This window comes from Haliotis rufescens, unplaced genomic scaffold, assembly GCF_023055435.1.
Source record: "Haliotis rufescens isolate VD_foot unplaced genomic scaffold, xgHalRufe1.0.p SCAF_11, whole genome shotgun sequence".
In the NCBI taxonomy this organism is placed as follows: domain Eukaryota; kingdom Metazoa; phylum Mollusca; class Gastropoda; order Lepetellida; family Haliotidae; genus Haliotis; species Haliotis rufescens.
Window position 1 is genome coordinate 35,112,749 of NW_025963791.1, and position 72,089 is coordinate 35,184,837.

Consider the following 72,089-nt stretch of genomic DNA (forward strand, 5'->3'; position numbering starts at 1 on the left):
AGGCAAGAGCTGTCCTGGCACAAACGTGTCGAGCAAGTCACGGGTTTGTATGCGCACAACAGGTGAGATGATCCTGGACTGGCACATTCTACACATTACATCGCACGACAATTGGTTTGTACGCGTCGCGGAACACTTTTGGGCTGGGAGTTGTGATTTTGGTGTTTTGGGGGTCTTTGAGGCGTACCCTCTAAGCTCTATTGTATAATGGTGGTTGTAGAGCCTACAGCAGACCCCCTATGTGCTTTTCCCTGGGGGGTCCCATCATTTGGCTCTGTATAGATTACCCTCGGAGCCGCGTTTGCTGTTCTGTCCGGGCACCTTCGGGTTGACAGTCAGCCATGTTTAGCGTTTCCCAGCCCAGGAGTGTTCTCCAGTTCTCCTTGTACTTTTCTGTATATAAACCTGTGGCCTTACATCCAACTCAAGTCTTTGTGTTTTTTCTTGCAATGGTGCAGCATCTACTTCTGCAAAAGCATTATCCTAAAATAATCGAACATACCGTCAATAGCACCAACGACACCTGTGAAACCTGCAATGTTCATGAACGCACCCGTTTCTTTGTATTTCACGTACATGAATTTGGAATTTTTTGAATTGCGTCTAAATACGAGTCAAGACATTCATCATGTCATTGATGAGACTGCTGACCTTTGACTGTGATGGTACCAAGTCATCTCCATTGCACAATTGCATTTTACCTGTTGCGTAATAGCGCAAGGTAAAAGCAACTTGCAGCTCAGGGGCTATAGCCAAAATTCGTTCAGTGGGTGATCGCAATGAGTCTCCAACCAGATCAGTCACAAAAATGATTCCCGCTAACGAAATCTTTTGATTAATTCATGGCAAATGTAAATAGTTAAATCGTCTTTCCGTCCTAAAAATGTCTGAGGTGACGGCTGCGTTGTCGAGCGCAGCCATTTAAAATTCTTTTGACTTGGTGTCCTCTGGGGGGGACTCCTAACTTTGCCCACTCTTAGAGTAATCTTAAGTCTAAAGAGGCTTTATAAACTCTTAGACTTAAGTGTAACTCTTAGAGAATTCTAAATATTTTCTACACTAAGGAATAACTTTAATTCTGAGAATGGTTGTAACTACGGTAAGTAGAGATATAGAGGATGTGGGTGAAGGGTCTTGACATATAACTGTACGAACACCATTTATAGTGTACGCCATTTATAGTGAGTGCGTAAGTGTGGTTAACGTTGCTTTCAACGCTATGTCAGTTACTGACCCCTATATTGTTATGTATAGCATATAACGGCATGTCAGTTTGATGTTGGAGGAAAGCCAAGCCTGAGGCAGGCTATAGACGGGTAACAGTATTGTTCTCGAGCCACTCTACCACACGTAACCAAATCGTCTGACTCAAAGCAATATATAGACAACACTTGCCTGTAATCCACACCATAATCGTGTCAGCGGCAATGTAAAGGTTCAATTGCGATGCTGCTAACCGTTGTTTGGAACAACCTTTGAACCTTGAACTGAGATCCATAATCTGTTGTCGCGTGATTCAAAACAACACTGCCAGCAGTTACCCAAAGCGTTTCGCAATACAACAGCTGTTACAGCAGTGAATACCACTATGTCATGTTGTTCCCGGATGTTAGACTAGTCGATAGAGACAGTGAGACGAGAACCAGACAACGACACCTGCTTTGAAAGTTGATGAAGACGTTGAGGAGTCGTTGGTGGTGACGTGAGCCACTAGTACTGTTGTTGCCGTAGATAACGACATCGCCGAACGCTCCAGCAAGTAACCCACGGGATTAACGAGGCATACTCTGCAGACAGTAGATGTGAGTTTGTGAGTATATAGATACAGATAAATTAAATGTATTTATTTAAAAGTGAAAGTGATGAGTGAGTTCGAATTAACGCCGCTTTTAACAGTATTCCCGTTATATCATGACGTGCCAGCTTAATGTAGGAGGAAAACCCGAAATGAAGCAGGTCTCAGTCGTTTACCAATTTGGTGAAACCCACGAGCACGGGTGTGGTGCTGACAAACCTAGCAACATAATCAGTGCGAACCGGAATTCGAACCACGACCACAAGCTTCTGATGTGACTAAGGGACGCAACTCGGCACAGGGAGTCCTGGGGGTAAAAGAGGCAGAAGGAGAAATACGGATGGTTAAAGACTCCTATAGAAAAAGTGGAGTCGTTTAAAAATGACGGATTATGAAATATGGATGATTAATTTTGGAATTTTAAGTGTGTTTTATCATTTCATTTTAGATCTTTTATCATATATTGTCATTAATTCCACGTAAGGCATAACTACAGCTATAACCAGAGGAATGCAATGATCCTTGAGAATATTCCGGGTTGTGTCACAATTGCATTAATCGGTGCTCATGCTGTCAGTCACTGGGTTCACAAACAAAACAACAAATTCATACAGAAAATACACACACACACACCACACACACACACACACAACACAACACAACACAACACAACACAACACAACACAACACAACACAACACAACACAACACACACACACACACACACACACACACACACACACACACACACACACACACACACACACACACACACAATATTGACCAGTAACTAGGTCGTGTAATATAATTATATATTGCGTAATGGGGACTCCGACCATGCTATAGTTGATTTAAATTGTTTCCATAATTTTGCATAACAATCTATAATTGTGTCACTTTTACCTGTCCATGTATAAATATTGTTCAGAATGGCGAGTGAATTCTTGGAAGAAGGATTTTTTGGCTGGGTAAAGTGTCCTCTGATTACAGAATGGTAGATTTAATGTGCCGTAACAGTACTTATCACTCACTCGTGAAGAGATCACCCGATCAATAACAATACACCGTTATATAAAAAGTGTTTTTAATAACATCACGTGCAGAAGGGACTATTTTGGGCAATATGTAACAGATATGAGAAACGTGTTGGATGTGTACATAGCGACGTTTAAGCATGACGTGGGAGAAAAATCTCGATGTTTGGTAAATCAGCCCTACTAAACATCCACGGTTTGTCAGCACAATGCCCTAGCTGATGGGTTTCACCAAAGTGGTAAACGCCTGAGACCTGCATCACATGCGTTCCGCCCACATTTAGCTAAAGCGGTGTGATTTTGCTGAAATTCTGTAGTTCAAAGCTGCTTGAAACCCAAAGCACTGTCAAATAAACATAAGTCAATGGATGTGAAGTCAGTTTGAACAGTGCAGGTGAGGGAGCCCGTGAAATGGTCGACTCGTCGATTCATACGCCATGTGACATGACTGGAATTTCTTTTGAGTCAGCAGATAGTTTATCTGTTATGAGGTGGTGAAATTGGGTTTAACGTCGCGTCCAAGATTATTGCACTTATATAGCGACGTGCATGCACGTGTATGTGTGTGTGTGGCTGCTTGTACTAGTCCGGACTGATGCCGATTTATAGTGCTAGCTCACTGAGATACCATGCCGCAGTTTAACATGAATACCCCACTCAGACACAGTATACTGACTCCAAGCCGACCAGTCCTTGTTTTAGCCCCTTAATGCCGAGCGCCAGACAGGGTAACAACAAGTACAATCTTTTAACGTCTTTTTGTATGACGCGGCCCGGGATCGAACACTGGACCTTCCGCTCTCCGGGCGGACGCTTTACCACAAGACCACGGAGTTATCTGTTATGAGATTAAGTGTAATAACCGTGAAGGTACACCATTTGTTCAATTTCGGAGCAAGAAAGATTCACGACACGGAATTGAATCGGTTAACTGATATGAAGACGAAATTTCTACAATCTCATCAAAATCAGATCTCAGTGCCCGCCGCCGCTTCACGAAGATCCGGAGACATCCCATTAGAGGTCACGTCTGAACGACCTTTCCCAAACTTGAAACGACCAACAAGAAGTCAACATTGGCAGATCAGAAAGCAGCTTTCACAAGCTTTACGGCACTAGTTTCCAACTGACAATCTTCTTGAAACAAACTTTGAAAGCGGTAGCAAGAACTAGGATCTAATTTTAATCAGACTGACCACTTGGTCCAATCTGAGGACAATTTACAACACGAAGGTCAAGGTCGTAAGTATACGCGGCGATGACTGTTGTGATGATATTTTCATCGTAATGTTTTGTTTATTAATAATGCTCTGAACCTTTATGTGAGGCCAAGATGCTAGCAATACAACAAATCAAAAGTCTCTATTCTCTCTCTATTGTGAGTGAGTGAGATAGGTTTAACGCCGCTTTTTAACAGCATTCCAGTTATATCACGGCATGTCGGCTTAATGTGGGAGGAAAGCCCGAAGTGATGCAGGTCTCAGACGTTTACCTCTTCAGTGAAACCCACAAGCATGGGTATGGTGCTGACAAACATAGAAACATTATCGGGGCGAACCGGGATTCCAATCTTTATTTCACATACTGAAGAGGCCACAGGCCTATAGTACAATTTGAAGAATATACAATTTTATACAATTTATGTACATATCTCACCAAATCACCTCACGTCATTCCACCTCACATCTCAACGCAGTCACATAATTTCACACATACAGTACAATACCATACCCTGTAATTTCATAATTTCTATTTTACCATATCACAACTTGTTATATCATACAACATATTCTATAACATCATATCATATTGTATCATTATTATAAGATCATACTATATAGTATTATTTCATATACCATTATCATATCATAACATACCATACATACCATCGTACCATATATCACCCCTATATCATATCACATTTCAACATGTCATATCACACAACACATTAGCAATTTCATAGCTTGTCCCATCATATCTTATCATATCATACCATATAATGCCATGTCATTCCATGCCAATTTATTTCATATAAATCAATCAATATTTATTCAACACTGGAAGACCGCAAGCCATAAAATATGTACACTAAAAAAAACAGTATTTACACAATTTCTATAATACACATAATATGTTGCATCATATTCCCTCATGTATCATATCACACCACAACACTTATCATATCATATCACATCATGTCATGTCACATCATATCATTTCATATACATATAACTATACTAAACCATTTGTAATATCACATCCCACAATATCATATGACAGCCTAGTAGTTTAATACCATTTCTAACTCTTTTGTTTGTAGTTTATTCATAAGGCAAATATCTATAAATATGTACTTAATGTATATACACAATAGTTTCCTAATACCAAGCAGATAAGATTATTCTTTCATAAGGTTCTGTCGGTATAAAGAGGCAAAATATATGTACATGGAAACATTTTGTAAGATACTTCTTTTTGTGTTTGACAGCAGTGTAACAAATTTAATAATATTAGGGTACCTGTAATAATAAGCTTGCAGATATTTTTTTCTAAGGTGTAAATACACTGGACATACTAGTAAGAAATGAAATTCATCTTCTACTGAGTTTAAACTACATAGATTACAGATTCTTTCTTCACGAGGAATGTTTACAAAGCGCCCTGTTTCTATTAAAAGGTCGTGAGAAGAACATCTAAAACGTGAAAGAGCCGTTCGAAATTTTTTAACATTAACTTTTGATAAATAATATTCCATAATTATTTCTGATTTAAACATTTTGTAATAAAAGCACTTGTTTGTTAGAGTCAATGATGCTGTCCAAGATTGTAAATAAATATCTTTTAATCTCTGGGTTAATGAAAGTATAAACATTGATTTGGAATACACATTTTGGTTTTGCCAAATATCACCAAAGCCACAACTGAAAAGTAATTCTCTAACACATGTAACCCAGTTTCTTTTCCCATTATTATCATAAACTATCATCATATTATAACACTTTTTTGGCAATCTATATGAGGGCATGTCGAAGTGATGCAGGTCTCAGACGTTTACCACTTCGGTGAAGCACGGATGAGGTGCTGACAACCTAGAAACATAATCGGGGCGAACCGGGATTCAAACTCACAATCATAGGTTTCTGGCGTACCCAAGGGACGCAACTCTGCACAGCGAATCGTGTCGCCTTAGACGACTGGGCCACCCCTGCCCCCCTCTCTTTTGAACGTATTTGTTCGCAAATCCTGCGATGGATCAGGCAACTGCAAACCTCACGGACTTGACCTATATAATACATGTACTATAATTATCATTATAGCTATCACGCCCACGACAGGATTATTCAATATATAGTGACGTCATCTGTTTTGTTCTTTGACGTTTCCATATTTGCTAAAGTGGGTCATTGACATTCGTTATGTGTTGATTGAAGTAAATGTTTCAAAGCCGATATTGTTGTTAACTTATATTTGATAAATTCTATCCTTTTCAGATATAATAACGGTAAAGCTATTTTTCAGGACATTATCACTGGCAGAAGATCTCGGTCTTTTCAACTGCCCTCCTTCGTCGGACAGTTAATGGAAGACCTATCCTTTCTGTACATGATAATGCCCTGAAAAATAGCGTTACCCTAATATTAATAATGCAGTATTACGATGCATATGTGGTGTGTCTATGCATCTATGGTGTTTTGTGAAATATCTGAAGTAGATTCTCTGTCTAGGAATAGAGAAGATGTTGTCGAGTCCGTTGCACAGTGCTTCCGACGCCACCTGAATGGCTACCTGATTCCAAAAATAGTGCCCCCCACATGTGATGTCATCGAATACTTTTTATAATGGTGTGTTGTTATTAAATGGGTTAGCTCGATTTGCCTTATAATACAGTACCACAAACCGTTTAAACATATGACAATATCCTATAATTTCTTATATGTTAACAAATACACCGGCGCAACAGCGCCCTGTAACGTCAGGGGTCATCGAGTGTGCATTAGAAGCTCCTCTGTGATCTCTTCACGGGTGAGTAAGAAATATAGTTGCTAATTAATATAAACACTTACCGCTAGATACCGTTTATATTACGCATGTACAGTAGAGTGCGGTTATAACGAACTCAAGGGGACCACTGATTTTAGTTCGATATAACCGTAGTTCGTTATAAGCATATATACAGCATATATACGGCACAAAATGTGTTCGTTAAATCCGTCAGTCCGTTTAAAGCGCGTTCGTTATAAAAATGGTTTACTATATTTCAAAACGTATTCAGCGAAGGGTAGCGAGTTGTGATTAAAACGGTATCTAACTGAGACGAGTTTGTTGTTGTTGTTGTTGTTGTTTTATTAAGAGGCCGCCTACTGCCTCAGCAATTTCAGCTGACCTGTCCCTCTTTGGGACTCATGTGTGTGAGTAGGGTACACATGTCTATTGTGAGTTTGGTATTCACAGAATTTCTGTTGATATGACTTCTATTTTCGTATATTGATATAATTTCATTTTTTATCTTTGGCTGTTCTGTTTATATTCGTTCGAGTAGCTGTCCATCTCTCAGTTTAGTTTGGTTGGCCTTCGCTATAGCATCTCTTGGTTTTAGAAGATCTACGACAGACAGCAAATCTAACAGCAATTCTTGTTGTAAGGACGAGTGTTGTGATGTATTTGTTCTCACTTAAAGTATTTCCTGGTGTGGTTGAAGTATCAAGGTTTGCAAAATATTATCTAATTTACTTTTTCCAAACGCCATGATACACATCGCCTGAACTCATAACGAAATCAATACAATGCCACAAACTATCAATATAATGCCACATACTATCAATATAATGCCAAAAACTATCAATATAATGCCACATACTATCAATGTAATGCCACATACTATCAATATAATGCCAAAAACTATCAATATAATGCCACATACTATCAATATAATGCCACAAACTATCAATATAATGCCACAAACTATCAATGTAATGCCACAAACTATCAATATAATGCCACAAACTATCAATGTAATGCCACATACTATCAATATAATGCCACAAACTATCAATATAATGCCACAAACTATCAATATAATGCCACATACTATCAATGTAATGCCACATACTATCAACGTAATGCCACATACTATCAATATAATGCCACATACTATCAATATAATGCCACATACTATCAATATAATGCCACAAACTATCAATATAATGCCACAAACTATCAATATAATGCCACAAACTATCAATATAATGCCACATACTATCAATATAATGCCACAAACTATCAATATAATGCCACAAACTATCAATATAATGCCACAAACTATCAATATAATGCCACAAACTATCAATATAATGCCACATACTATCAATATAATGCCAAAAACTATCAATATAATGCCACATACTATCAATATAATGCCACAAACTATCAATATAATGCCACAAACTATCAATATAATGCCACATACTATCAATGTAATGCCACATACTATCAACGTAATGCCACATACTATCAATATAATGCCACATACTATCAATATAATGCCACATACTATCAATATAATGCCACAAACTATCAATATAATGCCACATACTATCAATATAATGCCACAAACTATCAATATAATGCCACATACTATCAATATAATGCCAAAAACTATCAATATAATGCCACATACTATCAATATAATGCCACAAACTATCAATATAATGCCACATACTATCAACGTAATGCCACATACTATCAATGTAATGCCACATACTATCAATATAATGCCACATACTATCAATATAATGCCACATACTATCAATATAATGCCACATACTATCAATATAATGCCACAAACTATCAATATAATGCCACATACTATCAATATAATGCCACAAACTATCAATATAATGCCACATACTATCAATATAATGCCACAAACTATCAATATAATGCCACATACTATCAATATAATGCCACAAACTATCAATGTAATGCCACATACTATCAATATAATGCCACATACTATCAATATAATGCCACATACTATCAATGTAATGCCACATACTATCAACGTAATGCCACATACTATCAATATAATGCCACATAATATCAATGTAATGCCACATACTATCAATATAATGCCACATACTATCAATATAATGCCACATACTATCAATATAATGCCACATACTATCAATATAATGCCACATACTATCAATATAATGCCACATACTATCAATATAATGCCACATACTATCAATGTAATGCCACATACTATCAATATAATGCCACATACTATCAATATAATGCCACATACTATCAATATAATGCCACAAACTATCAATATAATGCCACATACTATCAATATAATGCCACAAACTATCAATATAATGCCACATACTATCAATATAATGCCAAAAACTATCAATATAATGCCACATACTATCAATATAATGCCACAAACTATCAATATAATGCCACATACTATCAATATAATGCCACAAACTATCAATGTAATGCCACATACTATCAATATAATGCCACATACTATCAATATAATGCCACATACTATCAATGTAATGCCACATACTATCAACGTAATGCCACATACTATCAATATAATGCCACATAATATCAATGTAATGCCACATACTATCAATGTAATGCCACATACTATCAATATAATGCCACATACTATCAATATAATGCCACATACTATCAATGTAATGCCGTCAATGTGCCTGTGAATGCGTGTGTCATTACGCTAATTTGTCCGTCAATGTGCCTGTTAATGCGTGTGTCATTACGTTAATGTGTTCGTCAATGTGTGTGTTAATGCGTGTGTCATTACGTTAATGTGTGCGTCAATGTGTGTGTCATTACGTTAATGTGTGTGTTAATGCGAATGTCATTACGCTAATGTGTCCGTCAATGTGTGTGTTAATGCGAATGTCATTACGTTAATGTGTTCGTCAATGTGTGTGTTAATGCGAATGTCATTACGTTAATGTGTTCGTCAATGTGTGTATTAATGCGTGTGTCATTACGTTAATGTGTCCGTCAATGTGCATGTTAATGCGTGTGTCATTACGTTAATGTGTCCGTCAATGTGCCTGTTAATGCGTGTGTCATTACGTTAATTTGTCCGTCAATGTGTATGTTAATGCGTGTATCATTACGTTAATGTGTGCGTCAATGTGTGTGTTAATGCGTGTGTCATTACGTTAATGTGTGCGTCAATGTGTGTGTCATTACGTTAATGTGTGTGTTAATGCGTGTGTCATTACGTTAATGTGTGCGTCAATGTGTGTGTTAATGCGTTTGTCATTACGTTAATGTGTGCGTCAATGTGTGTGTCATTACGTTAATGTGTGTGTTAATGCGTGTGTCATTACGTTAATGTGTTCGTCAATGTGTGTGTTAATGCGTGTGTCATTACGTTAATGTGTCCGTCAATGTGTGTGTTAATGCGTGTGTCATTACGTTAATGTGTGCGTCAATGTGTGTGTTAATGCGTGTGTCATTACGTTAATGTGTCCGTCAATGTGCCTGTTAATGCGTGTATCATTACGTTAATGTGTCCGTCAATGTGCGTGTTAATGCGTGAGTCATTACGTTAATGTGTGCGTCAATGTGCCTGTTAATGCGTGTGTCATTACGTTAATGCGTGCGTCAATGTGCGTGTCAGTACGTTAATGTGTCCGTCAATGTGCGTGTCATTACGTTAATGTGTCCGTCAATGTGCGTGTTGATGCGTGTGTCATTACGTTAAGTGTTTAATTGCATATTAGCGCTGACTGCATATTCCCTTGCCTATCATTGGAATGGTACAACCCAATAACAATACGAATGTATAAAATAGGCATGAAAAACATACACAAAGCCTTTTGTTACATGTATTTCAAGTTGCATCTTCCTTTACTTGACACACTTCCAGTGAATGCAAGTTTGTGTAGCAATGTTCTTGTTGTACATGACAAACTGACCCGAGGTAGAATAGGTCTTAAGCAACCTATGCTTGCCGTAAAAGGCGACTATGCTTGTCGTAAAAGGCGACTATGCTTGCCGTAAAAGGCGACTATGCTTGCCGTAAAAGGCGACTATGCTTGTCGTAAGAGGCGACTATGCTTGCCGTAAAAGGCGACTATGCTTGCCGTAAAAGGCGACTATGCTTGCCGTAAAAGGCGACTATGCTTGTCGTAAAAGGCGACTATGCTTGCCGTAAAAGGCGACTATGCCTGCCGTAAAAGGCGACTATGCTTGTCGTAAAAGGCGACTATGCTTGTCGTAAAAGGCGACTATGCTTGCCGTAAAAGGCGACTATGCTTGTCGTAAGAGGCGACTATGCTTGTCGTAAAAGGCGACTATGCTTGTCGTAAAAGGCGACTATGCTTGTCGTAAAAGGCGACTATGCTTGCCGTAAGAGGCGACTATGCTTGCCGTAAGAGGCGACTATGCTTGCCGTAAGAGGCGACTATGCTTGCCGTAAGAGGCGACTATGCTTGCCGTAAGAGGCGACTATGCTTGCCGTAAAAGGTGACTATGCTTGTCGTAAAAGGCGACTATGCTTGTCGTAAAAGGCGACTATGCTTGCCGTAAGAGGCGACTATGCTTGCCGTAAGAGGCGACTATGCCTGCCGTAAAAGGCGACTATGCTTGTCGTAAAAGGCGACTATGCTTGTCGTAAAAGGCGACTATGCTTGCCGTAAGAGGCGACTATGCTTGCCGTAAGAGGCGACTATGCTTGTCGTAAGAGGCGACTATGCTTGCCGTAAAAGGTGACTATGCTTGTCGTAAAAGGTGACTATGCTTGCCGTAAGAGGCGACTATGCTTGTCGTAAAAGGCGACTATGCTTGTCGTAAGAGGCGACTATGCTTGTCGTAAAAGGCGACTATGCTTGCCGTAAGAGGCGACTATGCTTGTCGTAAAAGGCGACTATGCTTGTCGTAAGAGGCGACTATGCTTGCCGTAAAAGGCGACTATGCTTGCCGTAAAAGGCGACTATGCTTGTCGTAAGAGGCGACTATGCTTGTCGTAAGAGGCGACTATGCTTGCCGTAAGAGGCGACTATGCTTGCCGTAAAAGGCGACTATGCTTGTCGTAAGAGGCGACTATGCTTGTCGTAAGAGGCGACTATGCTTGCCGTAAAAGGCGACTATGCTTGTCGTAAAAGGCGACTATGCTTGTCGTAAGAGGCGACTATGCTTGCCGTAAAAGGCGACTATGCTTGTCGTAAGAGGCGACTATGCTTGTCGTAAAAGGCGACTATGCTTGCCGTAAAAGGCGACTATGCCTGCCGTAAAAGGCGACTATGCTTGTCGTAAAAGGCGACTATGCTTGTCGTAAAAGGCGACTATGCTTGTCGTAAGAGGCGACTATGCTTGTCGTAAAAGGCGACTATGCTTGCCGTAAAAGGCGACTATGCTTGTCGTAAGAGGCGACTATGCTTGTCGTAAAAGGCGACTATGCTTGTCGTAAAAGGCGACTATGCTTGTCGTAAAAGGCGACTATGCTTGCCGTAACAGGCGACTATGCTTGTCGTAAAAGGTGACTATGCTTGTCGTAAAAGGCGACTATGCTTGTCGTAAGAGGCGACTATGCTTGCCGTAAAAGGTGACTATGCTTGTCGTAAGAGGCGACTATGCTTGCCGTAACAGGCGACTATGCTTGCCGTAAAAGGCAACTATGCTTGCCGTAAAAGGCGACTATGCTTGTCGTAAGAGGCGACTATGCTTGTCGTAAAAGGCGACTATGCTTGACGTAAGAGGCGACTATGCTTGCCGTAAAAGGCGACTATGCTTGTCGTAAAAGGCGACTATGCTTGCCGTAAAAGGCGACTATGCTTGTCGTAAAAGGCGACTATGCTTGCCGTAAAAGGCGACTATGCTTGTCGTAAGAGGCGACTAACGGGATCGGGTTGCAGGCTCACTGAAGTGGCTGATGCATGTCATCGATCTCAATTGAGTGGATCGATGCGTATGATGTCAATTACTGAATTGTATGGTCCAGACTCGATTATTTACAGACTGTCTGGAATATTGGAATATCTGGAATACTGCTGAGAGCCTCGTTAAACAAACACACAAGCAAATATGACAAACTCGACCTTCCTTAAACCAGCCATTGTGATGATTTTGAAAATTATATTCTTTCTACCCTTCTCGACCTTAGTTTATATCTATATTCGTCTTCAATTTATTTTCTCTCTACATACTTCTTTAACTTACAATCATATATAATCCCTTGGTTGTTGCAGTTTAAATAACTAACCACTGTTTGATCTTAGGTCAAGTTAATCCATGTCATTTATCCTGGCTGGTCATAAGACGAATTAATCCTCTTCGGCTCTTAACCTCTTAAACCTGTACAATAAACATGCTAAGTACACAACGCCCTAATCCTTGAACGTGTACAATAAACATGCACAGTACACAACGCCCTCATCCTTGAACCTGTACAATAAACATGCACAGTACACAACACCCTCATTCTTCAACCTGTACAATAAACATGCATAGTACACAACACCCTCATCCTTGAACCTGTACAATAAACATGCACAGTACACAACGCCCTCATCCTTGAACCTGTACAATAAACATTCACAGTACACCACACCCTCATCATTGAACCTGTAAATAAACATGCACACTACACAACACCCTCATCCTTGAACCTGTACAATAAACATGCACAGTACACAACGCCCTCATCCTTGAACCTGTAAATACACATGCACAGTTCACAACACCCTCATCCTTGAACCTGTACAATAAACATGCACAGTACACAACACCCTCATCCTTGAACCTGTACAATAAACATGCACAGTACACAACACCCTCATCCTTGAACCTGTACAATAAACATGCACAGTACACAACGCTCCCATCCTTGAACCTGTACAATAAACATGCACAGTACACCACACCCTCATCATTGCACCTGTAAATAAGCATGCACAGTACACAACACCCTCATCCTTGAACCTGTACAATAAACATGCACAGTACACAACACCCTCATCCTTGAACCTGTACAATAAACATGCACAGTACACAACGCCCTCATCCTTGTACCTGTACAATAAACATGCACAGTACACAACGCCCTCATCCTTGAACCTGTAAATAAACATGCACAGTACACAACACCCTCATCCTTGAACCTGTTCAATAAACATGCACAGTACACAACGCCCTCATCCTTGAACCTATAAATAAACATGCACGGTTCACAACACCATCATCCTTGAACCTGTACAATAAACATGCACAGTACACAACGCCCTCATCCTTGAACCTGTACAATAAACATGCACAGTACGCAACGCCCTCATCCTTGAACCTGTACAATAAACATGCACAGTACACAACGCCCTCATCCTTGAACCTGTACAATAAACATGCACAGTACGCAACGCCCTCATCCTTGAACCTGTACAATAAACATGCACAGTACACAACACCCTCAACCTTGAACCTGTACAATAAACATGCACAGTACACAACGCCCTCATCCTTGAACCTATAAATAAACATGCACGGTTCACAACACCCTCATCCTTGAACCTGTACAATAAACATGCACAGTACACAACGCCCTCATCCTTGAACCTGTACAATAAACATGCACAGTACGCAACGCCCTCATCCTTGAACCTGTACAATAAACATGCACAGTACACAACGCCCTCATCCTTGAACCTGTACAATAAACATGCACAGTACGCAACGCCCTCATCCTTGAACCTGTACAATAAACATGCACAGTACACAACACCCTCATCCTTGAACCTGTACAATAAACATGCACAGTACACAACACCCTCATCCTTGAACCTGTACAATAAACATGCACAGTACACAACACCCTCATCCTTGAACCTGTACAATAAACATGCACAGTACACAACACCCTCATCCTTGAACCTTTACAATAAACATGCACAGTACACAACGCCCCCATCCTTGAACCTGTACAATAAACATGCACAGTACACCACACCTTCATCATTGAACCTGTAAATAAACATGCACAGTTAACCAAAGCCATACCCATAACTCCGCGGTGTAGCTAGGTTATGGCCGAGAGCGGGGTAAAGAAATAACCGGAAGACACCTTTCAATAATGTACTTTTTGTGAGGCGGAACAGCCTAAACACATATACACTATGCACTGGTGCGTTTCAAAATGTAGTTCTGTCTCGCTACGGCAGGTGCAACCTTGGAAACTTGACATAACATACTTGGATTGTACCGGGGCTGTTGTACACCCACTCATGTGTACAGATGTGTACAGATCAGACTGACAGACATTGACAGATACTGAGCTGACCCGGATGGCCAGAAGCGTGATCGTGGTTTCCGTTATGCGTGGTTAGAGTTGACGGTATACAACAGACGACGCCGGACATATTACGTAAACAGGCGACAGCTTGAGGCGGACGGGAGTTGTGAGCGCACCGGAGAGGTGAGAGTATGTGTGAAGCATGATGGTGTTCCTGGTCGTGTTGTCAGTAACGGTGTAGTAGTCGTGTACAGGGACGTTGTTGTAGTAGCCACATAAAGTATATTTGTATGTATAAATCCTGTATATCCAGTAAAACCAACCGGATTAACTACTTTTCAGATTAACTAGCTGTGTATACGTGGTCGTCGTTATGATAAATGTGCTCACAACGTACAACGTAATCACAATGAGGATATTATGTAGTGTATGTAACGAGAGAACATTGATTTGTGTGCGCCTGTGTGTGTGTGTGTGTGTGTGTGTGTGTGTGTTGGTACATGTGAGTGTTTGTGTGCGTATATGTGTGTGTGTTGTTTTGTATGTGTAGGTAGGTAAATCACAATGTATGCCATTATGTAGTGTATGTAACGAGAGAGCAATGATTTGTGTGCGCCTGTGTGTGTGTGTGTGTGTGTGTGTGTGCGCGCGTGTGTGCGTGTGTGTGTGTGTGTGTGTGTGCGTGTGTGTTGGTACATGTGAGTGTGCGTGTGCGTATATGTGTGTGTGTGCGTATGTGTGCGTGTGTGTGTGTGTGTAGGTATGTAGGTAGGTAGGTATGTAGGTAGGTAGGTAGGTAGGTAGGTAGGTAGGTAGGTAGGTAGGTAGGTGTATAATTGCAATGAGAGACATGACAAAGCGGTAATAAGTTAAGGATTGATATTGTGAGTGTGAGGGAGGGGGGGGGAGGGGGGGGGGGGGGGTGTCATTGATTGCTTGTTTATAGCTAAGACAACAAGTAACAACAAAACACGTAAAGTTCTGCATTATCCATGTTCTAAAATTAAGTGATATCTTCCAATATTAATCATAGCAATGTATATTCTAATACAACTTATATGAATCATGTGTGGTGAATCACTTCCAATAACAGTGGTACATTGTTAGCCAATGAAAGTCCGTGTATGTCCATGTATGTCACTGCAAGTCAATCTTGGCCAGCTCCGCTCTGTTACTATTCGGTGTGGAGTAATGTTTCTAAGTGGCAAATCAGCGCCGAGGCTTCTATATTCGAAGTTAAGAGCGTGAGCGAAGCATATCTAATATCTGTGTCTCGAAAATGAAGAAATCGGGCAGTTAGTATAGTCAGAATGGAAATGAAAGAGTACGCGCAATTATATTGTTGCGGATAAATAATATAACCTGTCATTTAGTGTCATCTACACTAAAAGAAGGAGTACATCGGAAGGGACAGCAGTGTTCTGTGTGAGTTTTCCTTTCTAAAGATCAGATTTCCGAATCGAGTTGGCAAACAAATGAAGCCGCATCTTTTTAGAAACCTGCTTGGCCTAACAACCACCAAATTCTTTTTTAAAAGGTCGCTTATGTCTTCCTTTCATCGATGATTTTTAACGCGGAGAGGTATCCTATCAAAGCAAAAGATCTGATTGTAATGGGAATGTCAGATAATAATGCTTTGGTCTGAAACAAAATGTACTCGAACCCTCGAAATCTATACCCCAGAACATGATTGAATCGCCATATTAAATGCAAACACGTATATGATTATCTTTTGGATGGACGATGCATATATTTACAGTTACCTGTATTAATAAAAAAATGTCATTGTCTATGCTCAGTCTCTGAATATATATAATTTGGATAGAAACAAAGAAACTCCATTTCAATTGAAAGGAGCCCCAGTGAATTTGTGGAAAATCTAGACTTGCTTCATTTAGGGCTTTTGCATTACAGAAAGGGCTGGCGGAAGGGAAAATAATATGGTCCAGGGACTGTGAGAAAGACTATCTATATCATCATGATTCCTTCTATGTCCATTATTTCTATTGGCTCCCTGCAAATTTATTTTCACGCAGGTCAAACTTTCATCAGATGCAACAATAATTTAACAGTGAATTAGGAAACTTCATCCAATGTAGTTTTATTCTAGAAGTCAGAATACGACCATTCTCCATGACAAGTTAGTTCTGTATATGGCCTTTGTAATGACAGATTATACAGAAAAACACTCAAACGATTATATTATCATAAATCTCAACGAAATGTCAGTGATGCAACGACAATTGGAAAAGAGTGAGTGAGTGGGGTTTAACGCCTGTTTTGACAGGATTACAGTTATATCACACCGCGTCAGCTTAATGTGGGAGGAAAGCCCAAAATGATGCAGGTTTCAGACGTTTACCACTTTGTTGAAACCCACGAGCACGGGTATGGTGTTGACAAACCTAGAAACAATCGGGGCGAACCGGGATTCAAACCCACAATCAAAAGTCCTGGGGTTCCCAATGCAATCGGAGAAGAGGGTGAACCTACACGTACTGTGTGGAGGAGTGTTCGGTTCTCCTATTATCCACATGTTCAGCAAGTAGAATCCAGTGAGGCACGACTGTATGAAAATGGCAATATTAAATATTAAACTGCCTAATACATTGTTCTCCTTCAGACTTTTCATACTTACTTAACGTCTGTAGTACACATGACAATGTATTCTGGCACGTTGTTGATTAAAATTGGAGGTGTTTACTATGCATGTTAAGTTTAACGTCAAACCAGTTGCCATGGGTCATGCAAAGCTTGGCACGCTATATTTACACGACCAAGGCAACGCAACCTATGCATAATGTATATATGTCAGCTTGAGCACGGTGGTTTTATGTTTATACATCCATATATGCAAACAACACTGAATTAAATATGTTTCTAACACACTCTCAATGGGGTGCTTCTGATATGATATACACGTTCACTTTTATTAGATAGTCCGTTTGAAAATATACCCACCGTGACAATCCAGTAAACATTGCAACAGTTATCAAACACTATTATCCATTTTGACTTTGGATAAAATCAATTAAGCAGGCATACATGACCTCAACAGGAAATGAATTAAAAACAATGTGTTTAATCATTACCAGAACCGCCTCCGTGGTCTAGTGGTATGGCGTTCGCACGGAGAGAGGAAGGTCCGGGGTTCGATCCCCGACCGCGTCACACCAAAAGACGTTTAAAGATGGTACTTGTTGTTACCCTGTCTGGTGCTCGGCATTAAGGGTCTTAAACAAATACTGGTCGGCTCGGAGTCAGTATACTGTGTCTGAGTGGGCATCAGTCCGACTAGTACAAGCAGCCACACACACACACATATGTTCAAGCAGGTCGCTATTTAAGTGCAATAATCTTGGACGTGACGTTAAACCCCATTTCACCTCACCTATGATTACCAGATAACCCTGGAAGGTAGTCGTCATACAGCTTTGTGAAGAAGAATGTTTGCTTCTCTTATTTATCCTCACTAGAATGAACAATGAAATAAATACCACATTCAAATGCTAATAAGACGTATAAGTCTAGAATCTAAAAACGTGTACTGAATTTGTATACCTTCAAAGACTTCGATGAATTAAATAGGCAATGCGATATGGCACAATATCATGTATCACCTGTGAATGAATAATTTACAGACTGAAGAACATTAAAAGATAAATATTATGTTCTCATGCGTAAAAAACCGTGTTTAATGTTCGTAAAACAGTAACATAATTCAGTGAAGTTGAGCTACCATTTATTCTCTGGTTTCCACAAGACAACATCGCAATAGATCATGTTCTCAGGGTCTATAGGCTTCGATATAACCGTTTTAACAACCTCATTACGACATACAGTAAACTACGGTTATAACGAACACGCTTATAACGAACTGACGGATATGTCGAACTAACTTTTTAGTCCCGACTATTTGCCGTAGTTATGCTGTATATATACTTATAACGAACTACGGTTATAACGAACTAAAAATAGTAGCTTTTGAGTTCGATATAAACGTAGTTTTCTGTATTTTGAAGGGCCGGTTTTCAATGTTGTTACCGGGACGGATACACGATGACAAGTATACAATACATTGAATGCACATTAATTGCATTCGTATAAAAAATATATGAAACAGCTATTCATACTCCGAACATTGTACTCCCATTATCCTCGATAAAAGGAAAAGACAGTGACAAATACCCAAACAACCAGTCCTCACGAATCGTTGCACATTTTTAATGATGTCAGCGGGGTGTTTGGAAAGTCGGTGAGCATATGACAGCAATAATAGACGCTGTACTTTATATAAAGACACTATAAAACTGGAAGCAAAAGGACAAAAGCCTTTCGAAAATCAGAGACCCCTCAGTGTCGACACCATACATGACATGCGTATGTAATGAAACCTTACAATTGTAGTCTGTGGTCTACTGGACGGAGTGTCTGCCCGGGGAGAGGAAGGTCTGTGGTTCGACTCCCTGTCGCGTCAAACAAAAAGACGTTCAAAGATGGTACTTGTTGTTACCCTGTCTGGCGCTCGGCATTAAGGGTCTAAAACAAAGACTGGTCGGCTCGGAGTCAGTATACTGTGTCTGAGTGGGGTATTCATGTTAAACTGCGGCATGGTATCTCAGTGGGCTAGCACTATAAATCGGCATAAGTCCGACTAGTACAAGCAGCCACAAACACATACACAGGCATGCACCTCGCTATAGAAATACAATAATCTTGAACGCGACGTTAAACCCCATTTCACCTTCGCCTCACCTGATCCGTTTAAGACTTCCAGTGTTTCTGTTTCAGCATCTCCGACCATGACGCCAGGGAGAATGCTGATGTTTCCACTTGTTGTTATTGTGTTTCCTGTGGCCAAAGGTAATGCGACATTTGTTTAAACCTTTAATCGACCTATCTTTTGTCATGACAGTAAACTACGTTTATAACGAACACGCTTATAACGAACTGGCGGATATAACGAACTAGTTTTTAGGTCCCTGCCATTTGCTGTATATATGCTGTATATATGCCTATAACGAACTACGGTTATAACGAACTAAAATTTGTAGTCCCTTTGAGTTCGCTATATAGACTAATAGCCGTAGTTTACTGTATTGTCTTAAGACATGACAAATCTCTAATACTCAAAACGCCCTTAAGACCAAAACTAATATTTAGAAGAATAAACCCAAAGAGCAATCAGGGTTTATTGAAGCTGACGGTTTTACTTTAGAACTTTGTCAGGCGTATCTTCTCTGGGGTATTTCTAAAACCGGTTTGTTTGTTCATGTTTGTGTAGCCATGCATTAATACACTGTGGATTCTATCCTTTGTATCATGGAGTGTAGAGATATGTCGGTTCTAGTCTTTATAAGAAACTTAAATCCATTGACTTCTGGGGGCGGTCGGGTAGCCTAGTGGTTAAAGCGTTCGCTCGTCACGCCGAAGACCAGGGTTCGATTCCCGACATGGGTACAATGTGTGAAGCCCATTTCCGGTGTCCCCCGCCGTGATATTGCTGGAATATTGCTAAAAGCGGCGTAAATCCATACTCACTCACCATTGACTTCTTGTGCGTCAGGTCAATCATGCAGCTTCATTGAGGTTCCGGGACAGAAGGGGTCGGACAGCCTTTGGAGTGACACGGCGACCGACACAAGCCTGAGTGCCTGCAAGACTCTCTGTAACACGACTGAGTTGTGTATAGCGGGAGAATTCCTCTCCACCACGAACACGTGTCACATCTACCTGGTGGAGACAAACCTCACTGGTCAAACTGAGTCGGTGTTCTTTCAGTGGACCTATACTAACGAAAGAGGTAAGTATTTATTGTACAATATGTGTTAATATTTAATATACACAACACACACACACACTACATCTACCAAGTGTACGGGGAGTACGGGTGGCCCAGTCGTCTAAGTGTGCAGAGTTGCGCCCCTTGGGCACGCCAGAAACCTATGATTGTGGGTTCGAATCCCGGTTCGCCCCGATAATGTTTCTAGGTTTGTCAGCAGCATACCCGTGCTCGTGGCTTTCACCGAAGTGGTAAACGTCTGAGACCTGCATCACTTTGGGCTTTTCTCCCGCATTAAGCTGACACGCCATAATATAGCCTGCAACCTCGGGGTACTTGTCATGTACGCTAAACGGAACAAAATGCACACACTAATGATTATTCGTGTTCTCTATATCAGATGTCATTTATTTTATCTAACAATGCATATTTTACTGATAAAAGTTCATTATTTACATTAGTAGCTCCGAGTAAAAGCTGGGCCTCGCGCTCTGTTGGACAAGGGAGAGAACTCCATCGTATCGCGGTACAGAGAAAAGTTGTGTATGGAGGTCCGAATTGGACAAAAAGAGGACATAATTCTACCAACCACTTGGTATGATCATGCCAGATATCAGTGATTTGTCCAGACAAGTACAAAGACAGCACAAGTAAAATTCTAAATGTGTTATCAGTTATAGGTATTTAATGCATATTTACCGAAAAGTAAGAGAAAAATATTTTAAAAATCAACAGCAAAATATCAGAAATGATATTCTAAGATTGTTATTTAAAAAGAATTGGATGACAATAATTTATCACAAAATGGAAAAATGTTAAAAGTCAACAATAAATATATAAAAAACACTCCTAGTATGCCCCAAGTATGTATTTATCTTTTGGCTACTAGTGAAGAAAGTATTTCTAAGTTTGGCATGATGGCCCTTATGATCTCCAAATAGATTCTGGCACAGAGCGGGGAAAAATGTGCGGACTACGTAACTTCCGTTACCTCATTAGTCGCCATGAATATGCAGATGATCTAGTTCAAGTCGATAGAGAAAGTTTACTTGGGGAACTGCGGGTTATGATTATCGTTGGCCATTGACAGATGGGGGTAAGGCAGTATTTAAAAAGATGCCAGAAGCAAGTATCAACGCATTAATACCTGCTTACTTACAGCAGACGGAACATTCCGAGGAAACTGAAATTGTTTACGGAGTGAGCACTTCCTGGTTACTAGAGGCGTGTCCCGCGTGAACTACCGGAAATCACAAATACGATGAATACCGCGGTACCACGGGGCCCGAGTATAACTTGAATAGTGTTAAAAGCGGCGTTAAACCCAACTCACTCACTCACTACCAAGTTTACAATATTTAATTTTTTAGGAAAATACCAATAAACAAAATCAGAAGTCAATTGAATAATGAAGGTATAAAATAAAGGGTAAAGGCCATCCTCCCTTTCTCGACCTTTTGATAGGAACTCAAAATGCAAAAAAGTAGGAGAATGCGAGACTTGAAGTTCTCGCGATCTCATATTCTCGTGGTTTTAGCACATCCAAACTTTCCAAAATCGAGAATGCGAGAAGGTAACATTTGGACATGTTGTATATGTTAGAGGGGTACACAACGTACGTGATCTAGACTATCAATTGTCGGATTTCATTTTGTAGAAGCCTCGGTGGCTGAGTGGGCTAGATTGCTGACTTTGTGTGCTGGCTATTAGGTGCCTCACACTGGCAGTGTGGTTCGAACCCTGGACTGGACTCAACCCCCCCAAAGTATGAGAATCTGTATTTTACTAAGAAAGTGTTTTAGACACTGCCCGCGCGCATGCCTAATATTTATAATGCAAGGTTATTTAAAGAACATAAGGAAAATACAAAGAATTCTCTCGACTGAATTCGAGGCATACCGAAACTCGCCACGAATACGTCGGGGTACTGACTGGGCACCTGATCTATCCGGAATAACCGTGGTAGTCCATGTCTCCTCATCGCTTGAGGGGCGGTCGGGTAGCCTAGTGGTTAAAGCGTTCGCTCGTCACGCCGAAGACCCGGGTTCGAATCCCGACATGGGTATAATGTGTGAAGCCCATTTCTGGTGTCCCCCGCCGTGATATTGCTGGAATATTGCTAAAAGCGGGGTAAAACCAAACTCACTCACTCACTCATCGCTTGACGGCGATCTAACATTGAATATATCAAAAGTGGTGTCATTGCTCGTTATTGGTGAAACGAAAAATGATTCAATTTGGTAAAAGTTAAAATTTGCAAAGCTTTTGAAACATCTTATTTCAGATTTATAATAACAATATAACTCATAACACCGATTAAGAACGTCTAGACCCAGGACTGAATAATCACCAGTTCATGGAACATATTCTGTGTTTAGGCAAACATGCCCTAGCACCTCAAGGAGGTGATATCATGGGATACTATTGTCCTATCAAGTGTTTCTCTTTACTTGTGAACAACAGGACATACACCAAGCAACCGGAATACTAAATATAGTTTTTAGTTTCAGTAAACGCATTGTCAGTAAACAAAATCAGTAAACGACATCGTGTTTCTGGGTTGTCTGTTTACAGCGCTGTTGCAAGGCAGGGGTTCTTCAGCGCGGCGTTTAAAACAAGCACTTACTTTTTTTAGCGCAAATTAGGGGAGTGACGGGTTCTATCTGTAGTGTAGGACATTTCGCAAACACCAGGCGTCATCGCTGATTTTCAGTGATTCAGTCATATAGTTTTCAGCAATACAGTAAACTACGGTTATAACGAACTCAAAGGGACTACTATTTTTAGTTCGTTATAACCGTAGTTCGTTATAAGCATATATACAGCATAACTACAGCAAATAGTCGGGACTAAAAAGTGAGTTCGTTATATCCGTCAGTTCGTTATAAGCGTGTTCGTTATAACCGTACTTTACTGTATTTTGTCTTTTACGCCAAGTGGAATCTGTTTCGGCAGATAATCAACTCTGATTTTACACTGGTGTTGACGTTTAACATTTTTGTGATCCATACATGTTCGCACCGTCACAGCTTCGTGATTGACACAAAACCTCGGATTTGTTATGAAATGAGATAAAAACGTGACATTTTTTATGGATAACAACCACCGCATTCGTGTATTTACGTTTCAAGATCCCTTAATTACGTGGCCCGCATTGAGTTAATATATCTACATGCTGATATGTTTGCATAGGGTTGGATTAAAGTACAAAATTAACAATATTATGACCACCCTGACAATGATATTTCGTGCCAAGTCTCCATACCAATCACTTAAAAAAGAGGAAACTTCATGAAACCATTGAAAAACAAAGAAAGAAACCTGCCAATCACAAGAACAGATGCCGACTATGATCCTTGGTCAGTCAGAACCATAGATCTAGCAAGGCAGTTTTTGCTGCATAGTCCCCAGGGAGCTGAGAATGAATATTGAGTGCGCACAGATCCATTGAACGGGTAATAATTTTAGCGCTTTGAGTATACGCCGAGGCTAGCGCAATACAAGTACACACGTAATTATCATCATTGTTAATATTATTATTATTATTACTTGTGCTCGTAGCTTTCCCAAATATTTTCACACTGACGACACATGCCACTTTGTTCTTTCCTGCAAAAAACAACACTGATACGCCATGATATAACTAAAATGCTGTTCAAAGCGATTCAAAGCAAACTCACTCACTCACTCGATAAGTTTTTAATTATATTGAAAGGTTGTCGTTTTTGTTGAAGTACAGTCACGGTTTACATGAGACTCATGATATAAATGTGGATCTACAATACTGCTACTTGATCAGTCTGGCTGGCCATGCTTCGCTATCTCGATTGTCCAGATATCTCGAAGTTAGAACTCGACCCCGGAACTTGGTTCGGGATACAGGAATCCGACTGTATGTCTAATACGAACACGCTTATAACGAACTGACCGATATAACAGGCTTATTTTTAGTCCCGGCCATTTGCTGTATATATGCTTATAACGAAATACGGTTATTACGAACTAAAATTAGCGGTCCACTTGAGGTTGCCATGACCGTAGTTTACTGTATATGGAGCGTCTCGACTGCCTCTGTGATCATAGCGCTGTAATCTGTCTACGACATGTCCTTTTTTATATTCGTATGTCGACTGTTTCAGATGTTTCAGACGGATTCCCTGTAGCTTTGACAGTGGGGTTAGTCGTCGGTGGTGTGGCGCTCGCTGGCATGGCAGCAGCAGGTGGCGTATACTTGAAAAAAAGGAATAATGGGTCAGTAAATGGACACTGTCAGGAACCCGGGTGCAAACCAACAACTGTCCATCCGTCCGTCCGTCTTACTGTCATTTCACGGCTTGCCTCTCTGTCTGTTTTAAACCAACTGCCTCTTGTTAATGTGTCTTAGATAATCACAATGTACATTGTATTTGAACCAGTGCTTCGACCTCAGGGGTGAAAACACTGTATTCTGGAGTACTTAAACGAAATAATATCAGTGCATTATATTTATTGAGTTGATGCGATGTCATCTCCGAACACAGATACACTACAAGCTTTATATACATAAACAGGTACTCGGGTCGGGTGGATACTGAGTAGGACCCAGGTAGGACTACCTGGTTAGTCACGTGATTATATTGTTTAATCGCAAAAAATATCTAGAACTCTATGGTTTCACTATAAGTGACAAATGATCACATTTCTTTCCGACTATGCACTCATTCCTTCTGACTTTATATGTTTGCATAAAGATAAAACTTCAGTCAACTTCAGTATGCATGACCAAATCATTTTATACCTGTATCTAAATACATTTTGACAGGAGTACGGTCAAACGTTTCCCAATCGGACATTTTGTATCTCTTGAGACCTACAGCGGGTACCCGGGTAGGGTCGGGTAATAGGGGGTGGGTACCCGGTAGTAAATTTGGACTCGTCCCAGCCCTAGTAACAAGTACCACCTTGTAGCGTATTTGGTATGACGCGGCCGGGGAACACGGGTTGAAACACCATGTCGTCGTGCGTCACCCTGAGAATCACAACAGCATCTGTATCCCTTTTTATTTTCCAGAAAGAACAGACCCGAGGACGAAGGCCAAGAAAAAGAAGAACTTCAGGAAAGCCCGCCACAGCCTCAGCCGATGAAGAAGAAAAATTGAAACCGGAGAACAATTGAAATCGAACAGAGAAAGTATGAAGAAACTGACCGGCGTTTTTTAAAAAGAAAATGAATAGGTCCAAAAGAAAAAATATTGAAAGGCTCATATAGCCATTAATTAATTAATTAATGTTGATGTTAAATCAGGGAATATGTATAGTACCATAAAAATTTAGGGATTATGTAGTGAATCAGACATTAAATACTAAAATAAAAAATATTAAAATTAAAATTTCAGGGATTATACATATTCCTTGATTATACATATTCCATGTGACATATGTTTATCCTTTATATCATATATATCTTTTATTGTTTAAAAGTAAAACAAGAATATATAATAATATGTTATAAAAAGGTTATTAAAAATATTGAGGCTTGGTGGAAGTATTTTAAGGTTTGTGGTTTTAAGCTTATGTTATTTATATTGGCATTTGGTTATATTTGTCGAGGATTACATATGAATTTAAGTTACCTTAAGGGTTTTCTTGTCATAGCTATGGTTTAGGATGCTGCTGGATAAAGAATCTTGTCTCATTCTGAAACCAGGATGAAATTTGTTTATCACCCGACCCTAATTCTTAGGTTATCATTGACTAATTTCAAAACTAGGACAACCCCCCCCCCCCACACACACACACACACACACCGCCCACCCACCATTCTAACCACCTAAGTCACAGCACAGCACAGCACAGCACAGCACAGCACAGCACAACAGGCGTGGACCAAGGCGGCAGGGTTCAACAGTTAAATACTTCAACACTAAAGTTTGTTTAGGAATGTTAGTTCTTTCATATGTTCTTTAAATAGATTGTTTATTAATGTTTATTATAGCAATGTTATTTAGTGGTGCTGCAAAAGTATCTAATGTTGGTCAATTATTATTGATTGATATTTATTAACGTCAGCTATTGCCAGTTGGCTATGTGCATATATTAGCAAGAGTTTGGTTTGAATTGTGTGCTTGAAGACCATAAGTGATGGTGAGAACACACTCTCCTACCCAGAGTTCCATGCGGCCGGCAGCCAGCTAGCATAGTACCTCTGCCACAGGCCAGCGCCATGTGACGATTCGTCACATCCTTCACAGTCCATTCAAGATATTGCATATGCTTTTCATCCGTTTCATGTTTGACAAGTCTACACATTTTCATAAACAAATGTCAAAGAATGGTTAACTTTCATTGAGAAAGTATGCAAATACGTAAAATTCTACTTGTTTTTGCGTAGTTATCCTATGTTTACATTGGTTGTACGGCTCCACGTGCTGTCATCGAAGCCCAACGGAGAGCTAGCGACACGGACACTTTGATGCATAAATATATATTGTCATGCAACTCACTGTCGCAGTTGTAGTAGCATATCTATATAGTTATGCAAAACAATATGTAAAGCGCCCCCAAATACTTGCATTAGTCCGTTCTATACTGATTTCTGAAAAAGCGCGTTTGTTTACAAACAAGAGAAAAGTCCGGTCACGTGATATGCAAATTAGCCTGTGGCAGTGGTGTTATGCTGAGTCACCACTGCGACGGAGTGTGGGTAAGAACATTGTCACAATGTTGTGTATTGGTGTTTGTGACTTGCGGGCCATATATGGTCTTCTCTGTGTGTGTGTGTCACCGTGTGTTCTCTTCTGTATCTATTCCACAAAGGGTAGGGTTTGTTATCTTGTATAGATATATTTGATATTATGTTCACTTTTCGGTATCCTATGTACACTTTTCGGTTACAACATATGTATCTGGTTGTACGTTATGTTACTTGTTAAAAGATGTCTATGTCAGGTAAATGTGTAAATATTGTTTTAATTGTGATTATTGGGGCAAAACGTGTCATTTGCCTATGGATTATCTCCCTTGGTCTGATTTCAAAGTTGCTGATAAAACCCAACTTTATACATTTGTCTGATAACTTACATGTATAGTTGTTTTAGGAAGCCATAAATCCCATACATGTTTTTGTCATAAGTTACTGTAATATTTATGTATAATTAATATACATAATTTTGTGGTCGTGTCTTCAATGTTATTCGTTTTTCAGGGCCATCACGATATGTAAAATAAATTGTTCACAACCCCACACCGATTCATGGTTAACCTTGGCGCCTGTTATAACATTCAAAGAGCTTATTATCGAAATATCTCACAATCAATCATCAAATGTTTGTGTATATCTATCGGTACTTAAGTAAGCGAAATGTAGCTGCTTGAAAGTTTCGTAGAATATAATTTCATCATCATTGCCATAAATTTGAAAAATAGCTCGCTTTCCACAATTACTTTGAACATCTCTTATTAAATGAAAATATATAATGATCGATTGATGATAATTATGCCTCTCTTGGAATGACCCTTAATAAGGGCTTTTCGTCTGAAACATTTCACCGTATGGGTACACAGCCATAATGAAGATCTTAACAATAGTGTTATAAAAACGAGAACTGCATCAAATTTATTATATTTAAGAATGTTGCATCATGCATGTTAAATCGGTTTTGATGAACTGTCATTTTGTTTTGTCTTTGTTGTTTAACGCCAAAATGAAAACACACATTCTATCTACATGACATCGGCCTGTAAATACTCGAGTCTGGACCAGGCAATCTGGTGATTGATATTATGAGTAGCCCCATCAGGGTATGATGGCATGTAACAAAATGGCGCCGAGCCTGACTATCCGATCCAAAAGTTCTCTTCTTACGACCGCCATATGACTTGGAACCTAACTTTGAATACTCACAGTACCAATGTTTGATCTGGTTTCGGGTTTCAGTAGAGACTGTTGAATATTTATTTGTAGTGATTGTCACTGGCAGACAATCATTGAAGTGCAAGTAAAATATCGAGGTCTGTCAGCGGCAGCGTATGATTACAATTGTCCACCCCTTGTTGTTTACAAACATGACAGACTTGATCGTTCGCGACGTTTCTGTACCTGTATAAGAGCGACAAGTTTAAGTGTTTTGTCTACTTAAACACCGAATTCGTGCATGCTTTCAGTACTTTTCTGAATTCAAGGACGGAGACGGGTCTGTTTCAAGATATTCGAGAGTGACAAAATAAGTGCGCAAAGAGAACTCACCTTAATAAGCTCTGTTAATGTTGCGGTTATTACTGTCTTCACCCATTGACTGTAAACCTAAATCTGTGTTTTGTAATATAATTGATTGATAATTCATTGATCTTGTGTGGTCATTTAATGATTTCAAAATTTAGTTTTGTGCCAACAGATTTCTGGGTTAACATCGGCGTTCTAAGTTGCAAATCACCTCGTAACATTATGTAAAATGCTTGCCGTAAAAGGCGACTATGCTTGTCGTGAGAGATGACTAAAGGGATCGGGTGGTCAGGCTCGCTGACATGGTTGATGCCTGTCATCGTATCCAAATTGCGTGGATCAATGCTCATGATGTCAATCACTGGATTTTCTGGTCCAGACCTGATTATTTACTGACCGCAGTCATATAGCTGGAATAGAACTGAGTGCGGCGTCAAACAACAGACCGAAACCCCCAAAACACCATTTTTATACACAATACTCTATATTTTGATTTACTACAAAAACCTTCCAGTACAATTCTGATATAATTTCAATAGTACAATAACATGTGACATTATTAGATAGCACTATGCAATCATGGGTCGAAACCCGTAAGTGTAATTCACAAATTTGAAACATTTGTTAACGATAATGCTGAATGTTCATGTGATTTTTTCATTGAAAGTGCTTTACACTACCTATTTACTTGCCCAAATTATACGGAGATTATTATGTTGATGGATACATTCGAACCGTCCTGTTTGGCAACGTCAACCTAGACAAAGAAATGCTGACTGAATATCGTTGACTCTGTACATCATTTCTTCTCTATAAGTAAAAGATTTGTCTAAACATGCACGCTTATATATATCTCACCAACAACTGTTTACCTTTGACGTACCACATGTAACTTAATATCAAGTCAATACGTCTGTATAACATATATACTACTGCTGCTTGTTCGAACTTTGATGGGAAGAGATATTTATATAGACTCTGCCTGTTTTTCAATCCCCTTTCACTGTACCTAGAGGAAATAAAAATTGTTTAAAAAAAGAAGAAAAAAAGAAGTGAAATTCTGATGTAACTTATATGGATATTCGTCCATAAGGAACTTACTGGTGTGTGGTTTACAGCCATGGTATACCGTACTACGTAAAACACATACCCATTTCATATGTGTTTTAGTACGTGATTATCATACCCAATTTATTAAAAATCATTCATGTATTAAACTTGGCAGTGCTGAATACATAGACGATGTTTAAGATTCAGTGTTATGCATTTATCTATAGCATTCAGTATGCCCAGCACTTGAACTCTGTCACGTGACCCATGACACCTCGTTTACCCGGACACGTATTTGGGCGTGGGGATGGGTGGATGGGGATCTCTATATGGTAGGAGAACAGTCTACATACACAGGGTTTGACGGAACCCCAGGGGGCCTACAGTGCCTACCACGTCTTTGGGCGCGGCCTGGTGGTTAAGCGTTGGCTTGGCTTAACACATGAGACCCGGGCATACATGAAGCTCAATGGTGTCACCGTCGTCTTATTGCTGTGTACTGCTTGACGCTGCGTAAACACAAGCATACCACTTTTTACAAAACCTTGATAAGGATCAGGTTGAAAATACAAGTTTCTTATGCAATGTCATGATCCGCGTCAAGATTCTGTTACAAAGGCAAATAACTCCACACACCATCTGGAGGAGTTGGAACTGGGGAATTCAAGCGACCCGATCTTTAAGCATAGGGTGCGTTTAGGCGAACTGTTCTACAAGTTAATCCAAAAACAGGTCTTGAGAACAACAGATCTTCAAGATCATGGCCAGTGTTCAATGTTAATTTAACTTTCGTCAATATCAGTCTCACTATGTCAATAATCAAACCAAGTTCCCTAGCTTCTTGTTTGTCAAGTCAAAGTCAAAGACATCGTACTGTATGATAGGCCTCTGGTTTATGTGAAACATATACAGTCGGACCCCTTATCTCGAGATCCGTTATCTCTAATGTACCGATATCGCGAACCTATTATTTTGGTGTTTGTGTGTGTGTGTGTGTGTGTGTGTGTGTGTGTGTGTGTGTGTGTGTGTGTGTGTGTGTGTGTGTGTGTGTGTGTGTGTGTGTGTGTGTGTTTTAACGCTTTTTTAAAATTCTGAACATGTTCAGATTATGGGGATGTTGTGTTTAGTTGATAGCTCATTTCACGTGTTTAGATATACGTACGTTTGGATAGAACACACCTAATGCGTAATCCGTTTAGGATTTACACACATTCCTAATCATGTTATCTCAAACGTACGGATATCGCGAAGGTACAACACGGCTCCGCTTGGTTCGAGATACCGGGGTCCGAATGTGCATCTACCATGTACTGGATAGCACATATTTTAAGAATTCCTAATGCTCAACAATTCTCCAGGACAATGTGCAAGGCAGGGTTGAGTTTGTACGGTACAGAGTTTCTATTAACATTGTGCATGTTACGTACCGGGATTAAACCAACATTCTATAGTCATTACATTACATATTAAAAGGAAATGAAACCCGCCCTTATCGCTGGGACAAACTGGGTAGACAATTAAGTGAATATCAATAGACATCTTTCTGCAGGTATAGAAAAAAACACAAGGTCTCTAGACCGACCCAGTTAACTTAATCTTAAAGGTAATCTAAGGACGAGAGAGAGGAGGGGTGAACTCTATGTGCATTTATTGCCTTCGTAGATGCAGTGCAACTAGCCATACTCCATACCTTTGTTGAAAAGATATAACAGTCAATGACACAGAATGCAGAAAGGGAGGGAGAGAGAAGGGCGGGGAGCAATAATGCACTGCCTTCGTTTTTGTAGTCAGACGAGTCAGACTCCATACCTTTGTTAATGCATAGACCTTCCTTTAGTTCTTGCAAAATGACACATTTGGCTTTCGTACTATTTTAGGCTTTAGTTGCTCTTCAATATGTTTACCCATAGTGCACTTCTGTTAATTGAACGTTCAATCAGCACCTTCTGCTAGGTCTTCTGTTTCAGTCTTGTTAAGAAACAATTATATTCGTCAGAGCAGAATTCTCCCACTATACACACACAGGCTTGACACAGTTACTGCTATAGTTGTCTATCCAGTTGTCTATCCAGCCACCATACCTGTACACTGGTTTAGTATTGAATGGAACAACCGTAGCGTTAAGAGATGTTTAAAGAAAACATCAAAAGTGTTTGCTGAAAGAAAGCTATCAATAATGTCAGCATCGTTTCAACAGAATAGTCACCATCATCCTAACAGACGATAAAAGGATAGGGTCAGTGAGAATTTATTCCGCCATTATACAATGTCGAAGCATCATACACAAATGACAGGTAGCTCCACACGGGGTGTTGTTCAGCCATATAATTATATTGCGTATGATGATCACATTATCTCAAGGAAATTATGACACTTTATCAGTTCGAGTAAAAAGAATTTGGTCAGTCGATTGGTGCCGGATTTAGTATTAGAATTTAATACCTGGCTGCACAGGTGAGGAGAAGGTTAGTTCCTAAAATATTGAGGCAAACAGTGCTGTCTCAGTTCAGTGTAACGTGGACATATAGAACAGATATGGTATTCCAAGAACTATACATCAGAGAAGATATCTTCACATCTAGGAATATATAATCTTCTTCCATAAGGGGCATAATGAGACCTAGTGTTGGGTATGCGACTCAAGTCATGCATGGGTTGTGAAAGGGCGGTCACCTGGGGTGACAGAGTACAGAGTACGGACATGGACGGGTGGTTTTGGGTCACTGTTCTGACTGTTCAGAGGTAGCTACTTTCGAGAGTTTGTTTAGGTCTGCATTCCCCGTACCAGGTCAGTGAAGATGGAACGACTCTGAACGCGTACAGGTGGAGTGGAGCAGGGAGGCGACCTACTTGGTGTGTGTGTGCAACACAGTGAGTATTGTAACACCCTTCGAAAACACAAGTAACACAAGCAAAAGATGAAGTTTGGCAGTCCAAGTTTACAAACTTTATGTTTAATTTTTGTTTCAATGTCAACAATATAAATTATCAACAATGTGGTGAAAAAAAGATGCCAATATATACCCCCAGTTTTGATCAAATACTATTAAGTCTATTAGATTTTTTTAACAGGGCTCAGTCTCTAAAGAAGTAATATTATTTATTTATATTAGCTGTATTGTTTTGAGAAAATGTTATGTGTAAAAAAATGTCAAGAGATTATTTCTAAATTTGCCCTAAAAATGTATCAAAATGTTTGTCCCTTGTGGTAGTGAATTATAAGAAGTAATGTCTTAGACCTTGACCCGTGATCGTATTTATAAGCATCATTAACAGGTCATGTGACCTTTATCAGCCAATCAGAACCCAGGTTGGATGGCTCTCATGTCACAAGCATGGCATAGGTAAGGTCATTTCTAACACAAGTAAGTGATTACAAAATGTCCTTGTTTTGTGCTGTTTGTCCGAATACAGCAGGGGCACAATAGAAATAATTACGCCATCGAGACACTTTGTTGTAATTAAATGGACAATATCTTTACGCCAACGTTGCGTCAGTGGCCGCCATCTTGCTTGGTGGCCATCTCCATTACAAGTGAAATTTACAAAACAATCAGTTTCTTTTATCAATTGGTATTGTCCTTATACTGTACAAAGTCTGAATAGATCGAACATGATGAACGAACAGAATTTGTGCTAATATCTGATACAATGATATTGAGGACAAGAATAGTGGTATGAGAATCCATTATATAAAAAATATATATACTTAGTTTTCATGAAATGTTTATTCATACCTTTTTATATATTATGTTGCTTACGTACAGATTGACAGTGATTAACACTGACCAATTACACACTTCACTTCACAGTGTCTATAAGTGAGCCCTGGTAAGCTCACAGCCAAGTAAAGACTGAAGTCATGCAATTGTAGCTTGGCTATTTCTCGACAGGAAGTCAAAGTTCCAAGGTCGGGATTAGGTGTAAACTGGCACGCTATGACGGCAAGATTTGAAACTTTAATTGTTTATGCCATGTCGGCAATGTGTGACCTGGAGTATTGTGATGAAGTATTGTGTATTATGTGAAACATTCAATGGATCTTGTTGGGAAATGAAGGAATATTACAGCATAAAGTAAGACTGATTCTTTTGTGTAATTGATACTTGCTGTTGCTGAATAATATGAAGATTGATTAGACTGCCAGTATTAAATTGTTTTTAAATTGTTGTGTGATCTCTCCTTGTTATGTATGGAAACTGTTTAGCGGATCCACTCATAACAAATTTGGGGCTCGTCCGGGATCGTTCATTTAGTTAAATGGAATGCTTGATAAAGGGAGATGAAAAATAAATATTGTTCAACTAAAGCACTTACTTATTCCAACGTTAAATCCAAATTCAAATTGTTTATTGATCTTAATTGTTGTAAATAAAGAAAGCACAACAGTTAGTAGCTATAGAATTCAAAGTGAAGGATTTTGTAGAGACAGTTAGTGTAGAAGGCATTCTTGCTTATAAGAAATCTTAAGTAATACAGGTAGAGACGAATTATCGAGTTGAAATTGACCATATTCAAACCTTGTGATAGAATATGTAGTTGATGAAATATTTGAGAAGGGAGTCTAGAATATAAGTCAACAGACAAGAGTGAAAAAGTAATCTTAATGGAATTAGAGCTAGAACTTAAGATAAAGAAGCAGAGTCTAATTGGTGAGAAGAAGAAGGGATTTGTGGTAAAATGTATAAAACTTACCTCAATTTCTTATAAGGGGGTATATTGCACTTTGAAAAGTTAGCTACTAATTTGAAATGACCGTTAGAAGCATGGTCTACACTTATTCAGAGTGTTCTCATAGGCAAAGCTCAGGAAGTTTTTACAGCTTTATCCATTGAGCAGAGCTCTGATTACAAGGTAGTCAAGAGTGTCATATTGAAAGCTTATGAGTTAGTTCCTGAGGCCTATCGTCAAAAGTTTAGAAACTGTAGAAAGCATGAAGGGTAGACTGATGTTGAGTTTGCCAGAACCAAGGTCATAATGTTTGATAGATGGTGTTCCTCCAAAGAGATAAACAAGGACAAAGAGAAGTTGAAACAACTTATGCTAGTTGAGGAGTTCAAAAGGTGTATTCCAAGTGACATTAAAACTTATTTGGAAGAACAAAAGGCTGAAACATTAGAACAAGCAGCTACTCTAGCAGATGACTACGCACTTACACATAAAGCTTCATTGTGAAATGCAGCTTACCTTATTAGAGGAAGGTTTAGTTCTTTCAGTCGGTCAAATGCTACAGTGAGTAATTCTTCATGTCAAATGACAGAGGTCGTAGGAAGAAAAAGGGAATTTGATAAGTGCATGTTGGAAACTGAAAAACAAAGGTCAGAATGAACAGGTGCCACATGCACTGGCTTTAGTGATATCACGGCAAATGTCCGGACTTGATGCTGAAGATGTGCAAGTTAATAACTTAACATTTAACTTAACCTGAAAAGGGTTATTCATATTTTATGTCTTGAGGATTGGTATCTATAGTGGATGATAGCTCTGTCTCAAAACCTGTAGCTATCCTGAGAGATACTGGAGCCCTCCAGACTCTTATGCTAGAAGATGATCTACCATTTTCTGAGAAAACTTACACTGGAACCAGCGTACTCATGGAATAGGTGGTTACATTAAGGTACCTCTTCATGTAATCCATTTGACATCAGATTTGCTTACAGGATGTATAACAGTGGGAATCATGTCAACTTTACCAGTGCAGAAGATATTGTATCTAATCTGATCTGTTCTGTTAGTGAGATACCATGTGATAAGCAGGAAGTGAGAGAAGAGTTAAATGTATACCCTTCATGTGCTGTTACTAGGTCTATGACTCATTCGAAAGCTAAGTCTAACATTCCTAGTTCCAGAGAAATTGATTTATCTGAGACTTTTTATCAGTCATCTTGAGGATATTGAAGATATAGAAATGTCACCTGCTAATGTCAGAAAAGTGGAAAAATCTGATAAAAGGGTAAGATTATTATCTGTAGGGATTAGATCTGAAGGTGATAAGTTCACTTTTGGGGAAGATTCAAGTGGAGTTATTTCTAGAGAGATGAACAAAAAATGAATCCAGAACCCAGGTTGTTAAGAGACAGAGCTGTTTCAGAAAAAGAAAGTGATGGGGAGGTATTTTGATGAGGAAGTTGAGACCACCAGACTCTCCAGCAGATGAAGAATTGACAAAAGTGCACCAAATGGTCCTTCCACCAGTGTATCGACAGGAAGTTCTTAGTCTAGCACATGATACTCGACTTGCAGGGCACGTATTATTTAAGAAGACTTAGCAAAAGATCTTAACTCATTTCGTTTGGCCAGTAGTTCAGAACGATGTCAGAAAATTCTGTAGAACATGTCACACTTGTCAGATGGGTGGTAAACAAAATCAGAAGATCGCAAGATATCCTTTGCAGACAATTCCAACACTTGAAGAACCGTTTAGCAGGGTTATAATAGACTGTGTCTGACCATTCCCCCGCACACGCACAGGAAATGCCTATTTGTTTACAATAATGTGTGCATCAACACGTCTTCCAGAAGCTATTCCACTGAGGAATATTAAAGCTCCTCTCATTATCAAGGCTTTGATTAAGTTCTCCACTCTAGTTGGATTACCAAAGTCCATCCAATCAGATCAGGGATCTAACTTTATGTCTGGAATATTTCAGCAGATAATGTATGAGTTGGGTATCACTCAGTATAGTTCAAGTGCCTATTATCCCGAGTCACAAGGTGCTTTAGAGTGGTTCCGTTCCACCAAACTCTGAAGAACATGCTAAAGGCTTATTGTGAGGACAATCAGAAAGATTGGGATGAAGGGATTCCATACATATTGTTTGCAGCTAGGGAATCTGTGCAGGAGTCACTGGGCTTCAGTTGTTTTGAGTTTGTATTTGGACGTATAGTTCGGGGACCATTAAAGTTCCTAAAGGAGAAGTGGTAAGATAATGACATGGAAATCAGTTTGCTAGATTATGTTTCAAACTTCAAAGAGGGATCCATTAAGGCTTGTGTCATGGCAAAGCAAAACTTGCAGGTTAGCCAAGAGAAGATGAAAACTTGGTATAATAAAAAAAAGCAGAACATTGGGAGTTTGCACCAGGTAATAAAGTTCTCATTCTTTTACCGATACCAGGATATCCACTGAGAGCTAGGTACTATGGCCCTTACTTTGTACACAAAAAGAAATTGAGTGACATTGATTATGTCATAGAGACTCCAGATCAGAGAAAGACCAAAAGAGTTTGTCATATCAATATGATGAAAACTTACTATGATAGATGTGCTGAAAGTGTGCCACAGACAGAGGAGATAACTGAGGAGAACACATTAACTGGAGACGCTTGTACTAAGAGCAAGGGAGAACCTGACGCGAAGCGTAATAACTCAGATGTCTTAAACAATCTGGATGTTAAGTTATCACATGTGACTAGTGAACAGAAGATAGAACTCGAAGAGTTAATTCACGAGTGAGATAATTCACGAGTACTCACACTTATTTCCAGATGTGTCATCCAGGATAGGTTGTATTTTTCATGACATAAATGTAGGGGATGCAACGCCTATCAAGCAGCACACATACCGTTTGAATCCTATCAAGTTAGCTCAACTTAGAACAGGGATTTAGGAAATGTTGGACAATAATGCAGTGCTTGGAGTTCACCATGTATTCTTGTACCAAAGACTGGGGTGGCATTCGTCTATGTAATAATCATAAACGTGTCAATGCCCTTTCCAAATCTGACTCTTACCCAATGCCTAGAACAGAAGATTGTATTGATAGGATAGGAAATGCTAGGTATGTAAGCAAGTTTGATATATTGAAGGGATACTGGTGGATAACAGATAGGGATAAGCAAGTATCAGCTCTTATCACACCAAAATGCTTATATCAGTATAATGTGATGACTTTTGGATTGAATAATGCCCCCCCCCCCCAACCCCCCCCCCCCCCCCCACCCCACCCCACCCCACACACACACACAAAACGCATTGATGACGTCATTGTGGCTACAGTTGAGTGGGATGATCAGATGAAGACCACGAGAATGTTATTTGACTCTCTCACACGTGCTAAACTCACTATCAACTTGTCCAAGAGTGAATTTGTGAAGGCCATAGTGGTTTATTTAGGACATGTTTTTGGACAAGGTGAAGTACAACCTCTCCAGGTCAAAGTAAAAGCTGTGAATATGTTTCCAGAACCTACAAACAGAAACGAATTGATGAGATTCTTGGGGATGGCTGGATTTCTTTCGCCGATTCTGTCAGAACTTTTCTCAAGTAGCAACACCATTTACGGATCTACTGAAGAAAAGCTACAAGTTTATCTGGGAAAAGTCTCAACAACAGGCCTTTGAGAAGATCAAAGCTATTCTAACTAATGAACCTGTGTTGGTTGTGCCGAGCTTCAACCAGGCCTTCAAGCTTTAGGTTGATGTCTGTGACATAGGGGCAGGAGCAGTACTAGAGCAAGAAGATGATTTGGGGATAGACCATCCCACATGCCACTTCAGCAAAATATTTGATGTTCATCAGGGAAACTATTCAACTATGAAGAAAGAGACTTTGGCCCTGGCACTAACTCTCCAACACTTTGAAGTTTACCTGAGTACAACGGTGACACCAATACGTGTGTTCACAGATCACAATCCTCTTGTGTTTGTGAAGAAACTCAAGAACAAGAATCAGTGACTAATGCGCTGGAGCATTGAGGTTGAGAACTTTGACCTGGACATTCAGCACATTAAGGGAAAAGACAGTATATTGGTTGATGCTCTTTCACGTGCAGTGGGAACTGAGAACTGAGATAACAATGTATATTCACCCTTATGAACTGAAACACAAAGCCAGCTATATTTTCAAACAGTGGAACTTGAATTACAATGTGTGATCATGATGTCAATGTGTTTTATGACAATTGTTGTACATAGTTCAGTTTTGAAGTTTTTCAACATGCAAAACTGCTTTTTAAGTTGGGGAATGTTATGAGAATCCATTATATATGTATATTTACTTTTCATGAAGAATATATTAAATATACTTAGTTTTCATGAAATGTATTTGAAACTTTAATTGTGTATGCCATGTCGGCAATGTGTGGCGTATGGACAATAATGTATTATATGAAACATTCAATGGATCTTGTTGGGAATTGAAGGAATATTACAGCATAAAGTAAGACTGTTTTTGTGTGTGTGATGATTGATACTTGCTATTGCAGTTTGTGAATGATATGAAGCTTGATTGGACTGCCAGTATTAAATTGTTTTTAAATGGTTGTTTGATCTCTCCTTGTCATGTGTAACTGTTTAGTGCATCCACTCGTAACAATAGTTTGACAGGCGTCAAACGTACGCTAAGACCATTGGCATACATAGGCCTAATAGGTAAAATATTCCCTCATTCCAAGTATTGATGTTGTCCTATATGTCCTTTACTAATTCGGACAGTAACAAGATTCACAAAAATACTTGGCAAATATTCACAAAGAAACGGACAAACTGATTGTCAGTATTGCCTTGAATTGTCGGCAATGAGGGGTGAAAAAACCAGAACGACTGTCATATTGCAGGTACAAATGCAAGACATGTTGTCCTATATGTGTCTGAATGTTGCAAATGTAGTCTAGAATGCAGGAAAATACTTTATCATGAATCTATGACTTTGATGTGAAAGTTGATTCAAATAGATGAAGTTCATTTCCAGGTAACTCTCTATGATACTATAATCGTATTAATTGCTTTAATGTGAAAATTATGAATGGACATTTGCAAATAGATCGTGATATAACGAAAGTAGATGAAACGTATGATGGAGAGAGAGAGAGAGAGAGAGAGAGAGAGAGAGAGAGAGAGAGAGAGAGAGAGAGAGAGAGAGAGAGAGAGTGTGTATAGGTATTGATATACCATCCACACACATGATGTAGTGGGACAAGTCCTTTTCTACACTTTTGTTTAAAGAAAGTTTATGACGCAGAATGCAATTGATCGCGACTTGTCCAATATTCATTTCGGTTTATTTCGTAAATGTAGGCCATCGGCAAATAGTTACATTTGTATTACAATGGACGTGATGTACACAGCTATTATTGTTCTGACAAAAATGTACTACGAAGTGACATCACTTCATAGATATATAGATAGCTAGACGTTTAATTAATTTACAATCAGTTGTAGACATAATGATATTAATTTTTTGTTTGGTCGGATATTCACAATATTTCTGTGGTAAGTGATCCACCCGTAACTTGTTAAAACAGGAGCAAACTAACAAAAAAGATACTCGTCATCCACATAGCCAGCATTACAAACACAACATAGTCTTCTGTCACGTGGTATATTAGCGTATCTCCCAGTTTCAACACATAGCTGATGCGAAAAACATCTAAACCGAGCAAGCGCCACTCTCAATTTATTGACGGTCACACAGCTAAGATACAACTCTGTACCAAACGATACCTTGAATAGAGAATAAGAGAAAGATTTACTACCCTTTTCCAGAAGATTATGCCAATCCTGTTCATAACTAAATTTCAGACGTGACATAAATTCTGACAAAAACCGATGAGGATGACTTTTACACTGGTTTTCCCATACAGTACCAAAACACAAACTGAACAATAAAGATTCATATTTTGAGACCCAATAAATTTTACCATTACTTTCTTCCTGAAGCATCATATAATAACATTTCTTTGGAAAGCGACAATCTGACATACTTAATAACCTTATCCAATAACCAATTACTCTTTTGTATGCATAAAGATATGATGGATAACGCCCATATTCACCCGTACCATGCGCTTGCATGCCAATGTATGTATGGTTTCTATTTCATCATTCTGATGTAGATCCCAGACTTCGGCACCACAGAGCAAAATTGGGACTATTTTCATATCAAATATTTCAAAATATAAGTCATGTCGAAGAGGATGTAATTTTATCAATGACTTTAAGATTCCAAACATTGCTATTTTCCCCTGTAAACCATCATTAGAAAAATGGCTTGACCAGGACAGGATTCTCGTAAAAGTAACGCCCAAATATTGAAGATACACACTCCAACTTCAGACCTTTATAGTACCAAATCTCTATTCTTGACAAAACTCCTTCTTTCTTAAAAACAACCACCCTGGTTTGATCCAAATTGACGTCAAAATGATAATCATTACACTACTTTTTTAGAACATCAATACGCTTCTGAAGTCCAACTATAGTATCTGCGATTAGAATAATAACGTCTGCAAATAATAACAGGAAGATCTCTGTAATATCAGGATGAAGTTGTATTTCTGGTCCAGAATTCTGTTCAACTTCAGCAGCTAGTTCGTTAATGAACATCGAGAATAAAAGGGGGCTTAACACACGACCCTGACGTACTCCTCTTGGACACTGAAACATTTCAGAAAATAAATATTTAAATTTAACACTAGCCTTAACAGCTGTATAAATAGACTGTATAGCTTTTATCATTTTGCCAGAAACAGTTTTATTCACTAGTAGTGACCATAATTTCAACCGGTTTACACTGTCAAAGGCTTTTGCAATATCGACAAACAAACCATATACCCTACCCTTTCGCTTACTGATATATCTCTGGATAATACACTGTAATATTAAGATATTATCTATGGTGGAGTTATCATGACGGAAACAAGCCTGTGACTCTGCAATTTTACCATAGGCCTCCCACCAAGACGTGACCCTTCTGTTCAAAATAGAAACATAGAACTTACTCAGTGCACAAAGGCCTGATATACCCCTAAAGTTGGATAGGGAATGGATGTATCCTCGCTTATGTATCGGAACAATAATTCCCAAAGACCAAGATTCAGGAAAGTGGGTATAATCAAACAAGTTATTAAACAACACTGTAAGATACGGGACAAAAATATCATTCGCATGTTTAAAATAAGGAAATAAGGTGGTCATTTCCTGCGGATTTATGAAATTTCAAAGAGTTAATAGCACATAGCACCTTCTCTTGTGAAATGGGGAAGTCCAGAATATAGCAAATCACATCACCATGAACATCATAAAAAGTCGTATCAGTGATAACCATATCTTCATCTGTTGGATTGTCAAACACATCTTTAAAACTTGTCCAATACTTGCCCACACACTGGATGTGCATATTGCCATGGAAAATTCAGTGCAACTTTTCATACTACATACCTTTGTTGAAAATATATCCCATTTCAATGACACAGAATGCAGTTAGTCACGACTTGTCTTAAGTCCTTTCCAATAAGTTCATATATCTTCTTTCGTGTATTATCTCCTTTTATCAAGGCCATTTCCGGAGATGTTTTCGGTTCAAAATGGCGTCGAGAGAAGGGCATATAAACGGGGCAGCACAAGAGGTAAATGTGAATTTTGACAAGTTCAATGTGCGTTAACTCAAGACCTACTTACGAAATCATGGAGAATACGTTTCAGGGAAGAAGTCGGATTTGATTTTGTGAAGTGGGTAACTTTTGTGAAAAAAATGTTATTCAATAGTGGTTTTGGAAATGTTTGGATTGACCAATTTGTACAATCTGAAAGTGTATTCACCAATTCTTTTCTACAGAGGTTAAAAGATATTTATCTGAAATCGTTGGTCATTTTCGTTTATATTATTGAATAAATTTGTATATTAAAGAATGTTATATAACTTATATATACACTGAATAGTATCTGTTTTATATAGATATAAAGAAATACCACAATTCATTGGTAAGATTTCGATGTTCATCCCATGATTTATACATCGAGAGTGGGAGATACACAAAAACTCCAAGGTCAGAACGATTATGTAAAATGTGTAATAGCCAAGATATAGAGGATGAATATCACTTTTTACTTTTATGTCCATTGTCCTCCTTTGTGACAAAAAAATAAATATTCCTGTATACTACTTTAACGATCCAAATATTGTGAAATTCCGACAACTGTTAAACAGTCTAGATAAAATAATAAAGCCAAACTTAGCCATGTACATATTCCACGCACTGTTATAAAGAACCAAACCTGTAAATAATAGTTAAAATTGTGTGCAACATCTCTGTCACATGTTGCCTGGGGCCTCTTAAGTACTTGAATAAAGATTGATAGATTTTGCGCCCCAAAGGTGTAAGTGCTATTGGCAAACGATCTATTGAAGATGCATATACAACCTTCGTGGTCAGTGTGAGGCAAAGACGATTTGAGTAGTTTCTGTCACTTCTCCGCAAACTTTTTAACAGACCCATTACTCCTGAAACATGGCTTGGATTGCAATGTTGAACTTGAGCAAACAGCAGACACTCTTCACGGGCCAAAACAACAGTAAACGTCAGATGAAGACTACTGTTTTCTATGAAGATAGGGCACGTCCATACAATCCAATATACCATATATCCAAGGACCTTTCACATTGTTATGTCAGTGCCAAGGTGATTCATGAGCACAGAACATGAAAAATATCGGATTAGGGTGTGTGGGTGTCCCTGTCGAAGGTTACTGGCCGAGTACATGCTGCTGGATGCAACAGTACTGCAGGGTAAGTAGATATACTACAGTACCATTAAATGGTAGCTCTAATGTTTCAATTTCATTTGCATTTGCTGAAAAGTACCTAAACTAGTGTATGTGTGGTTGTTCTGCAATTGAATGAATTTTGCAAAACATAACCAAATAACAATATTGCATTTTCACTGTGCGGTAGGCCCACTGTAAACCCTTTATACATGAACATGGTATGAGGTTGTACTATGTAGCAACATTTTATTGATCCTACATCAGTGTGTTATGATACTTTAACTTATGGACATGGAATTAGATGTTTCTTTACATTTTTAATTCCACAATCAGTGAATCAATGTATCAGTTTCAGTGAAGGTGAATCCTGAAACCATGTTGCTGCTGCCCTTTATGCTTTAGTTCACATCTCAGAAAAGAAACTTGAGGGATTACATGCATCTACTTTTAAGGAATGCAAGTGGAACCAACCCAGAAAACGCAAATTGAGCTCAGTAAATCACGAGATATGACATTCACAAAACACATGTGGACGGAACATAAAAAGATATCAACAATTTCAAAGCAAGATGCTACTTATGCAAGTTGTAAATCAACTGTAAACCAATAAATGTGGATAGATTTGCTGCAAAACGTGAAAGTGCTCAACATGCAGGGTTGTTACTGACTCAAAGAGTCATGTTGTCAGTATGGCTGAAGAAACAGATGTAACAGTACCTTCCCTTCACTGAGATAGTTTTTAACTATGCAGACACCTGTGATTTTAAAAGTGAGGAGTGTGCCAGACATTTTCACTCTATTTTAGTGATTTGTGCCTCTCAGAAGAAGACTGTGTTCTTTTCGAGAAGAACACACATGGACATTTCAACAATGAATTGTAGAGCTCAGCAAGGGAAAGCCGATTAACCTCATTTAATGTTGGACTTTGTAAACTGAAACCATCTGATAAGTACCCCTGATAATGCAGTTAGGACCATTTCTTTATATTTATGATTCGATTATGGAGGTCTACAATTGGGACGTAATCATAAGCCCACTGCAAGGCGAAAATATGCAAATCTGCTGAAAAAAAAGATAACCTGCATGCAAAAGTTGTCTCTATGTGCGGAAGGAGTACATCCTCATCTCGGATCCATTTCTGATGATGTTGTTGAGATTGGAAATGAAACTGGAAATTAAGTGTCCTCACAAGTGGCGACTTTCCACTATACATGAAGCTGCAGAAGATCCTCATTTCAGGCAGGAGAAATTCATTTAAAACTAAACCATACATATTACTACCAAATACAAATGACTTTTTCCCAAATGAAGTGGTGTTATTTTTTCATATGGACTGTCATGTGGAAAGGATACACTTTGATTCAAAGTTCTGGGAGGGTTGCATCAAAACACTGAATGCCTTTTATATCCAAGCCATTCTGCCAGAGCTTTTCTGAACTCGGTGTGAAACAAGGACAGCATTTGTATCCTGTGTATTTGAAACCTTACGGATGTTTGACTTTTCTATCACATGCTGGTATCGTTTAGTTATGGGCAGTTGTAGAATTCAGTCACCAGGTGTGACATACCAGAAGATTTTATTTAAACATAATGGTTGGTACATCAATGTACATGATTGGTGCTGACATTGAAAAGGATAAAGAAGGGACTGGTTCACACAGTCAGTATGTGTCCCAAGTGTGTGAGTTGGGTATCTATGTTCAACTGCGACATGGTGTCTCAGTGAGCAGCTGAACTAACATTATTATTAATGTAAAAGTCCAAGCTAGTACAAGCAGGCATTTATTAATGTAAAAGTCCAAGCTAGTACAAGCAGGCATGCACATTCAACAGTGTTAGAAATTGGCTCCAGTCCTATAGTCCTTGCCAAACTGCCCAATAGTTAAGAAATCATAAGGACTTAAAGAAATTTGCCCTATTTGGGTTTCGCTATATGTTATCATTATAAGGACTAGTGGACAAAAACTGTTTAGTTTTTATCTCTGCGTAATAAGATCCCAGGATGCTCGGCATCTTAACAGTAGAAAAGAGCAGGTGCTCATGCAGTGACCGAGGGTACGGAGCAATGCTGAAAACCACCTCTGGTTCGTCAGTTTCAGGGAGAGCTCGCTGGTTTCACACAGTAGGTGTTTCCTGCTATAAAAATGGCTTCCCTGAGATTACTGAAATACTGCTGAAAATCACTGAAAATGAGTATTTAACCTAATTCTAACCACTCATCATGATCATCATTAAACACCTTCTTCCTTTAATTATTTTCATTATATTCTGTTTTACTACAGAAATGTTTTGCAAAAAAAGGAATAACATTTATTTAGTGAAACAACAGGTTTGAATGATATTGAAATTGGCTTTTCAGTTTTTACCCATTCTTAACAGTCTATCAGTCTATAATTTGAGCAGACAGTGCAATAATGACGCTGATCGTTCTCGTTTCGTTCATTTTCCAAAACCTCTCCGGAAGTGAACGTTTAGCACTTGATAGGGCCGTTCTATCTCTGTTCTCGAAAGAGTTCGCAAGGGGGGGATAATAAATCAGGGGGAGATAAGAACTTATTGGAAAGGACTGTAACCATACACCATGACGTGATGTATATGTCTGCTCCTCTGTTGTGCAATTGAAACCAGTAGCACATACCTGCAGCTCACACCCGTGGCCTCCTTTCAGGCGGACCTCAGGTGGTTCGTTCGTTCAAGTGTCATATCTGCATTTTAGATGTCTTGTTCAAAGAAGATGTTTGTCAGGCATTTATTAAGATCCAGGTCGAGTCAGAATGGTCTTCTATCACTCCTAAATGTTAAACTTTCTATTTAAACGCTGTTGTTTACGACCTCTGTTGTTCCTGTTTCAGCATCTCTCATCATGGGAGCCAGATGGACGTGTTTGTTTCTAGTCGTCCACTTTACAAGTCTGCTTTTGATGTCCAAAGGTGATCAGATCTGGTTCTAAACCTCATCACCAAAGTAACTGTGGTGTCTTATATTTTATCAAATTATATACTACCCATGTTAACTGCCGGGCAAAAGAGAGTTTACACTTGAAAATTGAATTGTACCCAAAAATTACAAACGTTATCAAAACGTTACCAGCCAAAATGCAGCCGCCGAAACACTGCAAACTTAAGGTCCAAAACACAGGTATGATACCCGTATCAAATACATCACCATCGAATAACCATTTCTTGCTTGTTCTACTTTAGCCACCATCAAACATGAGTATATTAACATTTCCCGGCAGTTTAGAATAGCCATAAGACGTATGAAAGGGCCATGATTGGCCGAAGGGATGTGGTTAATTCAATACATGAGGAAACATTTACAAATATTTATGAAAGTTATCAGATGTGTTCACATGTATAAGAAGTAGACTTTGTTCATTTAAACAGTTGGGTGTAATTTTACGTGTGTTCCACAACCCGTTGTAGTGGTTTTCGAAAAGTGTTACTTGAATGTTTTAACATAAGCAATTCTTTAACCCAAGTTGATTTTCGTTGGAGACGTAGATAAAACTAGCATTAACATATAGTAAAACTTATCTTGAGACATAGACATATTTTCTAACGAAGATGGCAGCTCGCCCCCTTTTCACAAACTCTTGAAGACATGTGCTTTTCGGGATTCGACATTTGCACCTCCATGTTAATCGTCCATGCTATCAGCTGCTCATCAAGCCACCTTTGTTCAACAGTAAAAGACGTTTACCTTATAGTCCGGTAATGTTGGGTACGCTTCTGCCACTACATGGTCCGGACCAAGGGACTGGCTCTGTGGTCCAGTGGATAGGAGAGCGGAAGGTCGTTGGTTCGATCCCCGGCCGCATCATACCAAAATGCGTTAAGAGATAGTACTTGTTGTTATACTGCCTTTCGCTCGGTATTAAGGGACTAAAACAAAGACCGGTCGGTTCAGAGTCAGTATACTGTGTCTGAGTGGTGAATTCCTGTTCAAGTAGGGCATGGTATATCAGTGTGCAAGCACTATGAATCGGCATTTGTCCAGATAAGTACAAACAGCCACACCTACACGCACGTACATGTACGTCTCTATAAACGTGAAGAAATCTTTGAGACGACATTAAACTCCTTATCTAATACAAGGTGCGTTATCACCAGTGCTGCACTATGGCGTTTATTCTTCGTGTTTCTTAGGGACGATGGGGACGCCTTGCGTTGGCTCGTGGTGCTGAATACCCAAGTTCCCCCTAGGAGATATAGCTGGAATATTGATAAAGGCGGTTTAACATTCAACTCACTCATTTGTTGATAATGTTATCGTGATAGGGAGGTTTCAGTGTTAAAAGCAGCGTAACTCATACTCGTAAACTTCTTGTTTGTCAGGTCAGACATGCTTCTTCACGGAGACGGCAGGACAGAAGGGATCTGAGATGCTGCACAGTGACTCTGAGAACACGACGGACTTGAGTGCTTGCAAGACTCTCTGTAACACGACGGAGTTGTGTATAGCTGGAGAATTCCTCTCCACCACGAACACGTGTAACATCTACCTGGTGGAGACAAACCTCACTGATCAAACTGATACAGTGTTCTTTCAGTGGGACTGTACGAACGAAACAGGTATGTATGCCACCCATTTTCATTATCACACAGTTGATACATGTATATAATGCATATTGTCATCAAATGGAATGTCACCCTTTCATGAAAGAACATGGACATGGGTTAACACCCTTCTCTGCTTTGCTTACCCTATCTCTGTTCACCTCAATAAAACAGAACCAATCATTTTAATTGTTAATTATAGACATGATGCCAAAAGGTTATCTAACCAAGCAGTTCACTTTTCCCTTTCAACAGCCAATAAATTTAAAACTTATTTCTAGATATAATGCATGCGTACATTCGTTTGTATTTCCATTTTCAACTGCTGAATGTGAAAACGTCTTTTTGTGTGTGTGAACGTCTCATCTTGGCAACAATGATAGCAGATATGTTTGGAAAGTTTTATTCCAAGTTCTCCCAATTCAGTCAACACTACGCTACTGCCTTTCATAAAGAGTTTAACTGTGCCGAACAATATTACATGTATAGCAAAGCAGTGACGTTTGGAGATTGGGACACAGCCGAGGAGATTTTAAGATGTTCATCACCTACAGAGCAGAAACGACTGGGTAAACGTGTTAGACAGTTTAACCAATGGAAGCGGGACAATGTTAGCTGTGATGTGGTGCGAAAAGCATCTGTTGCAAAATATCGTCAGTCTGCTTACTTTAAAGATATTCTGAACAACTCTTATCCTAGAATTCTCATAGAGGCTATTCCTTATGATAGGCAATGGGGTGTTCTCTACATGACTCGAACATTGTATTTCAATCAAAATGGAGAGGAGAGAATCTATTAGGGATATAATCTGACGTCCAAAAGAAACTTTACCAACTGAAAATATAAATTTCAGACAAAGTATAATTTTTTTTCCAATGAAGTCTATCTAAAACACATAACCTAAATACAACAATAGTGTATGCAGAAAATGTTAATCGTCTGTTACATGTTTGCGAGATAACACATGAAAAAGTGAAAAACACGTGCACCATGGACAACTGCAAATGCACGTGCGGGTAAGGGTATAAAACGATTGCAACGGCAAGTCAGACATTCAAAGTGATTAAAAAAAAGAAAGAAATGCCACGACTCACAGTCGGACAACGTGAACGAGCCTTGGGTATGGTACAGATGGGAGCCACAAACGCCCATATTGCACGAACCTTCGGTTGCTCCCGTGTTGCCGTTACCAACTTGATGCAACATTACAGACAGACAGGGCGGACCGCTGACAGGCCAAGAACAGGCAGACCCAGGATGACCACGCCCCATGATGACCGGAACTTGCGTACCTTGCACCCCGAAATCGCTTCCTGACAGTGACGTCATCAACGACAAATGCCTTAGGTCACAGGGTTATTCGACAGACAGTGGCCAGGAGACTCAGGGCTCATGGAATCAGGGCTTTTAGACCATAAAGAGGAGAGCTATTGACAGCGCAACATCGTCGTCTGCGATTGAGATGGGCCCGGACTGTACGACGTTGGCAACGACGGGACTGGCAGAGGCTTTTCTTCACTGACGAAAGTCGATTCTGTATGTTTAGGGCTGATGGAAGACAACGTGTTTACCGCCGAAGGGGTGAACGAACGGCGGCGTGTTGCGTGCAGGAGGTCGTACCATATGGTGGAGGGAGTGTCATGGTGTGGGGAGGGATTTGTAGGCAGGAGAGGACACCGCTGGTCATCGTTGACAGAAATTTAACAGCTCAGCGTTACATGGATAACATTCTTCGCCCAGTTGTCCTACCATTTCTCCAACAGCAGCCACGTGGTGTCATTTATCAGCATGACAACGCTTGAGCCCATACAGCCAGAATTGTCACTAACTTCCTCGCAGCCAACAACGTCAACGTCTTGCCTTGGCCTGCACGCTCACCCGACATGTCCCCCATAGAACACCTCTAAGACGTGATGGATCGTCGTGTTCGACAACGACCACACTCTCCAGCCAACCCGCAAGAACTGATCTTGGCCCCCCCCCAAGAAGAATCCCACGTGACCTCATCAGACGACTGACTTTTTCTGTGCGTCAAAGAGTTTTTGCATATATTGAGGCATTTGGTGGTCACACATGCTACTCATGACTTGAGCGATTGTTTATGTACTCTGCCTATTGTCCATGATTCTGAAAGCTCAAGTTTTGTACCCAACCCAACCTTGGGGGGCTCTGACGTCATTCTCGGTCGCGGTATGATTGTCATTTTCAGTGTTGATTATGTTGATATATTGATCTTCTCAATACACTTTACTTCATGCATGTATGTTTTGTTGTTTTTGAGCAAGAGTGATTTCAAACTCTGGTAAAGTTTATTTTGGACGTCAGTTTATTAATGGAAGTCAGAAACATTATCATGGCAGAAAATATTTGTTGCATTGTACAAAAAGACCTCTGAAAAGGCCACCTTTTACACGTGGAAATATGTGTTGCGAACAGCCGGTCACCTCAACAAAACAGTTGTTGTACAATCCCCCCAATGGTTTCAAGACAGAGACCAAAGTGTGCAAGATGCTAAGACCAACTTCCATGACGATGTGAAAGCAACCAAGCGGGCCATTGTCAAGAAAATACGTCCAGAGAAAGTTGTAGCGGATGAAGAGGAGGCTGTTTGTGTGATCCAGTATATTGAACCCTTGCTGACATTGTGTTACAATTTGAACTCAGTAAAATCATCAAGCGTTTGTCTACTGAATTCTGCTTTGGTTGTATGTTTGACGAAGAAGGAGAACAAGTTCATACTTGTCGTGACTTGCCTGGACAAGGCAAAGTACTTAAACATGGGCATGTCTGAGGTCAATGATAATCATGTGATTGAAAAATGGATTCAACTGGTTGGGGACACAAGTGTCGACATCCACCATATGTCAATATCGACGTACAGATTTTCGTAATGCACAATTTAAGACAGCTAAATGGATTGACGAGTTAAAGACATCTGTTGTAAATATGCTGCAATTAGATCGAGTGTTTACATGAATAAAATACTCTTCTGAGCACTGTCTGGTTGTTTTGTAATTATTGCTTATCATTTATTTGTTGATCCATAATGTCTGTACTGACTGAGAAAGACTTAATGAAGCGTAACTATCGAGTTTCGATGTATTCGAGATGCCGCCGTATTTCAAATGCCCATTGTAGTCAATAAACTGTTAGCATAGTCATGTATTGAGGTATAAACACTTAAATCTGTGAACATATAATCATATTTTCTATTGACAACGGACTATAAAACATGGAAAACAAATTTATTCAAACCATTTTCAGTGGAAGAAGCTAAGAGGGGAGGACGCCTTAAGATAGACATGGGTAAAAAGTCCAGTTATCTATCATCGGATATATTTGAAACTACTGTATGCCCAAAACCGAAAAGACAAGCAAATGAAAAAGGTAGTCAGAATAGAAATACCATGAAGAAGACCAAAGAAAGAAAAGTGAAGTCAACCCGAGGACAAGCTACATTTAAAGTAGAATCTACGATGCAATCTGCCTTTCTGAGGATCAAGGATCAGATGAAAAGACGTAATACTATTGGGGAAAAGCATCTGTGAGGCATCATAGAGTAGGAGGTACCATGCTCTTCGTGTAGAAATTAATTGTGAGATGCCATGCCATGCTCAGACATAAGGCAACTGTTCATCTGCCACTATCACTACCAGCACCACCCTAAATAGCAGACATGTCTTACTTAGACCCATTGTTACAGTAGTCACAACAGAGTCAACATCTTGTCCAGAATGTAGGAAACACTTTTCCAGATATGATAATATGATGAGACACAGAAGACAGATGCATCAGACCCTTCGCCCTCCCCCTCCTCATGCCCCCCCCCTCCCCCCCCCCGATCCTCCTCCTCCCCTAGGCCTCTCTTCAATAGATACATAATACTGCTGTACCATTCAATTTGTCTATTCCTTCTAATGTGGTCTTGGTTGGGCCAAGTGGTCGTGGAAAGACTATGTTGTTTATCAGATACTGAAAAGAGGACTCGTCAAACCAACACCTAACAACATCACATTGACATTTCTTCCAATCTACAGGATGAACATTTTTTCATGACAGGAACAACATGATTGTTTTAGATGACTTGATGTCCGAAATAAAAGATGATAAACGCATATCCCATCACAAAAATGTGATTAATTTCTGTTATTGCAAAACCTGTTTCCTACAGGTAAAAGGTCACGTGACATTGCTCTGAACTCTCATTATGTGACTCTATTCAATTCTCCAGTCGATAGACAACAGGTGAACTTATTTGCCAGACGCATTTATCCTCACAACACATCATTTCATGTCAATATATAACAAAGCAGTGCAGCATCCTTAAGGCAATCTAACTGTAGACCTAAGACCTTACACTGGAGAAAGGAACGACTACACCCGAGAATTTTAACAATGAATCTGAACAAAAGGCAGACGAACGCGTCAACATAACCCGAATTGACCCGTAACAACAGGGCTGTAAAACGCTGATTCAACCAAGTAGCTCTCAGATGTATGGAAACTACCACCAACATCACACCATTACATCAGCACGTGAGGCAAACCAGAACTTCAACAAAGATAATTTTGATGTCATAACAAGCGACTCTTCTGACGACGACACAAGTTCCCACGTCATGGCTACTGCTGGTACTGACTGTGGAGTCCAGATAGGCATCATGCAAGACCGACAGCATCATATGTGGACGTGGTGCCCAGAGAACAAATGGAAGTCGTTAAGAAAACGTGCGAGCTGTGGCGAGGACAGTGATGACGACAATGAAGACCTATCCAGAAAGGAGACAGAGACCAAACTGCACATAACCCAACTGGAAGTGAATGGCAAGAAGTCGGCCTGCAGTGCGTGTGGGCTCGTGTGTATAATATATATTGAGAGGACATGAAACTTAAACGGAAAAAGTATCGAGAGCAAGGAAAATAAGAGGTGTGGACTGAAACTGGAAAAAGTTTGTCAATACATTGAAATCTATCCTTGAATTTACTGCCTATTTCTCAGAGGCACCATTGTTTCGTTCTATACTAGAGAGATTGAGTGACATGGATCCGACCACAGATCAAACAATGATCAAAATTCAAGTTCTCATGAAGCCAATCATGAAAGACATTCTGTCCCATGTTGATATGACATGTGCTTTGAATTGTTTGTTGTGTATATTTTTCCATTCCCATGTTATATTTAAAAATAAAGACATTTGTAAATGTGTGAAATACTCGTAGTATGCTGCAGGGATATTTAGAAACGAAAATGTACAAAGTGGGGAAACATTTTTTTCACACGACTGACCCCCAACGTATCAAGTCTGCATGATAGGCTGGTCACCACTTCAGTCTAGAGAGAATGTTTTTCAGATAAACTATTCCACTTCACTCAGCAATTCAACATAATGAGCAGACTTGGAATGTTGGATAAACTAGTCAGAGCGACATTCCAATTCATTCAAGCTGTGTGAACAGTTTACATCGAAACAATTTTCAAAATGAAAAAGAAATATATTTCAAAACGAGTGACCAACATTGTGAACAAGTCCTCCAAAGCGGCAGCCTATGTTGAGACACAGTTTAGGAAAACCTGAGGTATCGTTCCCATCTAGGTCAATCAGGACAACACTCGTCCTGTTCACTCTCTAAACAGGGTATTGTAACTTAAACATAGTTTAAGGGGGCGGTTATTTCTGTAAGACCATTTACGGTGCTATATCACAGTATAGAGTTGTGACGAATAAATTGAAGACAGTAAAGGTAAACATACTCTCAACGAGTCAGACAAGTTCTAAAGTCGTGTGGAATAAGGAATACATGCTACACGGAAGATATGTGTTTCATGAATTTCAACAGGATTTGGAAAACACCATCGGTGAGATTATGACTTTATGTAATGTTTACCAACTACTTGAATAATTATGTTTTAATTAAAAACTATTTTAATTGTAACCTTCATGAAGAATATGAAACAGAATTCTGAAACTGTTCATGTATCCGTAATAAGAACTTGGGATGTTTCATTTCGACCTAGCTTTTACAACATACTTCCATTCATTTATCAAATATTTTCGATGAATAATATGTCATGTGAACTAGATATAATTTTAGAAGACGTTTATGGTCTGATACAGGGTTTAGATAGGAAACTTAGGGTACGATATGAGTGAAGCAGATTTTTCAGAGTTGGAAATTAAGTTTGTAATAAGAATAAGACTGACGTTTTACAACGAAATATATAACGGCGTGAATAAAGTAGAGAATTATTTTTTATAAAACTACTATTTTTTATTCATTTATTTGTGTGAAAATGATTGATTGTATTGGTTGAATCAGATTGTGAGCAAAAACAAAATATATATTTCCTCGCAGTCGCCTGTGATGATCAAATGGTGAATGTGTACATTCTACTCTTTGTCTCGATGCTGACATTCTACGTATTCATTGAGTAGCTGTATCATGAGATCGAGGATTGTTTCATTCTTACAGGATAAGGTGACAATCCAGTTTACGACGATAATTGTACTATGTATCTGAAGGTATCTATCCCGACTACATTCCAATAGCTTCAATGCCATTCCTACGAACTTTCACACTTTTTCATGAAAGGGTGACATTCCATTTCATTATGATCATTCTAGTATGTATCTGAAGGGTATTTACCCCGACTACATTCCAAATAGCTTCAATGCCATTCCTAGAGAATTCCAATTTTCTTCACGAAAGGGTGACATTCTATTATACATCTGAAGGAATCTACCCTAACCTCATTCCAAATAGGGGCACGGGTGGCCCAGTCGTCTAAGGCGCCGCGATGCGCTGTGCAGAGTTGCGTCCCTTGGGCACGCCAGAAACCTATGATCACGGGTTCGAATCCCGGTTCGCCCCGATTATGTTTCTAGGTTTGTCAGCACCATACCCGTGCTCGTGGGTTTCACCGAAGTGGTAAACGTCTGAGACCTGCATCACTTCGGGCTTTCCTCCCACATTAAGCTGACACGCCGCGATATAACTGGAATACTGTTAAAAGCGGCGTTAAACCCAACTCACTCACTCACTCACTCATTCCAAATAGCTTCAATGGCATTCCTAAAGAATTCTTAGGCTTAGCCATTTTTACAAAGGCTGCATTCTTCACATTCTTAACAATCCTGCATAATGACTCCGTTCTCATTGTGATGTCATTTATATGCATGTCTATTAGCATAACACTAGGTTCATGAATATTCATAGGGCGCCTATGGCAGGCGGGAAAGGTCCACAGAACCTTCAACTATTGTATTTATTATTTTTTCTTCTTTTGTTATTATTCCCAATTATTTTTTATGAAGTGAAATATCAAAGACCACAACACAAAGATTTCAAACTATGCCATCGACAGTTTGAGGAATTCTGAAAGATTTTAAAATTCACATTTAATACAGTCCCAACACGACTGGTACTAATCTTAATATTCATTTCATTCCTGCTATAAGGGTAACGCTATTTTTCAGGGCATTATCATTTGCAGAAGCCCGAGGTTTTCCATTAACTGACCGACGAAGGAGGGCAGTTGAAAAGACCGAGGGCTTCTGCAAATGATAATGCCCTGAAAAAGAGCGTTACCGTTATTATAGCTAAAACGGATGGAATTTGTTATCGAATAAAAAGAAACAACAACATCGGTTTTGAAACATTTACTGCAAGCAACACGAATGTCACTGACCACATTTTACAAATATGGAAACTTCATAGAACAAACCAGATGACGTCACTATAATACGTGACGTCATTTTCTCTACCCTATGACGTCACCGACCAACGGGCTTGATAATGGCCCGTCGTCAAGCAATATGAGGGCATTATCAAGTTACAGTGGCCCGCTCATTTCTGATAACGTGCGGGCGGTTTGATGATAATTCTATCCATTTTAGCTATAATATATAAAATTCATTCATTTGGAAGAAATATGCATGCTTGCAAATGTTAGAAGAAATAAACTACATACATCAAAATGTTCCCAATCAGATGTTTTATTTTCCAACGAAGCAACAACTGGGACTACAACAGCATCTACGACAACAATGCAAACGTCTACTACTACACTGCAAACGACTACAACTACAATGCAAACGACTACAACTACTACATCTACAACTACAACGCAACCAACTACAACAACTACACCAACAACACAACCGACTACAACTACTTCACCTACTACTACACTGCAAACGACTACAACTACAATGCAACCGACTACAACTACTACATCTACCACGCAACCGACTACAACTACTACACCTACAACTACAATGCAAACGACTACAACACAACCGACTACAACTACTACATCTACAACTACAATGCAACCGACTACAACGCAACCGACTACAACTACTACACCTACAACTACAATGCAAACGACTACAACGCAACCGACTACAACTACTACATCTACAACTACAATGCAACCGACTACAACTACTACATCTACAACTACAATGCAACCGACTACAACTACTACGTCTACAACTACAATGCAAACGACCACAACGCAACCGACTACAACTTCTGCACCTACAACTACAATGCAAACGACTACAACTCAACCGACTACAACTACTACACCTACAACTACAATGCAACCGACTACAACTACTACACCTACAACTACAATGCAAACGACTACAACACAACCAAGTACAACTACTTCATCTACAACTACAGTGCAACCGACTACAACTACTACACCTACAACTACAATGCAACCGACTACAACTACTACATCTACAACTACAATGCAACCGACTACAACTACTACACCTACAACTACAATGCAACCGACTACAACTACTACATCTACAACTACAATGCAACCGACTACAACTACTACATCTACAACTACAATGCAACCGACTACAACTACTACACCTACAACTACAATGCAACCGACTACAACTACTACATCTACAACTACAATGCAACCGACTACAACTACTACACCTACAACTACAATGCAACCGACTACAACTACTACATCTACAACAACAGTGCAACCGACTACAACTACTACATCTACAACTACAACGCAACCGACTACAACACAACCGACTACAACTACTACACCTACAACTACAATGCAAACGACTACAACTACTACACCTACAACTACAATGCAAACGACTACAACTACTACATCTACAACTACAATGCAACCGACTACAACTACTACACCTACAACTACAATGCAAACGACTACAACTCAACCGACTACAACTACTACATCTACAACTACAATGCAACCGACTACAACTACTACATCTACAACTACAATGCAACCGACTACAACTACTACACCTACAACTACAATGCAACCGACTACAACTACTACATCTACAACTACAATGCAACCGACTACAACTACTACACCTACAACTACAATGCAACCGACTACAACTACTACATCTACAACAACAGTGCAACCGACTACAACTACTACACCTACAACTACAATGCAAACGACTACAACGCAACCGACTACAACTACTACATCTACAACTACAATGCAAACGACTACAACTACTACATCTACAACTACAACGCAACCGACTACAACACAACCGACTACAACTACTACACCTACAACTACAATGCAAACGACTACAACGCAACCGACTACAACTACTACACCTACAACTACAATGCAACCGACTACAACTACTACACCTACAACTACAATGCAAACGACTACAACTCAACCGACTACAACTACTACATCTACAACTACAATGCAAACGACTACAACTACTACACCTACAACTACAATGCAAACGACTACAACTCAACCGACTACAACTACTACATCTACAACTACAATGCAACCGACTACAACTACTACATCTACAACTACAATGCAACCGACTACAACTACTACACCTACAACTACAATGCAACCGACTACAACTACTACATCTACAACTACAATGCAACCGACTACAACTACTACACCTACAACTACAATGCAAACGACTACAACTACTACACCTACAACTACAATGCAACCGACTACAACTACTACATCTACAACAACAGTGCAACCGACTACAACTACTACATCTACAACTACAACGCAACCGACTACAACACAACCGACTACAACTACTACACCTACAACTACAATGCAACCGACTACAACTAGTACACCTACAACTACAATGCAAACGACTACAACGCAACCGACTACAACTACTACATCTACAACTACAATGCAAACGACTACAACTACTACATCTACAACTACAACGCAACCGACTACAACACAACCGACTACAACTACTACACCTACAACTACAATGCAAACGACTACAACGCAACCGACTACAACTACTACACCTACAACTACAATGCAAACGACTACAACTACTACATCTACAACAACAGTGCAACCGACTACAACTACTACATCTACAACTACAACGCAACCGACTACAACACAACCGACTACAACTACTACATCTACAACTACAATGCAAACGACTACAACTCAACCAACTACAACTACTACATCTACAACTACAATGCAAACGACTACAACTCAACCAACTACAACTACTACATCTACAACTACAGTGCAACCGACTACAACTAGTACATCTACAACTACAATGCAAACGACCACAACGCAACCGACTACAACTACTGCACCTACAACTACAATGCAACCGACTACAACTACTACATCTACAACTACAATGCAAACGACCACAACGCAACCGACTACAACTACTGCACCTACAACTACAATGCAAACGACTACAACTCAACCAACTACAACTTCTACATCTACAACTACAATGCAACCGACAACAACTACTACATCTACAACTACAATGCAAACGACTACAACGCAACCGACTACAACTACTACATCTACAACTACAGTGCAAACGACTACAACTCAACCAACTACAACTACAATGCAACCGACTACAACTACTACACCTACAACTACAACTCAACCAACTACAACTACTACACCTACAACTACAATGCAACCGACTACAACTACTACATCTACAACTACAATGCAACCGACTACAACTACTACACCTACAACTACAATGCAAACGACTACAACTACTACACCTACAACTACAATGCAAACGACCACAACGCAACCAACTACAACTACTACATCTACAACTACAATGCAAACGACTACAACTACTACATCTACAACTACAATGCAACCAACTACAACTACTACACCTACAACTTCAATGCAAACGACTACAACTACTACACCTACAACTACAATGCAACCGACTACAACTACTACATCTACAACTACAATGCAACCGACTACAACTACTACATCTACAACTACAATGCAACCGACTACAACTACTACATCTACAACTACAATGCAAACGACCACAACGCAACCGACTACAACTTCTGCACCTACATCTACAATGCAAACGACTACAACTACTACATCTACAACTACAATGCAAACGACTACAACTCAACCAACTACAACTACTACATCTACAACTACAATGCAACCGACTACAACTACTACATCTACAACTACAATGCAAACGACTACAACGCAACCGACTACAACTACTACACCTACAACTACAATGCAACCGACTACAACGCAACCGACTACAACTACTACACCTACAACTACAACGCAACCGACTACAACTACTACATCTACAACTACAATGCAACCGACTACAACTAGTACACCTACAACTTCAATGCAACCGACTACAACTACTACACCTACAACTACAATGCAAACGACTACAACTACTACATCTACAACTACAATGCAACCGACTACAACTACTACACCTACAACTACAACGCAACCGACTACAACTACTACATCTACAACTACAATGCAACCGACTACAACTACTACACCTACAACTACAATGCAAACGACTACAACGCAACCGACTACAACTACTACACCTACAACTACAACGCAACCAACTACAACTACTACATCTACAACTACAATGCAAACGACTACAACGCAACCAACTACAACTACTACATCTACAACTACAATGCAACCGACTACAACTACTACACCTACAACTACAACGCAACCAACTACAACTACTACATCTACAACTACAATGCAAACGACTACAACGCAACCAACTACAACTACTACATCTACAACTACAGTGCAACCGACTACAACTACTACATCTACAACTACAATGCAACCGACTACAACTAGTACACCTACAACTACAATGCAACCGACTACAACTAGTACACCTACAACTACAATGCAACCGACTACAACTAGTACACCTACAACTACAATGCAACCGACTACAACTAGTACACCTACAACTACAATGCAACCGACTACAACTAGTACACCTACAACTACAATGCAACCGACTACAACTACTACACCTACAACTACAATGCAACCGACTACAACTACTACACCTACAACTACAATGCAAACGACTACAACGCAACCAACTACAACTACTACATCTACAACTACAATGGAAACGACTACGACGCAACCGACAACAACTACTACACCTACAACTACAATGGAAACGACTACAACGCAACCATCTACAACTACTACATTTACAACTACAATGCAACCGACTACAACTACTACACCTGCAATGCAACCGACTACAACTACTACACCTACAACTACAATGCAAACGACTACAACGCAACCATCTACAACTACTACATTTACAACTACAATGCAACCGACTACAACTACTACACCTACAACTACAATGCAAACGACTACAACGCAACCAACTACAACTACTTCATCTACAACTACAGTGCAACCGACTACAACTACTATACCTACTACTACAATGCAAACGACTACAACTACTACATCTACAACTACAATGCAACCGACTACAACTACTACACCTACAACTACAATGCAAACGACCACAACGCAACCGACTACAACTACTACACCTACACCTACAACTACAATGCAAACGACTACAACGCAACCGACTACAACTACTACAGCTACAACTACAGTGCAACCGACTACAACTACTACACCTATAACTACAATACAAACGACCACAACGCAACCGACTACAACTACTACACCTACAACTACAACGCAACCGACTACAACTACTACATCTACAACTACAATGGAAACGACCACAACGCAACCGACTACAACTACTACACCTACAACTACAATGCAACCGACTACAACGCAACCGACTACAACTACTACATCTACAACTACAATGCAAACGACTACAACTACTTCACCTACTACTACACTGGAAACGACTACAACTACTACATCTACAACTACAATGGAAACGACCACAACGCAACCGACTACAACTACTACACCTACAACTACAATGCAACCGACTACAACTACTACACCTACAACTACACTGCAACCGACTACAACTAGTACACCTACTACTACACAGCAAACGACTACAACTACTTCACCTACTACTACACTGGAAACGACTACAACTACTACATCTACAACTACAATGGAAACGACCACAACGCAACCGACTACAACTACTTCACCTACTACTACACAGCAAACGACTACAACTACAATGCAAACGACTACAACTACTACATCTACAACTACAACGCAACCAACTACAACTACTACACCTACAACTACACTGCAACCGACTACAACTAGTACACCTACAACTACACTGCAACCGACTACAACTAGTACACCTACAACTACACTGCAACCGACTACAACTAGTACACCTACAACTACACTGCAACCGACTACAACTACTACACCTACAACTACACTGCAACCGACTACAACTAGTACACCTACAACTACACTGCAACCGACTACAACTACTACACCTACAACTACAATGCAACCGACTACAACTACTACACCTACAACTACAATGCAACCGACTACAACTACTACACCTACAACTACACTGCAACCGACTACAACTACTACACCTACAACTACAATGCAACCGACTACAACTACTACACCTACAACTACAATGCAACCGACTACAACTTCTACACCTACAACTACAATGCAACCGACTACAACGCAACCAACTACAACTACTACACCTACAACTACAATGCAACCGACTACAACTTCTACATCTACAACTACAATGCAAACGACTACAACGCAACCAACTACAACTACTACACCTACAACTACACTGCAACCGACTACAACTAGTACACCTACAACTACACTGCAACCGACTACAACTACTACACCTACAACTACAATGCAACCGACTACAACTACTACATCTACAACTACAATGCAACCGACTACAACTACAACCGCTACGTCAACAACTCCTGTGTCAATGACGACAACTCTCGCCAGCAACAGTTCAGGTGAGTTACATGAGGTGTATGCACATGATGAAAAGAATATTAGTGATGAAAAGATATCTTTGGATCATCCATATATGAGTGAGTTAGTGAGTCAGTAATTATTGCTTAACGTCGCATCAGCAATCTTTTATTTACACGTGAGTGATGACATTTCCATGGTAATAGAATCAATCACTTTTTTGAAAGATTAATTTATTTGATAATCATTTCACGAATCAGAGAATGCGTGCTGTAAATTATATGTTTGATATTTTCTTACCGCCTATATTGCGGTGAGTTCCAGTAGTCTAAGGCGCAGTGACTAAGTTGCCTCCCTAAGCCGTGACAGGCGCCGCTGGTAGAGGGTCGAATTTCAGATTCGCAGGTGTCAGTCAGGACCACAATATTTCTCATAGGCTTCACAAAAGTGTTTACCGTCCTGACACACCTCCTCCCTAATTAAGCCGTCACCCCGTGATATCACTAAAAAAGCGTTGAGAGCAGCGTCAACCCATTTCACTTAATCACATTAAGCCGTCATCCCGTTATATAACTAATACATTCTTGAGAGCAACGTCAACCAATTTCACTCACTCACTCACATTAAGCTGTCATCCCGTGATATGAGTAAACTATTGCTGAGAGAAGCGTCAACCCAAATCACTCACTCACACACATGAGGATGTCATCCCGTGATATCACTAAAATATTGTTGAGAGAAGCGTCAACCCAACTCACTCACTCACCTTAAGCCGCCATCCCGGTGATATAACTACACTATTGTTGTGAGCAGCGTCAGCTCAACTCACTCACTCACCTTAAGCCGCATCCCGTGATATAATTAAAATACTGGTGAAGGTAGCGTCAACCCAACTCACTAACTCCTCCCTCATTAAGCCGTCATCCCGTGAGATATCTAACATACCGTTTAGAGCAGCGTTAACCCTACTCACTCATTCCTCTCACATAAAGCTGTCATCCGTGTTATAACCAACATAAACGTCAAAACAACAGGCTCACGAGTCAATGTTTCTTGATGTGTTGTTCCAAAGCACCTCCACGACCACTTCTGTGAACACGGGTGGCCCAGTCGTCAAAGGCGCCGCGATTCGCTGTGCAGAGTTGCGTCCCTTGGGTACGCCAGAAACCTATGATTGTGGGTTCGAATCCCGGTTCGCCCAATTATGTTTCTGGGTTTGTTAGCACCAATCCCGTGCTCGTGGGTTTCACCAAAGTGGTAAATGTCTGAGACCTGCATCACTTCGGGCTTTCCTCCCGCATTAAGCTGACACGCCGTGATATAACTAGAATACTGTTAAAAGCCGCGTTAAACTCAACTCACTCACTCTTCTGTAAACACTTTTTATTGCCTTCTACTCTCTTCTTCTTCAGGTCCTCAATATCTCACGGAGGGTGCGGTAGTATCCGCCGTCGCAAGTTTTGCCGTCCTCCTCTCTATCCCCATCCTGATGTGCATCGTCTTGTCCAGGTGAGCTACACTAGGTCCAGGTACCATCTGTCGTCTCCATTACAAGACGTCCACGTAAATTGTGCCGTCAAACAGACACGATTTGAGAGCCAGTCCACAGGGGCATGTGCATGAAAATAAGACGTGTGAGTTTACGAGAATCATTAAAAGACGCGTTTGACATTATTTTATGATATACTCAACAACAAAAGTTCCTGTGATACCAATGTTTTAGTGTATATTTCAAACAAGTAAATTTTGGTTTTCAATATTGTAGTACATGTATGGAATCAAGTCACAAAAACGCAACTGCTACAGAAAAGAATGCATTTCATACAAACGTTGTCCATTTCACTACCCAAGAATGGGTATAAAAACATGTGCGTTAACGGGATTCCATATGCATTGTTTAGCATCGTGCTGACAACAACCACTCAGAAAAACAACAAAATTACGCAATTATTCAACATTACGACATGCCACGCCTAGCCGAAAATGAGCGTCTGCGAGCCATTGGTATGCTTGAAGCAGGATCGAATCAACCTGATGTTGCAAGACAATTTAACGTCCACAGAAACACTATTTGGTGTTTATTTCAACGTTGGCAACAGACGAATGCAGTCAGAGACCATCCTCGGAGTGGCAGGCCATGCGTAACCAATAATCGACAAGACAACTGGATTCGAACAACACACCTACGAAATCGATTCCAGCCAGCAACAGTGACTGCAAGAAGCATCCCTGGCCTTCGACGAATATCTTCACAATCCGCACGTCGTCGCCTCAGATGTGCAGGGATTGTCGCCAGAAGACCTGCCAGACGTCCCATTTTGACAGGAAACCACCGTCAAGCACGTCTAGAGTGGCGCAGACAGCGTCTACGCTGGACGGCCATGCGGTGGGGACAAGTTCTTTTCACTGACGAGTCTCGTTTTCACCTCAGCCACAGCGATGGACGGATTCGAGTGTAAGGACGTCGAGATGAACGTTACGTCAATCATTGTGTCATGGAAGAAGATCGGTTCGGGGGCGGCAGCGTGATGGTATGGGGTGGGATTACTGCAAGACAGAGGATCCGTTTGATAGTGGTAGAGGGAAATCTCAATGGACAGCGCTACCGCGACGAGATCATCGGCCCTGTTGTTCTACCGTGTTTGCGTCGTCATGGCCCAGGCATTACCTTTCAACATGACAACGCCCGGCCTCATATTGCTCGATTTGTTCAGGATTCTCTTCAACAAAACAACGTGAATGTCATCCCCTGGCCGGCTCGCTCCCCTGCTCTCTCACCAATCGAGCTCATGTGGGATGAGGTCGATCGGCGCCTTCGACGTCAACCACGTGTTTCACAGACACTCCAGGAACTTCGAAACATGTACCAGCAGATATGGACAGATATCCCACAGGACTTTATGCGACGCCTGGTCCATACCATGAGACGAAGATGTGTTGCTTGCTTCGCAACCAGAGGTGGACACACACGCTATTGATTTGTAAATTGACATTTTGGCATGTTCATGTTTTTTTTTAATGAAATCAGGCATTTTCTGAAGTCAGTATGGCAAATTAAACCATTTGAACACTTACAGGAGTCTTTTATCTGTTGCAAACCGCAATTGTTTCAGATTTGGTAAAAAACATAACTTTGCATTTAATCTTATTCAATGTCACAGGAACCTTTGTTGTTCAGTATATCTCGACGGGGAACACTAATGACGGACATTATACATAGTTGTACTCATCCGTAGAATCGAACCCGAGACTTCGATAGATGAGCTTAACCTACGGGTTACCATTCTGCCCTAACCGTTATGATGCATAGTGGAACGTAGTAAAGAGAGCGTATTTGTTCCATACTGCTTGGTGACTATGAAGGTGGACTCTTCTTTCTTGTGGCCCAGTCGCCTAAGGCCTAAGTAGAGAAGCCCTTGAGCGTGGGTTTTAATCCCAGTTTCGCTCAGATCATATTTCTAGGTTAGTCAGCACCATACACGTACTCGTGGGTTTAGGGCTTTTCACCCAGATTAAGATGACACGCCGCGATGTAACCGAACGCCAGTTCAAGTCGGCGCTGAATCCAACTGCTCTCTTATATAGAGTGAGAAGTTCATTTTTGAAACAACGACTGCTGGTAGTTGATTATGAATGTGTTGGCTTTTCCAGAAAAGAGATCCCCCAAGTGAAGATAGCGGGAAGACAACGGGAGTTGAGGCATCCATAAGGATCCAGGCTTGAGAGAATCATACACCATACACGTACTCTTGGGTTTTGGGCCTTTCACCCAGATTAAGATGTCACGCCGTGATTTAACTGAACGTCAGTTCAAATCTGTGCTTAATCCAGCTCTCTTGTATAGAGTAAGAAGTTCAACAACTGCTTGTCGTTTAAATATGAATGTCTTGGCTTTTCCAGAAAGTCAAGACGGCAGGGAAGACAACGGGAGATGGGTCAGTGAGTGAGTGAGTGAGTGTTTAGCTATGCTGGAATCATCTTTGAGTGAGAACGGTTTTGCTCCGTTGGAACAATCACTTGAAGTGTGTCATCAGATGTTGGAAGAAAGTGAAAAGTGACACTTTTGATGACGCCCCACAATGAATAGTTTGATGCTGGCAGACCAAGATCCGAATCAGCTGATATTCAGACTGACCCGCAGACCTTGTGAGCCAAGTCTGGAGCGCAAACCCGTGGCCCTGTATAGCATAAGGGAAGAGTTCTTGACACAGCGATTGGCACAGCTATTGAAGGTCATCTAACTTCTTGTACCTACATATAAGCCGCTCACTAATACCAGATTAGAGTAAATAACATTCTTGGGATACACCTTATGACAGAATCATGTCAGCTTTAGAACTGGAGTGTCATTCAGCTGAGTGAGATGACAGTGGGATTCAGCTGAGTGAGATACCAATGAAATTCAGCTGAGTGAGATAACAATGTGATTCATTTGAACGCGGTGACAATGTGATTCATCTGAGTGAGGTAACATTGGGATTCATCTGAGTGAGGTAACAATGGGATTCATCTGAGTGAGGTAGCCAAAGGATTCATCTGAGTGAGGTGACAATGGCATTCATCTGAGTGATGGGACAATGGAATTCATCTGAGTGAGATAACAATGGGATTCATCTGAGTGATGGGACAATGGGATTCATCTGAGTGAGGTAACAATGGAATTGATTCATCTGAGTGATGGGACAATGGAATTCATCTGAGTGAGGTAACAATGGGATTCATCTGAGTGATGGGACAATGGGATTCATCTGAGTGAGGTAACAATGGAATTGATTCATCTGAGTGATGGGACAATGGGATTTATCTGGATGATGTGATGATGGCATCCATGTATCATTCATTCATGTATCGATGATATATTGATAAACATCAGGCTAACCACAATGTCTTTTAATTGACATCCCACAAATGCATTCTACTTATATTTTCCCGTATGTCTATGTTTATTTTACAAGACTTCCGGATTTTCTGTGTTTATTGTACAAGACTTCCGTATTTCTGTGTTTATTGTACAAGACTTCCGTATTTCTGTGTTTATTGTACAAGACTTCCGTATGTCTATGTTTATTGTGCAAGACTTCTGTATGTCTATGTTTATTGTACAAGACTTCCGTATGTCTATGTTTATTTTACAAGACTTCCGGATTTTCTGTGTTTATTGTACAAGACTTCCGTATTTCTATGTTTATTGTACAAGACTTCCGTATTTCTGTGTTTATTGTACAAGACTTCCGTGTTTCTATGTTTATTGTACAAGCCTTCCGTATTTCTTTGTTTATTGTACAAGCCTTCTGTATTTCTTTGTTTATTGTACAAGACTTCTGTATTTCTGTGTTTATTGTACAAGACTTCCGTATTTCTGTGTTTATTGTACAATACTTCCGTATATCAATGTTTATTGTACAAGCCTTCTGTATTTCTGTTTATTGTACAAGACTTCCGTATTTCTGTGTTTATTGTACACGACTGACAGGCACCCAGTCCTAAATGTAATAATGCACCTGCACGTGTATGTAACATTAAAACGTTTATCTTGATTCATTTGTCAACATGACAATACCTAATATATTTAAAATAACATACAATATTGTTTGAACGGTTTTATCGTATTTATTGCTATATCACTTTAACTTTAACGTTAACTAGTGAAAGGGAGATAACTCTACCGTATATATTCCATCACTTACTGAAAAGTAGTCGTGCATCTTCCGGCACATGTGTATCAATAATGGCCGACACGTTCAATGTTTCACAGTCTGTGATTAGCAGAGTATTAAACAGGTACCAACAAACACAAAATGTTGACCAATTTCAGGACGTCATCGATTAACGACAATACAGGATCGATTGATTCAAAACCAGACTCTACGAAATCGAGGTCAAAAGGCAAATCCAAATTGCCTTTTATCAGGTTACTGGAGTACGCTTTCGGGTCGGACCATTATGTGTGTCGACGTGTGGGTCGACGTTTTTCCGTTCAGGACAACAACCCGTGCAAAACGTGCACGAATCGTCAATTTTCACATCCACCAGCACAACAACGGAAACAGAAGAGGGTAATATCATCGTTATCATACCTTGCCATTCTTAAAATGATGGTTGTGTTAGACGTCAACCACTCAAGGAAATAGAAAGTGAAATGTGAATACATACGATCTTTTTAGCAAATTTATAGTGCAAAATGACTTACTGCCATGTTTGTCACCATGTTTGGACGACACATTGGGGAACCACCACCAAAGCATATTGGCAATACTATATTGAGAACGAAGGCATCGCATTAGTGTATGGAGCTTGAAAATAGCTCCTGTATATTTTTCGGATCGTGACACCAAACTTGTCGGATTGAATCGATACCACCAGCCATCATATATCATAATAATTATTTAGAAACATTAGTTTACACAATGTCTGCTTAAATAGACAAATCTGTACCAGAACAAGACATGAATGTTAGATAGCTACGCAATAAATCACAAAGAACAATGAAGAACGAAAGCATGGTTTATTTCACGGTAAAATATTGTTCTGTCATGTCTGAAGATTCGAACTTGATGACGTCGTAAATTGGACGACGTTTTTTTTAGAGGGAAGTGCCTTGTGAGTTGTTCCCAATAAATGTAGATGGACAACGCAGATGAACGCAATGATCGAATGATCGCACCCACAATTCAAGACTTCGAACACCTGTGTGAGTGACTGAATGTTGTGTAACGCCGCAGTTTGCAATATTCTAGCGATAGTGTAAATGACCGAGTCTGTACCAGTCAAACCAGTAGCAGCATAAGCGACTACCTACGTGATCGGGCGATGACACGCAATCAGCTTCGTTACCGAGCCTGACAATCTGATCCCCATTAGCTCTTACAAGAGCTATTGGTACTGGAGACCTGGGTCCACTTGCAGAAAACGATTTTATTTCCAAAATGATCTCAACTGCCATACTTTAACATAGGCTTACGATTGTCGTAGCGTTAAGATAATTTTGTTGAACGGGACCTTTGGTCCACTGGCACAAACTGATCTTAGCACTAAGATCGTCGTAATTCCTATGTTTTAACATGGACTTATGACAGCCGTAGCGCTAAGATCGTTTTTTTGGGACGGGTAACTTGGTTCATATCATTTGGCGTATGATACTAAATATTATCTCAAGGAACTTATTACACTTTTTTAGTTCGAATAAAGAGAATTTGGTTAGTCCATTGGTGCTAGACGTAGTATAAGAATTAGATACATGGCTGCACTTGTCAAGAGATGGTTAGTTCCTAAAATATTGAGGCAAACAGTGCTGTCTCAGTTCAGTGTAACGTGGACTTATAGAACAGATATGGTGTTCCAAGAAAAATACATCAGAGAAGATATCTTCAAGCAAGGGCCCCGAGGTGCTGAAGACCTGTTTTTCCCCGAATTCACGGGTCTCGTGTATGTTGATACATGATCGTGACATGTATATACTCTTTTGCGTTTTCACAAATTATATTTATTAAAACACCATATACTCAGCAAAATCTGGCCATTTATGAGCTCTGTCAATAACAGAGCAAATTAACGGAATGTACTGTGACAGCAAGGGGACATAACTCCTGCTACAAATAACGTGTCTGTTGTGGTCGCCAAATCCTTGTTCCATTTACTGCGTAATTCTACAGTTATTGTTAGTGTATCTATGTTTCATTACAAGCTGTAGCAGGATCATAGGGGTACATTGGTTTTTATAAAACCTAACGAGGAACGCATAAAACCTCATGTACCCCGTGTCATCCTGCTACAACGAATCTATGTTACCGACATGTTTTCACATGAAATTGTAAAAGAATTAAAACAAATTCAAAATGGATAGAAACAGCTGTTCGATTGAGCTGAGGATAACTTGTGCTATGTCACATGACTTCCATTGCCTCGGTAAAAGCGTGCAGCGTTTTCCTTTGAAGCGGGGTATAAGGGATTCTACTTTCCCTGCAGTCTGGCTTGCTTGTGGCGGGGTATAAGGGATTTAAGGAAATCTATTCCCCTCCAAGGCGTGATACATGGTATTTTATCAAGATCACGTGGACCAGTCAGATCTCATCAATCTGACATGGAGGTATATGTTGTATCTGTAATACTGCGCGGTGACAATGCCCCACCCCCATCTCACTAGTTGCAGCAGGGGTACGACAATGAACACCCTCGTAACCCCGACACTACCTGTCTAACTTGTACAGTCGCATCTAGATGACTAATATAGCCACAACCGCTGTGTCACGTCATACTGCAGGAGGATTTAAATACAAGCAGTGACACCTACACAATAAATCGGTGTCGGGTCAAAATCACATACTGGTCTTTTGTCCGTGACCAGTAGAAAAAGACCGTGAGTTGGCCGGTTGACCGGTAGCCCGTACTTACATATATGTCTTCATTAGTCTATATTCCCGTCTCGTTTATTCCTAACAGGAAATATGGCTCTGTTAAGACACAAACAATCGTGCTGAACTTTATCCTACTTCACATTGTTTACATGCCAAATCAAACTGAAAACCATATTCTTAGTATTTATAATTACCTTACTGATCTCCAAGGCGGCGATATTTTCGCCATACATAATACTAAGTTTTTTCCTCAGTGCAAGTCGAAACCCGAACACACAATGGGACGTAATGACATCGTGTAAGGTATGTCACTCCAGTCATGCATGGGTTGTGAAAGGGCGGGCACCTGGCGTGATACTAGAGTGAACTAGAGTACGGGCATGAACTGGTGGTTTGGGGTGACGGTTCTGACGGCTGTGGTCGGAGGTGGCTACTTTCGATACTTTGTTTAGGTCTGCATTGCCCACACCAGGTCAGTAAGGATGGGACGACTCTGGACGCGGATAGTGGGAGTGTAGCAGGGAGGTGACCTACTTGGCGTGTGTGTACAACACGGTGAGTATTCACCTAGAGGGTACAGATTCTATATATGTTGTGACATTGAGAGATGGAGAGGGAGGAGAGAGAGAGAGAGAGAGAGAGAGAGAGAGAGAGAGAGAGAGAGAGAGAGAGAGAGAGAGTTTGATCGTGCATATTTCCTTCGTTTTTATTCAGTGCAACTTGTCATACTCCACACCTTTGTTGAAAAGATATCCCATTTCAATGACACAATGCAGTTGATCACGACTTAACTGTAACAGTACACCATGACGTAATGTATATATCTGCCCCTCTGTTGTGCAATTGTAACCGGTAGCACGTACCTGCAGCTCACACCCGTGGCCTCAGGCGGACCTCAGGTGGTCGAATCTGCACTTTAGATATCTTGTTCAAAGTTGATGTTTGTCTGGCACTTATTAAGAATCAGGTATGAGTCAGGGTTGCCTTCTACCACTCCTATATGTTACAAGTGACTGGCTAGCATACTAGCATAAATTTCCAATTAAACGCTGTTGTTTACTATCTCCGTTGTTCCTGTTTCAGCATCTCTCATCATGGGAGCCAGATGGACATATGTGCTTCTAGTCGTCCACCTTACAAGTCTGCTTTTGATGTCCAAAGGTAATCAGATTTGGTTTTAAACCTCATCACCAAGGTTA

General features: G+C 39.9%; 4 protein-coding genes across 9 annotated transcripts in view; all 4 read left to right on the forward strand.

The window, feature by feature from the left end:
* Positions 1-1,551: 1,551 nt before the first annotated feature.
* LOC124152282 lies at positions 1,552-26,092 on the forward strand. Of its 5 annotated transcripts, XM_046525162.2 has the most exons (6): positions 15,002-15,291; positions 19,900-19,971; positions 20,675-20,911; positions 25,030-25,141; positions 25,441-25,488; positions 25,941-26,092. In XM_046525162.2, exons 2-5 carry the CDS (start codon positions 19,911-19,913, stop codon positions 25,466-25,468), a joined length of 438 nt encoding a protein of 145 aa, XP_046381118.2. In that variant the 5' UTR covers positions 15,002-15,291; positions 19,900-19,910; the 3' UTR covers positions 25,469-25,488; positions 25,941-26,092. The 5 variants fall into 5 exon arrangements, with proteins under 5 accessions (XP_046381116.2, XP_046381117.2, XP_048248612.1 ...); XM_046525160.2 differs by lacking the exons at positions 15,002-15,291; positions 25,441-25,488 and adding an exon at positions 1,552-1,810; XM_046525161.2 differs by lacking the exons at positions 15,002-15,291; positions 25,441-25,488 and adding an exon at positions 1,552-1,802.
* A 32,582-nt stretch (positions 26,093-58,674) lies between these two features.
* On the forward strand, positions 58,675-59,624 carry LOC125378107 (salivary glue protein Sgs-3-like; the record flags this gene model as incomplete). Its single annotated transcript, XM_048392967.1, has 1 exon — positions 58,675-59,624. A coding segment is annotated over exon 1 (900 nt), but the record flags the coding sequence as incomplete, so codon positions are not given.
* Positions 59,625-59,969: 345 nt separating this feature from the next.
* Positions 59,970-62,252, forward strand: LOC125378108 (mucin-2-like; the record flags this gene model as incomplete). The annotated part of the gene is made up of 2 exons (XM_048392968.1): positions 59,970-60,397; positions 60,560-62,252. Coding segments are annotated over 2 exons (2,121 nt in total), but the record flags the coding sequence as incomplete, so codon positions are not given.
* An 8,939-nt stretch (positions 62,253-71,191) lies between these two features.
* LOC124152285 (integumentary mucin C.1-like) overlaps positions 71,192-72,089 on the forward strand; it is a 14,830-nt gene continuing 13,932 nt past the window's right edge. Inside the window, exons 1-2 of one of the 2 annotated variants that reach the window (XM_048392685.1) lie at positions 71,192-71,445; positions 71,974-72,051. In XM_048392685.1, coding sequence (XP_048248642.1) covers positions 71,985-72,051 — 67 coding nt within the window. In that variant the 5' untranslated portion in view covers positions 71,192-71,445; positions 71,974-71,984. The remainder of the gene's footprint in view (positions 71,446-71,973; positions 72,052-72,089) is intronic. The other variant, XM_048392686.1, reaches the window with a different exon arrangement.

Excerpts from the sequence above, each read along its gene's own strand:
- LOC124152282 (XM_046525160.2), top strand. The coding sequence starts at position 19,911 with ATGACGCCAGGGAGAATGCTGATGTTTCCACTTGTTGTTATTGTGTTT. Across the intron at positions 19,972-20,674 it reads TGTGTTTCCTGTGGCCAAAG|GTCAATCATGCAGCTTCATT; the intron begins GTAATGCGACAT and ends CTTGTGCGTCAG. Across the intron at positions 20,912-25,029 it reads GACCTATACTAACGAAAGAG|ATGTTTCAGACGGATTCCCT; the intron begins GTAAGTATTTAT and ends CGACTGTTTCAG.